Source organism: Citrus sinensis, chromosome 6 (assembly GCF_022201045.2).
Source record: "Citrus sinensis cultivar Valencia sweet orange chromosome 6, DVS_A1.0, whole genome shotgun sequence".
Taxonomy (NCBI): Eukaryota; Viridiplantae; Streptophyta; class Magnoliopsida; order Sapindales; family Rutaceae; genus Citrus; species Citrus sinensis.
Window position 1 is genome coordinate 12046508 of NC_068561.1, and position 72089 is coordinate 12118596.

The 72089-nt window shown below is 33.5% G+C and overlaps 5 protein-coding genes across 6 annotated transcripts; 1 reads left to right on the forward strand and 4 right to left on the reverse strand.

The window, feature by feature from the left end:
* Nucleotides 1–17159: 17159 nt before the first annotated feature.
* LOC102619807 (mediator of RNA polymerase II transcription subunit 4) lies at nt 17160–19107 on the reverse strand. The gene has a single exon (XM_006480514.4). The coding sequence runs from the start codon at nt 18736–18738 to the stop codon at nt 17476–17478; it is 1263 nt and encodes a 420-aa protein (XP_006480577.1). The 5' UTR covers nt 18739–19107; the 3' UTR covers nt 17160–17475.
* A 9140-nt stretch (nt 19108–28247) lies between these two features.
* Nucleotides 28248–30614, reverse strand: LOC102619515 (60S ribosomal protein L4-like). The gene is made up of 2 exons (XM_006480513.4): nt 29425–30614; nt 28248–28672 (listed from the first exon to the last, which is right to left on the reverse strand). Exons 1-2 carry the CDS (start codon nt 30526–30528, stop codon nt 28559–28561), a joined length of 1218 nt encoding a protein of 405 aa, XP_006480576.3. The 5' UTR covers nt 30529–30614; the 3' UTR covers nt 28248–28558.
* Nucleotides 30615–31522: 908 nt separating this feature from the next.
* Nucleotides 31523–35712, reverse strand: LOC102618627 (protein REVEILLE 8). 2 transcript variants are annotated; one of them, XM_015531058.3, is made up of 9 exons: nt 35339–35712; nt 35037–35094; nt 34838–34961; nt 34594–34743; nt 34355–34483; nt 34161–34270; nt 33018–33077; nt 31949–32089; nt 31523–31819 (listed from the first exon to the last, which is right to left on the reverse strand). In XM_015531058.3, the coding sequence occupies exons 1-8, from the start codon at nt 35545–35547 to the stop codon at nt 31994–31996; spliced, it is 936 nt and encodes a 311-aa protein (XP_015386544.1). In that variant the 5' UTR covers nt 35548–35712; the 3' UTR covers nt 31523–31819; nt 31949–31993. The 2 variants fall into 2 exon arrangements, with proteins under 2 accessions (XP_015386544.1, XP_006480574.1); XM_006480511.4 differs by lacking the exon at nt 31949–32089 and having other exon boundaries at nt 35339–35710.
* Nucleotides 35713–40141: 4429 nt separating this feature from the next.
* On the forward strand, nt 40142–42340 carry LOC102618342 (uncharacterized). Its single transcript, XM_006480508.4, has 2 exons — nt 40142–40436; nt 41599–42340. Exons 1-2 carry the CDS (start codon nt 40262–40264, stop codon nt 41865–41867), a joined length of 444 nt encoding a protein of 147 aa, XP_006480571.1. The 5' UTR covers nt 40142–40261; the 3' UTR covers nt 41868–42340.
* Nucleotides 42341–53312: 10972 nt separating this feature from the next.
* Nucleotides 53313–57639, reverse strand: LOC102618058 (zinc finger CCCH domain-containing protein 11). The gene is made up of 8 exons (XM_006480507.4): nt 57146–57639; nt 56954–57038; nt 56716–56856; nt 56532–56620; nt 55813–56001; nt 55544–55674; nt 55349–55451; nt 53313–53849 (listed from the first exon to the last, which is right to left on the reverse strand). Exons 1-8 carry the CDS (start codon nt 57314–57316, stop codon nt 53679–53681), a joined length of 1080 nt encoding a protein of 359 aa, XP_006480570.1. The 5' UTR covers nt 57317–57639; the 3' UTR covers nt 53313–53678.
* Between the last annotated feature and the right edge of the window lie 14450 nt (nt 57640–72089).

The window sequence follows — 72089 nt, forward strand, 5'->3', positions numbered from 1 at the left end:
TGGAATGAGAGAATTCTTCTTCATTTAGGGTGGATGGATATTGATTATGCTATTCGAAAAGACGAACCACTTATTGATGATAACAACACTGAAGTCGATATTGCTCTTTCTGACAAATGGGAGCAATCTAATCGCCTCAGTGTGATGTTTATAAAGACTAAAATCTCTGCTGCTAAGGCACTTAAAAGTATCCTAATAATGAAATTTTCATCCATGAAGGTCACCAATGTTAGAGGTGTACGTGAACACATCATGCAGATGAGGGACATTATGATTCAGTTAAAACTACTTGAGGTTGATATGTCCGAAACCTTTCTTGTGCATTACATACTGAATACACTTCCACAGCAGTATGGGCCTTTTAAAATTTTCTATAACATGCATAAGGATAAATGGTCAATTAATGAATTAATGACCATGTGTGTTCAAGAGGAAGAGAGGCTGATAATGGAAGTTGGTAAAGGAGCATGCATTGTAATACAAGGAAAGTATAAGCTTCAAGCCAAGGAGAAAGGGAAAGGTAAAATAACTCCCCAGGAAGAAATTAAAAAACAATCCAAGTGTTTTTTCTGTAAAAAGAAAGGTGAAGAATGATTGTCCCAAATTTCATAAATGACTTAAGAAGGAAGGTAAATCAATCTTTTTTGTTTGTTATGAATCTAATATGGTTGATGTTAATAATAACACATGGTGGATTGACTCTGGTTCTACAATCCATGTAACGAATACCTTGCAGGATTTGCAAAACCTAAGGAAGCTAGTGATAAGTGAACAATGCATCTTTTTTGGTAACAAGATGCGTTCACATGTTGAGGCAATCGGAACATGCAGTTTGATTTTGAGCAGTGGTTTTATTTTAATTTTGGAAAAAACATTTTATGTTCCAAGTTTTTCTAAAAACTTGGTTTCAGTTTCAAAACTTGTACCACTCGGTTTTTCCTTTAATATTACAAATAAGTTTTGTAATGTATATTATAAATCTGAACTTGTTGGGAATGGTACATTGTCTGATGGTCTTTTTCGCCTTAATTTGTAAAACAATACCTCTTATACTTCAATGCATGTCCATAATGGTATTAAATGGTGTGTTATAAATGAAAAATACTCTATTTTGTGGCATCAGAGACTCGGTCATATCTCCATAGAAAGAATCAAAAGATTAATAAATGATGGAGTACTTAATACTTTGGATTTTACTGATTTTGATACTTGTGTGAACTGCATAAAAAGAAAGCAGACCAACAAGAGAAATAAAGGTGCTCAGAGGAGTTCAAAAATATTAGAAATCATACATTTAGATATTTGTAGTCTGGACATGAACTCATATGGTCAGAAATACTTCATCTCTTTTATAGATGATTATTCACGTTATATGTATCTCTACTTACTTAACAATAAAAATGAAGCATTAGATGCTTTTAAGATATTTAAAGCAGAAGTAGAGAAACAGTGCAGAAAACAAATTAAGATCGTGAGAACAGATAGAGGTGGAGAATATTATGGTAGATACATTGAGGATGGACAAGTGCCTGGTCCATTTGCGAAGTTTCTTCAATAACATGAGATTATTGCCCAATACACTATTCCTAATTCTCCATACCTGAATGGTGTAGCAGAAAGAAGAAATCAAGCTTTTCTAGACATAGTGCACCGTATGCTTAATGGCTCTAAACTTCCTAAATCCTTATGGACTGAAGCTCTCAAAACGGCTGTGTATATATTAAATCGAGTTCCAACTAAGGAGGTTTCTAAAACGCAATTTGAGTTATGGAAAGGTTGGAAATCGAGTTTGCGACATATACGTGTTTGGGGATGCCCGTTTGAAGTGAGAATCTACAATCTTCAAGAAAAGAAGCTGGACCCAAGGACCATTAGTGAGTATTTCATTGGATATACTGAAAGGTCTAAAGGGTACATATTTTATTGTCCATCTAATAGCACTAGAATTGTGGAATCAAGAAATGAAAATTTTCTTGAAAATGACTTAATTAGTGGGAGTGATCGATCTCAGAATATTATTTCTAAAAAAGTAATTCAGATGCTCAACCTTCCACCTCAAGTGATAGATTGATTGTTATTCACAACACTCCTCAAGTTCAAACAGGTGTTGTGCAACCAATTGTTGAAGTTCTACAAGTTGCTGATAATAATCCAGTAGATCAGGCTACTTAGGAATTACTTAAAACCCTTGAGCAACTAGTTGAACAACATGCTCCTCAGGAGAATATTAGTCCAACATTAAGAATATCTACTAGAATAAAGAAACTAGTAATTTCTAGTGATTATAAAGTGTATCTGCAAGAATCTGACTATAATATTAGAGCAAAAAATGATCATGAATCTGTTTCTCAAGCCATGAATTCCAAAGAATCATATTTATAGTATGATGCTATGAAGGAAGAGATGAATTCTATGTCATCCAACGGAGTCTGAGATCTTGTTGAGTTGCCTAATGGTGTAAAAGCCATATGATGTAAATGGATCTTTAAGACAAAGAAAGACTCATTAGGCAACATTGAAATATATAAAGCAAGACTCATTGCTAAAGGATTCACTCAGATAAAAGGAATCGATTACAAGGAGACTTTTTCTCCTATATCAAAGAAAGATTCTTTTCGTATCATTATGTCATTAGTTGCTAATTTTGATTTGGAACTGCATCAAATAGATGTGAAAACAACCTTTCTTAATGGAGATCTAGAGGAAGAGGCTTATATGAAACAACCAGAATGATTCTCCTCTAGTGATGGTGAGCATTTGGTATGCAAGTTTAAGAAATCTATATATAGATTGAAACAAGCTTCCCGTCAGTGGTATTTAAAATTTCATGATGTTATCTCTTTATTAGTGGGAGTAAGATTTGTATATACCAGAAGATCAGTGGGAGTAAGATTTGTTTCCTTATTCTATATTAGATGCTATTCTGCTTGCATCCAACAATAAAGGGTTGCTTTGTGAAATAAAATAATTTCTCTATGAGAATCGACATGAAGGATATGGGTGATGCATCTTATGTCATAGGCATTAAGATCCATAGAGACAGATTTTAGGGAATTTTGAGTCTGTCTCAAGAAACTTATATCAACAAGGTCTTAGAGAGATTTCAGATGAAAAATTGTTCACCTAGTATAGCTCCCATTGTGAAGGGTGACAGGTTCAATTTGTACCAATGCCCCAAAAATGATTTTGAAAGGGAACAAATGAAAAATATTCCTTATGCATCTACTGTTGGAAGCTTGATGTATGCTCAAATTTGTACAAGACCTGACATAGCATTTGCTTTTGGAATCTTGGGAAGATATCAGAGTAATCCAGGTTTAGACCATTGGAAAGTTGCAAAGAAAGTAATGAGGCACCTTCAAGGCACCAAGGATTACATGCTTATGTATAGACGAATTGATAATTTGGAGGTAATTGGCTACTCCGATTCAGACTTTGCTGGCTGTGTTGATTCACGAAAATCAACATTTGGATATATTTTTATGCTCACCAATAGAGCTATATCTTGAAGAAATACAAAGCAAACTTTGACTGCTACTTCCACTATGGAGGCTGAGTTCGTTTCTTGTTTTGAGACTACTTTGCATGGTGTATGGTTAAAGAGTTTCATATCTGGGCTTAGAATTGTGGATTCAATCTCAATGCCGTTGAGGATATATTGTGATAATTCAGCTACAGTTTTCATGGCTAAAAATAACAAAAATGGAAATCGAAGTAAACACATCGACATTAAATATTTAGCTATAAGGGAACGTGTTAAAGAAAAGAAAGTGGTCATTGAACACGTTAACACTGAATTGATGATTACTAATCCTTTAACAAAGGGCATGCCACCACAAAAGTTTAAGGATCATATAGACCGAATGGGACTTGGTTCCATTATGTAATTTTCATTGTATATGCAATGTAATATAAATGAGACTCTTGGTTTGCGTTTATTGTGATGTTTTCTCATCTTTATCTGCACATTTATTTATATTGAGAAAATATCAATTTTATTGGATTAAGAATAAACATGGGTTTATTCATTAAGTTAAGTTATCATTGTAATACATGGAAGATAATACTCGTTCTTAGAGGACCTATCGCTATGATTCATGTATTATATTTATTAAATCTAATGAATTGATATCAAATCAAGTGAAATGTTTAGACCAAGTGGGAGAATGTTGGACACCTGGCTGTTGAGGTGTTTTTTCTAAAAGAAGTCTCTAGTATGCGGATCAATGTGGACCAACATTTCATTGACATTAATTCTGCTAGGTTTAGAGTTAGCTGTTAGATGTTATGATAGCTAATTATAACTGCCATCACTTCATCTTTGATGGAAAGATGATAATATAAAGAGACGGTGAAATGGTTTTGGTCTCTAGTAGCTTGTAATAAAAAAGAAAACAAAAACTACACCATCATTACTGATTACTGAAACTACATAAGTATCAAAATCGGAAAGTAAATAGTTGTAAAGGACACATCAATGGCAAGAGGTTAGGTTCTAAAACTTCCGCATTTAATTTTCAGAGCATGTTATATATTATTCAGACGTATGCTTACAAAGATGGCATTACTAAGAATTCATAATGGCCATCATGATTCATTAGTGCGGAAAGCTATTTTAGCAATATCAGTATCATGTGCATGAGATTGGTGATAACCTGATCGAAGATCCAATTTTATGAAAAGAGTATCACCATGCAATTCATCCGAGAGCTCATCAATAGCCAGAATTGGAAACCTATCTTTTATAGTAATTTTGTATAAGAGCACTGTAATCAAAGTACATACGCCACGAACCATCTTTTTTATTAACCAACAATGCAGGATATGAATAAAGGCTGATACTTAGCCTAATTAATCCGGCAGCTAGCATTTCTTGCACCATTTTTTTCAATCTCATTCTTTTGGAAATGTGGATATAACCTGTAAGGATGAACATTTACCGGTGAGCTGCCTGGAACTAATACATGTGGTGGTCACGAGAACGATGAGGAGAAAGACTAGGTAGTTCCTTAAATATGCTAAAGAGCCATGACCTGCTGACTAAATCTATTTTTGGTCCCAATTATATTTGCATAGTAAGTTTAGATAAATCCCATGTGATAGCACCCAAAGGTTGTGGCCAGTGATCCTCTCAACACAGTATCACATCCACGAACAGGGAGAAGAAAAAAATTTGGCTAGAAAAGAAAGCGTTGAATATCAAGTGAAACATTCAAATGTTTACCATTACCATTGAAATGCCGCCATCGGCCATGGTGACTCTGAATTGGTTGGTAGAAGCAACTTGACAACCATATTGCTTAGCCAGGGAGGGATTCAAGAAGCAGTAAGTTGACCCGGAATCCACTAAAATTAATGGATATCCAATAAGGCGTATTGTAAAACATGAAAAATATCCAGTGAGCGAATTAATGGATATTTCTACCTGTGGCGACTTCTCATTCTCAGCCTCAGCACTCTCTTCCTCGTATTCAGGTATATTAGCTTCCAAAAGCAAAAGTTGAGAATTTTTTGCAATTATGCCCACGCTTGAATTGCTCGTCAAAAAATTGACGCAATGGCCTTCAGCACACCGTTCAGCTTGTTCTTTCGTAGAAAGTCATCGAAATGATAGCAATCCTGGAGGAGCTGGTCCCAATAATGAAGGCGTGGAGCTATTAGCTTGTGATATAGAAGCTGCTTGGGCAAGGACAACTAAGTACAGGCATCGAACGATTTAAATTTGGGCGAGAAGATATTTTCTTACCCATTATTGATGCAGACTCTCCTTGAATTTGGTTCAAAGGCTTGACGAAGAATATGGTCTCAACATTTGAACTCCAACACATACTTCATCACGAAGGCTGAAGAGAAAGCAAGTAATAAGAATTATCTCTGGTAACCCCTTGGTTCGATTGGCAAGCCATTAAACTGCACCTGATAACCTCTCACTATTCGATTTCTTGAAATTTGGAAAGACCTCCCCCTGCATCAGGTTCTTCTAATTCACCAAACCAATTGTACAAGGCTCTTGTGAATTGTGCCAATGACAATTCTATTGGGGAAAAATTAGGTTTTTAAATTTTTATAAAACCTTTTGAAGATCGCTCTCATATAATATATAAGAATTTGTATTCTAGAAATCGTACCTTGAAAATCCGAGTTGGCTTTTTCTGCTGAAGTGTTTTAGGCTCCTAGATCACGATCCGCCACCACCACTCCTGTTAGATCACGATCCGTCACCACCACGCTTGTTAGATCACGAACAGTCTCCAATGATCTTCCAGGTTATGACTCAGGTTCGATCTGCACTTGACGTGTGGGCGCCTTTATCACTACCAAAGCAACTAGCACGAGAACATTTTTCTCTCAACAATAGAGAGAAAAATCTTTTTCTCTGATCTGTATAAAGTGGCTTCTCTCTTTTATCTGTTTAGAGAAAATAAGCCTTTTATATCACCCTTTAGTGAAAATCCTAGGCTCCAAATAATTCAAAAAACAAAACCCACGTTATTTGCTTTTTCAATAAGGTACCCACCTTGTAAAATAACATAAGGCCCCTTGCACAAAAGCTAATTAAATGGAGCCTCCCACTAAATGATATATTTAGGCTTTTGACCCAAATAGCTAGTTATCTTACTTATTAGTCCAGTAGTGGTGCAGTCAATTAAATGAGCTAACCCGAGGATCATTTGGGAACATACAATAGTGGCTACAATAATTAGGCCTGTAATTAAACTAGCTCAATTATTTAATTTCAAATCTACTCCACTAAAAGATTGGAACTGACTTCCATAATTGTATGCTCGAATAATAATTCGTCTCAAGCCACATTGATTTCTTTACTGCACAATCCTTTGTACCACATCGTTAATTAAATTGATATCTCAACTGTCCAATCAATTTAATAACATCTTATTCCTTGATCCTTACTGGTTTTCTCTAATGATCATTTTCAACATACTAAATATGTTGACACACTCTGGCCAGAGAATTCTATGATCAAGTACCGAAAACCTATCAAGAGATGTGTTGTACAAATTCTATATTGTTAATCCATAACTCCAATACTCATAATTGCTCCCACCAAGATACCGGGTAATCTTGACCACAAGGATGTGTCGTGCCCATTGGTAACTCAAATGAAATAACAATCACAATCATGAAATCATAATTAACTCAAGATTAAGATTACAGTAAAATCAACGCCTATGAGATTTAATAAGTCTGACAGTTATTACAAAGTTAATTAAATCTCATATGTGATCATGTTCAATGTAGTCGTACTACATCAATAAATTCATACATGATTAAGACAAATCATTCAATGAATTTATTACAGTCTATACCTATATAAAGTGCCCAACTTTATTTATCAACTGCGAACTAAATTTATTTAATCATAAGATAACTTGTATTTATGTCTTCTGTGAATCCACATGGTGATCACATAAATACATAAATATGATTAAATGGACTTTAATACAAATATTAATGCAATTAAGATATTTGAATAAAATACCTCATTTATTTTATTAATCAGAAAAATTGTTTATTACAATTAAATAAACACATATGCTTTTAAAGAGCATATTTTCCCAACAATCTCCCACTAGCTCTCAAAGCATATCTGGCTTATTGCACATGGTCTAGGGCTCTAAGTGCAGGTTATAAAGGTTTCCCACTAATGGCCATTGTAATAAGATCTGCCATTTAGCATCTAATGCCATTTGGGGTACTTTCATATAACCATTCTACACTATTCCCTTTCAATATGTTTTGTTTCTTGTGGTTCCTTGGTTCCTTAGATTGAGCTACCGCACCACCATTATCACAAAATATTTTAAGGGGTGCAGTTACAACATGTACCACCTCAAGATTTCGTAGGAACTTGCAGAACCATATAGCTTCTTTTGCAACTTCAGATGTAGCCACATATTCAGCTTTAGTTATTGAGTCTGTGATACAAGATTGTTTCACACTTATCCAACTAATAGCTCCACTTCCCAATGTAAACACATAGCCGGAAGTTGATTTTCTAAAATCCTTATCTGACAAAAAATCAGAATTAGTATAACCAACTAGAATAAGTTTATCACCAGAATACACAAGCATATAATTTTAAGTTCTTTTCAGATACTTCATTATATGCTTGACCGCAGTCCAGTGTTCAGGTCCAGGATTAGACTAACCATCCCTATCGCAAAATAGATGTCTGGCCTAGTGCAAAACATGGCATACATGAGACTTCCCACAGCTGTTGCATAGGGAACTCGTCTCATTCTCTCTATCTCTTAAGATGTTTTAGGTTATTGATCCTTAGAGAATGTAATTCCATGTCTGAATGGTAATAAACCAGTCTTGGAATTTTTCCATGCTAAATCTAGCCAATATCTTATTGATATAGACCGCTTGAGACAAGGCTAAAGTTTTATTCTTCCGGTCTCGTAGTAACTTGATACCAAGAATATAACTTGCCTCTCCCAGGTCTTTCATATCAAATTGTTTTGCTAACCAACTCTTTATTGTAGTCAACACTTCTATATCGTTTCCAATTAGAAGAATATTGTCTACACAAAGAACTAGGAAGGCTACAAATTTTTCCTGAATTTTCTTGTACACACATGGTTTATCAATGTTCTGAATGAATTCAAGCGATTTAATCGCTTGATCAAATCTGATGTTCCATGACCGGGATGCTTGCTTCAATCCATTAATAGATCTCTACAACTTACATACCATGTGTTCTTGGCCTTTTTGTATAAATCCATCTGGTTGCTGTATGTAGATGTTTTCTTCAAGATGCCCATTAAGAAAGGCAGTCTTGACATCTATTTGCCAAATTTCATAATCTAGCACTGCAGCAATGGAGAGCAGAATCCTGATGGATTTAAGCATAGCAACCGGAGAAAAGGTTTCGTTATAATTGATTCCTTCTTTCTGAGTAAACCCTTCGGCTACTAATTTTGCTTTAAATGTTTCCACCTTTCCGTCTACTCCTCTTTTTCTCTTGTAGATCCACTTGCACCCTATAGGTTTTACCCCATTTCGCGCCTCTACAAGTTCCCAGACTTTATTGGAATACATAGATTCCATTTCTTGATTCATGGCCTTTTTCAAAATTCAACATCTCTATCTATTAGAGCTTCGTTGTAACTAGTGGGATCTTGTACATGTTCATCTGAGATAGCCGTATAGGTTTCTCCCAAAAGCATGTATCTCGCAGGTAACCTAGTTACCCTCCCACTACGACGAGGTTCTAAAAGTGATGGTTGTTCACGGATAATCCTGTACTGATCAGCTGGTTGTTGCTGTTCTTCCTGTTCTATAACAAGTGTTGAAAGCTGAGCATCAATCTGATCTCTTTTATTTCTCTAGTTTTACCTTACTCTTAGGTTATAAGTCATTATATAGTCTTCCTCAAAGAAAGTAAAGAATATTTCTATAAATACATTCCTATCTTGAGGACTATAATTTAGATTTTCCCTTATTCCTTTAAGATACCTAAAACATGCAAGCTTCTGAACACGAATCCATCTTCTCTATCTCTGATTCTAGTAAACTCCAAATACGAATGTGTCTCAAACTATGTTTGTGACTTTTTCATAATATCTTGGAGTAATAGACACCGAGATAGATGAAACTAAATTCAATAAACTTTGTAGTTTCAAATACTAGTATCTGGAATCAAAAAGGTAAATGATAAACCACTTAGTATATATCTTGTCTTATCCAAAAGAATCTTGTTTCTCCATTTAATTACACTATTTGTATCATAGTGTTCATTGACAACCAAATAGTGCTTGAATTTCCATAGAGATATTCTTTGTTTCGATCATATCGAAGTTCTTTTATGTTCCTGTCTAATTGCTTCTGTCTTATCCACGTACTCTTTTGAATTTCAAAAGCAATGGAATCATGACGCACTTAGACAAACATAAATAAAATGAATATTCATCAACAAGATTGATAGAATACTCATAACCTCTTATAACATGTAAATTGATTTGTCCGTATACATTTGTATGCGCTAAATCATCAAATACAATGTTATGCTTTTAGCTCAAAAAGAGCATCCTTGTCATATTACTTTTCTAAATAAGATTTATAGAGTTACAATGATCAATCTTAATAGGCCAACAAGTCTATCATTAATCATTTTCTTAAAATCTTATTATAGTTTATATGACTTAAGCATAAATATCAGAGGTGATTTTTTGGTTAGAAGTAACATTTCTTTTCTTAGATAAATGCATATACTTTTTATCATTATATCTTACTTTGAATAGATCAATGTACTTCTATGATATAAATTGTCTTTATAAATAACAAAAATAAGTAATAAACAGAGGATCCATAAATAACAGTGTACTCCTGTTTATTAAAACAAGCCACCGAAATTAAATTCCTCTAATATTTGGAAAAATAAAGACAAATATCAAAACTAAAGTCTTGTAAAATTGATCTAGTCTTTCAATTGATATAAACTAGCACGTCCTTAACTGCTGTTTGAAGCTTTCTTCACTTAATCTCTTGGTTTCCTGAAAACCAAATAAATGAATTACAAATAAGATTAGTTATCTCAGAATTCATTATTGTATGAATCAATAGAAATCTGAACTAATTAGGAAGCTTAAAGATTTCCTATACCTGATTTTAATAATCTTAAGACAATCTTTCTTCTAGTGACCCTTCTGTCCACATTTGTAACACTTGCCTTTTGGCTTGCCACTTCTTTTAGTGGACAGTTTGCCGATCCCAACTCTTGCTTGCTCATTCTTGTCTTTCGACTTAAGCCTTGAAGATAATCCTTTTTCAGGAAGTTTTCTGCTATGATAAAATTCTTCTATAGCATGTAGTTCGTGCATTAATTCAATTAAGGTCATATCTTTATTGTTTAAGATATAACTGACCTTAAACTCTTTGAATGTATCAGGTAAAGATTCAATCACCATGTTAATCTTTGATTTATCATTGATTTGAACACCATGAATCTCTACCTCATTCAAATAGTCCATCATTTTGAGGACATGATCACGAACTTTTATGCCCTCTTCCAACTTAGTATCCGTAATACGTTTTAATGCTGCTTCTCTGGCAAAATGGGTATTTTGCCCAAACATCTGATGAAGACTAGCCATAATCTCAGTGGCTGTTTCCATGCTCCGATGTTTCTTATGCAGTTCCACAGAAATCGAAGCCAATATATAGCGCTTAGCCATTTTGTTAGCTTCGCACCATTTCTCATAAGGCTCCCTCTGATTTCTATAATCGTATAACGATGGTTCAGGAGGGCAAGGCTGGGTCAACACATATTTGCTTCCCTTAGCAGTGAGAATATTAAATAGATTGTGTTTCCAATCTAAATAATTTTCGCCAGTGAGCTCATTTTTAACAAGGATAATTAATAATGGGTTGATGGAAGACATTTTCTGAAAAAAAAATAAAATAAACATGCATAAATACTTTGAAACAATATTCACAATAAATGACAAAAATGCAAAAAACCATAAATGCATTTTAATTTATTGTAACGATAATCTAGTACCACTTTGACAAGCTATCCGTTGGGGAAGTCGTGTCTTCACTTACTAGACCCAATTATTCATTAGATTATTTACTTTCATGTAGAGACATGATAAATAATTATCGTTATCCCTTTGGGCCTAAATTTGTTAACAGAGCTTCGTTGGGAAGGTTAATAACAAACTTTAGTTGAGTGTATAACCATTGTTTCAATCTACGTATTTTTCATATCAATAGTCACCGTTGGGGTGAACAATCGATTGAAAAATATTTCAATTTTATCTTTGAAGAAGTTCATCAAATAAAATATCTAATATATATACCCTCCAAAGGGAGCATCACCGTATCATAAAGTCGAGGTATATATATAATTTTATTATTGAACTAACAATGGAGCCCGTCGGAAAATTATCTTAAATTTTTCCTCTCCCACTCAATATTTTAAAATTGGTTTTTCCTTTTTAAAACATACATATTGTTAATTGCATGCTTCCTATAATATTATCTAGATGATATCAAATATTATTAAGCATGTGCAAATTTCAAACAATATAATGAAATTCATAATTAATGAATGACATGTATCATTATGCATAGAGTGGCACTACCTATTCTATATGACATGTTATCATGGCATGTTATCATTCAAAACATAACATATAGAAAAATAATTAAATAATCTTAATTCATGGCTTTCCTAATAATGAAAAATACATTAACCCTATGCCTAATCTTCATTGGGCTTCTTGTTAATGTCCATCTTCCATAAGCTTGTTTTTGTTAATGGACTAGGGAAAATTGGGCTTTTAAATTTATAATTGGTCCAATTTTAATTTTGAAAAGAAATAAATAAATAAATAATTTTTTTTTATTAAAATAAAACTTTTGGACCAAAAATAAATTTAATGTATTTAATTTTGTCTATGCATTTTTTTAATCCATTAAGCCCAAATTACAATTGGGCCTAAAACTATGATTCTTTAAGTCCAAAAGTGTTTTTGGACTTAAATGCAAAAAATTAAAACGTATCTGCCCAAAGAAAAAATTATGAAACCATAGGACCCTCCATGATAAAAATCATGAAACCCTAAAATCATATTTTTCTTTCTTTCTTCTTCCCCAGCCGCCATCTCCAAAAACCAGTCAATAATTCATCCATGTCCGACGCCGAACCAACCGCTGCCACTTTGCCGGAAACGTACCAAAGCCGCGTGGGAAGCTAGCTGCGCGTGCAGCACGCGCTGCTGGCCATTGCTGGCAGCGTGCGCTGCTAGCCATTGCTGGCCGTGCGCGCACGCTAGCTGCTGGACTCGCACGCGCAAGCAGCTGACTTCGTGTGCGCGTTCGTTACCGGCCTCGTTGCTGTCTGCAGTGCGTTCTACTATTATGCGATTGCAGCGGGTGAAATTTCCAGCGTTTTACAAATTTCCGATGCCAATTTTTTGCTTACAAAAATTCTATAATAGTTAATTAAATCAAGAGGGAAACGTGGTGATGAAAAGCCACCCCTCTTGTTACAGATCCAAACGAAAAAAATACATCGAAAAATCTAACCATGAATCAAGACAAACCACAACATGCTTTATTCATATATTAAACAAATAATATATATCTGAATAAAATATGCCACTCTAATACATAAATTTCAAGATTAATTTCATACGAAATTCATATATATTAATATGAGATGTCTCTGATACCAATTATTGGGGAAAAATTAGGTTTTTAAATTTTTATAAAACCTTTTGAAGATCGCTCTCATATAATATATAAGAATTTGTATTCTAAAAATCGTACCTTGAAAATCCGAGTTGGCTTTTTCTGCTGAAGTGTTTTAGGCTCCTAGATCACGATCCGCCACCACCACTCCTGTTAGATCACGATCCGTCACCACCACGTTTGTTAGATCACGAACAGTCTCCAATGATCTTCCAGGTTATGACTCAGGTTCGATCTGCACTTGACGTGTGGGCACCTTTATCACTACCAAAGCAACTAGCACGAGAACATTTTTCTCTCAACAATAGAGAGAAAAATCTTTTTCTCTGATCTGTATAAAGTGGCTTCTCTCTTTTATCTCTTTAGAGAAAATAAGCCTTTTATATCACCCTTTAGTGAAAACCCTAGGCTCCAAATAATTCAAAAAACAAAACCCACGTTATTTGCTTTTTCAATAAGGGACCCACCTTGTAAAATAACATAAGGCCCCTTGCACAAAAGCTAATTAAATGGAGCCTCCCACTAAATGATATATTTAGGCTTTTGACCCAAATAGCTAGTTATCTTACTTATTAGTCCAGTAGTGGTGCAGTCAATTAAATGAGCTAACCCGGGGATCATTTGGGAACATACAATAGTGGCTACAATAATTAGGCCTGTAATTAAACTAGCCCAATTATTTAATTTCAAATCTACTCCACTAAAAGATTGGAACTGACTTCCATAATTGTATGCTCGAATAATAATTCGTCCCAAGCCACATTGATTTCTTTACTGCACAATCCTTTGTACCACATCGTTAATTAAATTGATATCTCAACTGTCCAATCAATTTAATAACATCTTATTCCTTGATCCTTATTGGTTTTCTCTAATGATCATTTTCAACATACTAAATATGTTGACACACTCTGACCAGAGAATTCTATGATCAAGTACCGAAAACCTATCAAGAGATGTGTTGTACAAATTCTATATTGTTAATCCATAACTCCAATACTCATAATTGCTCCCACCAAGATACCGGGTAATCTTGACCACAAGGATGTGTCGTGCCCATTGGTAACTCAAATGAAATAACAATCACAATCATGAAATCATAATTAACTCAAGATTAAGATTACAGTAAAATCAACGCCTATGAGATTTAATAAGTCTGACAGTTATTACAAAGTTAATTAAATCTCATATGTGATCCTGTTCAATGTAGTCGTACTACATCAATAAATTCATACATGATTAAGACAAATCATTCAATGAATTTATTACAGTCTATACCTATATAAAGTGCCCAACTTTATTTATCAACTGCGAACTAAATTTATTTAATCATAAGATAACTTGTATTTATGTCTTCTGTGAATCCACATAGTGATCACATAAATACATATAATATGATTAAATGGACTTTAATACAAATATTAATGCAATTAAGATATTTGAATAAAATACCTCATTTATTTTATTAATCAGAAAAATTATTTATTAAAATTAAATAAACACATATGCTTTTAAAGAGCATATTTTCCCAACAAATTCTCCCATTGTTCGCTCTATCCATTGGTAACATGGAATAGCATCTCCAATAAGATGGGCAGTAGCTAAAGTCATAATTTGTGCTTTTGTAATGCCCGTAACTCGTATAGTCGCAGGTACTGCTCCGCCCGAAAACCCGACCCAATTGGGTCTTCTCCAGTAAATAATGGAAAATCTATTCGTATGGTTCGACATTGCACCTGTACTCCAACAAAATCAGCCTGGCATTGAATTTGCTTGGCAGGAAGTTGATCTAATGAAGCAGGTTCTGATTGATCCAAATGTCGGCATATCCTTCAGCCAGGAACGTGTGCTCTGATACCAAATGGTAATTACCTTCTGATATTCGAATAGAAACAATTGTGACACAAAGAGTTAAAGAAAGTGCAGAACAGAGGAGAAGACAGAAGTTTTTGAGAAATTCTAAGTCGTTTATTCACGTTGCTCGTGCCCCTTTTGTTTGCCAATTACAGGATAAGTAGCCAAGTATCATCCCCTTCTCCATCTCAAGCATGTCTTAAGAAGATGTCATAACTTTTCTTGAACTTCTAAAATTTATAAATTTAAAACACACGAAGTTGTAGACATATATTGTAGCAGACTAGATTGCCTCAAATTCCTTCCAAAAACAAGAAAAAGGATTGCCATCAAATTCAGTTTCCATTATTTTATTTTAGTTCATTGATATAATGGGCGAGTGTGCACCATCACTATTTTTATTGTTATTGGCTTAGAACTGTTTCTTCTTGTCACTTTTTTTTCCTTAGGATTTATTGGGTTTCTTCATCTTCTTTTCTGCCGGTTATATCATTTCTCTGTAGCAATAGGAAGAGAAAACTACCCCTGCTTCAAAGTTAGCATTCTAAACAATAAATCCTAAACTCCCTTAGAAAGTGTCAATGCAAATAATTTTTAATTTTACCAGTTATTAATTAGTGTCCCTGAATATACATGAAACTGCGCTCTGAAAATAATTGAGATAGAAAGACGTGTCATTGTCAAGATCCTAACTTTCAAGAAAGGTAAATATCAAAACTAACAAAAGCTACGGGTTTAAGATTAAATGCAGCTGCGCATTTAAATAATGAAACATAATTAGTTTTGCTAACATTAACTAAAGCAACTTGTGCTATCAGGAACTTGTACATCAGCAACAGCAAGGGAGAAAATAAGACATCACCTCCTACAAACACCCAAATTTCTACTTCTCCAACCCACAGCAAAAAGAACGTGACAAGTCCCCATCAATATCTTTGATCTCTCAGTGCCAGTTCAAATTAGCAACAGAGAGAGACAACATGAAACTTACGTCGGTTGTTCTGCATAATGTAAGGCCCTCAGTTCCCAAGTGCTCCATGCCTGTTACTACATGATACAAATAGAGATGCGTGAGCCCTGACATGCAATAAGCAACGTATTCAAAGCTTTAGAAAGCTGCAAATGAAGCTCAAGAAAAATCTTTCATGCACCTCTCTCATTCCAGCAACTTAAGTTACAATAGTTAAACAATTTCTTATTTACATAATTCCAGTAAAAGCAGCAATTATATGATGTTTGCTTGCTGGTTTTCCGTTACAAAAGCACATGCCTATTTATAATTTCTACTACAAATCATTATGCTGCTTGCCTGCTTCTGGAGACATTACTGAAAAGCAGGTATGAAGTAAAATCTCAGTTCACCCACACTCAGTGACATTGGCATCAGAAACGGTTCAACAGTCCCTCATAAAGAAAGCATTCTCTCAACACTACTGCAGTACTTCCACTATAACTCACTTTCCATATCCTAGTAAGTTTTGATGACTGCCCAGGAGAACCACCACCAACTAATATCAAAATAATATAATTAGCGTAGTTTCACTCAAACAGGACAATGTACAAGAATTCCAAAAAATACTTGAATCAAAGTCGTAATATGTTTTTCCTTCCAAATTGCTAGCTCAAAAAATTAACAATGTGGAATCATCCTCATCGAACACAAACAAGATAATGTTCAAGAATTTCATAGACCAACCAACCCCCAAAACTACCTAAATTCTTCTTCAATTCTCATCAAATCTAAACAAGCTCATATCTGAAATAAGAGAAATTCTCAAGTTAACATTCTTCACAAATTGTAAAACAAGAAAATTTTCTGATCTATATATATATATATACACCCATCTGCATAAATCAATTGTACCAGATTCAAGCCAGCAACAAAAATCAAAGTTGCCGTTGCCAGTCTAAGTCAATCAATTTGAATTACTCAACCTATTATTCATCATTCTCTTGTCCATAAGATAAACTTGCAAGTTGCAGTTCAAGGTAATGCAATCAGGTTCAAACGAAAGGAATGCAAGTGATGGCTAAAACGAATAACTAAAATAGCAAAATCCCTCAGACATAACACATTATACTGGAACCTTCTCAACAATACCGACAGTATTGATAATAACAAATTATACTGGAAACGTGGACCGCATGCAACTCACTTTAGAGTTTTAATTTGTTCAGAAGGAAGAATAAGTTACAAATTTTCAATATACTAGACCAGAGTACTTGATCAGCAACTCACTAAAATAGCAAAATTGCTACAGATAGCACATTTTACTAGAAAAGTACATCATGTGCAAAACTTTAGTTGTTCACATTTCACAAGGCTAAATAAGCTACAATTTGCTAATATGCCACCTGAGAATTCCAATCCAAAAATAACTTTGAACCATCATCCGATCAACCATCATCTTCAGAGCTTCCCTCTTCACTGCTATAATCACTACTGTCATCATCTTGATCCAGAATATCCAACTCAACATGCCGAACTTGTATGGGCTCAGGTGGTTTATGTAATCCCTGAGGAGGCACAGGCCGCAACTGTTGTTCCTCAATTCTAGGCATAGGAAGAGCATCCAATGGGGGCAATGGTACCGCATCCCCAGGCTTCCATCCAGGTGGGGGCACAAGTGGGAAATCTTTCGGTAACTCCACAGGCATCCCTGGTTTCCAACCGGATGGAACTGTAATATTCGGAGGAAGCAAACCAGCCAAATCCTTAAGCGGATTGGCATCCACTGGCTGTAAAGGTGGTGGCTCAATGATAGCCTCAATTGTCTTCTCTTTGGTTTCAACAACTTTAGGCAAACCAACATCAAGATCAGCAAAAGTATACAACTGGGAAGCCCGCATTTGCTCTTCTTGCGGAGCAGGTGGAAGTGCCCCACGAAGAGGACCCTGCCCAGCACCAAACTCTGGTGGTGCAAAAGTCGTGTAACTAATTCTATGAGCATAGGATAAAATATCTGATAAATTCAATTGAGACTCAACTGTCGTAGAACAAGAACCACTATCATCATCATTGCCATCACCACCCTCTGATTTCACCCTTTTGGGGCGTCTGTAATCCGAATAATCATCAACAAGAATATCAAGAACCCGCTCTGCCTCCTTAATCTTATTAGCAAAAGCAAGAATGGCAGAATCCTTGGCCTTAATTTCACGTGCAATTTTCTGCTTAGCATCTTGAAGATCAAGAATTTCTTGAAGCTCAGCAACGGCTTCGAAAAGCTGCGTCTGAAGGGAAGTAAAACAAGCTATAATTTCCTTAATGGTAGACGGGGACGAGTCAATTGGAGGCGGAGGCTGTGACTGAGCCTGGGAGGAGAGAAACGTCGGGAGCGAGCCGCGGAAAGCGGAGATCCAAAGGGAACGATTTGGGGATACTTCGAAGAGTTTAGAGGCTAATGAAGCCATTTGAAGTAGAAGGGCTTGGGCTCTGGGGAGAGGTGGGAGAAGAGAGAGGAGGGTGGAGGAGGTGCAGGCGGTTGTACCTGTGGTGATCGGGGCGGTTGGCGGAGTAGCGGAGCGGAGGTGGTGGTGAGTGGCGGAAGTGGGGAATTTGGTCGGGCTAGGGTTAGGGTTAGGGTTTTGAAGAGAGGGCGAATTAGGGTTTGTTAAACCTAACCTAGCTGGTGACTGCACTATTTGGTGCTGCAGCATTTTCTTTGTTTTGATCAGAAGAAATAATGGGGATTCGCAATTGAAAATTGAAATTAAATAAACTGGTAATTTATTGAAATCTTAAGAACTAATTATGATCAAGCGTAACTGGGAATTGAAGAAAACGACGCTGAATTGAGATTGTAAGAGTTACTTACCTGAACCTCATCGATGAACCGGAACTTATAAGAACTAAGAAGGATGAAATTCTGTTCCATGGATATGGGATTTGGATAGGTTCAGTTTCTTGAAACGCCATGTCGTGTCAGGCTGTTAGTGCGTGTTATGACACACATCGTATTGTCGGTTACTTTACAAGAAATACGCCGACAGGTCGTCTTCTCATAAAGCCTAGACCACAGTCCAGAAATTTTTGTACACTGTTTTTTGGCCTCACATATAAGAAATTTACACTTGATTATTACTTTTTGGCCTCACATACGAATTCTTTTGACATTCAATCATTAGAGATCAAACAACACATCCTTTTAAAATCCATTATGTATGCTTTGTAGATTTCGTCCCATTGATTAACATCATAAACCTATATTTGTGTATGCAATCCCAAATCCCGCTCTAAAAGTTGAGTATCAATTAGATTTGTCTCAATTCTTAAAAGATTTTAAAGGTGGATTTCATGAATTTGGTAAATTGGTAAGTGAGACTAGCGAATTTTTAGAATTTGGAGAATTGGTATTGACTTCTAAATTCTCTCGTGTTTTTTTTTCTTTTGAAATACTGATTAATTTTTAATGGTTTTCTCATTTTTCATGCAATGAGATCGCTAGAAATTTTGGGGTTTCGGTTCTATCACTTGCAATTTTGGAGGATATCGTATTTGCGTCCTTCACTCAGCTGATGTTTTTAGCTTGGCTGATTTCTTTTCTTTTTTTAAAATTATTTTAATGCTATCGTTAGTGATTTAAGGTGCATTTAGGAGTGAGGCGTTGTAGCTGTTATAGAGTAAAAGATACAGTAATGGAGTATAAGTTTATGGTGTTTGGTAAAGGTGCTGTGACTTTTAAGATATATTGTGTTTGGTAAAGTTTAATAGCTAAGGAGTGGATGAATATTTGTAATAATTAATTTTAAATAACATTAATTTTAATTATTAACAAATCAAATTATTTTCATACTTCGATTTATTATATTGACATACAATTACAATTTATTTCTTTTAGAACTTAAATTAATATTTAATAAATTAAATTTATTTTTTGCACAAGTTATAATAAATAATTTTTAAAACAAATTAATTTAAAAATGAAAATAAATAAATTCTAATTTTAAATATTGATTGAAGAAATAAATTATACCAAATATGTCTAATAAACATCATACAACATAACATAATATAATTAAAATATAATTAATTACAAAATTTGTATATATAATTCTATTGTCATTCCTCCATTAAACTCGCAGCAATGCCATCTCTTAATATTATTATATCTTGAGCTGTATTATCAATTGTATCATAACGTTTTTCATGAGATGCAATATTGCTTAGAGTATTGATTGAAGAAACAAACTCTTGTACAAACTTATCTTATACAAACTGATATGACATGATAAAATTGATTGAATTAAATATCTCTTGGCAAACATGATTTAGTTTTATTATTTTGTATTTCCATTCAACCAATGAATTAATGCCACATTAGTTTGTACAAGATAAGTTTGTACAAGAGTTTGTGGCGCTATCAGCACTCTATTGCTTATATGTTCGCTAATATTATGAATTGGCTCATCCATTATTTCATCAAAATGATCATGATTTTGCGAATATCTTCTAATGCAATTATGTAAGGTCATGGTAGCAATAACTATCTTCACTTGCTTCTTGAATGGGTAGCTTGGCATATTTCGAAAAATATTCCATGTGTTCTTCCAAACCCCAAAAGTACGCTCAATAACACTTCTTAAGGAACGCTTGTAGTTGAATGATTCTTTATGACCCATTGGTTGGCTACCTCTGTGAAATTCAGGAAGATGATATCTTTCACCCTTATATGGTCCTAAGTAACCACATAACTCTAGATATCATGCATATACTAAATAATATTTTCCTTCAAAAAAAGAAAAATATAAAAATACATAACACAATCAAATTAATTGAATAAGTATAAAAAAAAACTTAGAAACATAAACCTGGAGAAGGGTTTGGAAAATTGAGTGCAGGATTTGTAATAGTTGTTTGAAATACCCTTGCATCATGGGCACTACCTTCCCAACCAAGTTCAGTGGCGAAGCTAAGAGTGGGCCAACCCGGGCTGCAGCCCGGGTTAGCTTTTTGGAAAAAAAAATTAATTAACTATAATTTATGGATTTGTCTTCATTAATACTTATAAAAAAATTTTAAAAAAATGTAATAGCCCACCCCAAAATATGGTGCTAGCTTCGCCACTGCAACCAACCACTGCAAATATGAATTGCATATCAAAGTTACATATAGCCATTACATTATGACTTGGTGTCCTTTTTCTACTAATAAATGGAATTTGATCCTCCATAGATATTGAGACAAGTATATGAACATCATTTATAGCACCAATACAATCCTGAAAGTATCACAAGCATATATATGTTAATCATTTTATGAAGTGATTAGGTTTGTAAAAGAAAATTAATAAATTAAATTAGTTTTGTCAATTACCTTAAAGTAAGGCATGTATCTTGAATATTCAGATATCTCTTTGGGAGTGGTAGAAAAAATTAAGATCCAACGATTTTATCAAATCTATAGACATATGACACACATTATCTAATATTTTGTCGAAATATCTACTCACAATCTCACCAAAATGTTGGAACCAGTCCATTGTTAACCGATTCCTTACACTTTGTCCTAGTGTATACAAAAACATTGCTAATATCTCAGCGGCACACGTCCTTCTTGAACTCTTTAAGCCATAATTATCTTCTAAGTTAGTGTATAATTTTAAAGATACATCACTATTCACTCAAAACATGTTAAAGCACCTACTAACATTTCTATCAAGTATTTCTATTAAATAAATCCCTTATCACTTTGTTCATAAACAACTGACTAGCAAATAACCATAATTTGCTCCTAGCCTGAATGTTCGGTAAAGAAACAACCACTTTCAATGCTTTATAAATTTGCTTCCCACTTGTACCATTTTAAGAGTTTGAAGTTGTTGTGTTCATTTTCTCTACCCCATTAATAAGATGATCAAGCTATTTTGACAGTTTTGCAACACCTCTTTTTTTGTTCCCTTTTACGCCACTCTTTTACCTTTGCTTCCCTTACTATCATCAGACACAATATACTCATCAGAATCAGCAGTGCTCTCAACATGAAGAGATTCAAATGCGTCATTACTCTCTAAAGGAAAACTAGATGAGGGAACCCAAACATACTCCCTTGTAGCCATTGTGTTCATGAACATTAAATTTAGTTTTTTTCTCAAACTCTGGATCAATATCATTTTTCTGAAATCTACTGAATTGTGAATTTTCCTTTATTTTCTTTTCCCACCATTCCTCACTTGCATTAACTACCCTTAACCTATGATTCCACCCTAAACCAATTTCCTTGCCAATCAAATTCTTCCATAATTTCCAATAAGTTCTAAGATAATCCCATTTGTTTTTCATTTGAGTTCTGTTGTAATATAATCCAGTTTCTTTAATGAACTCCTTAATCAAATTTTCATATCATTGGAAAGTCAAACGAGTCCCAAAACGATGTTCGGCATCCACATTTTTAATGCATAAGTCACAAAATATATCTAAAGTCTGGGGGTTCTAGGTAGCCTTACTAGTTGAACTACTAGATATAATTTCATACACTTAAACCTAAAAAAAAAAAAAATTCTTTGTCCAACAACAATACAAAAAAATAAGAATATAGAAGTTGGAAAAATTGCTACATCTTGTTATGGATGGCAGAAGGAAAACCAATTCGATATTAAAAAAAAGTAGAGAGTTAAAACTAGACTCTGATCAATGTCAACAAACTATGTACATACACTATTATTGACCCTTATTTGTGCCAAAAAATAGGTTGAGAGACCACTTATGTATTTATCTTCAGCAAAAATTTAACTATCACAAGAATAGAAAACTCCGTCCATTAGCATTACCAAGTTACTTTACATGAAATACTTTTCCAACAAACAATAACAATCATAACCCATGAATGGAAACAATTATAGGCAATTCAATAAAGCAACCAAAGACAAACCAAAACAAGGAAACAAAGAAATTAAAAAAAAAATCATCATAAACAAGAAAAATCAACTAGAAGCTTGCTATTAACGAACAATAATGGTCTAAATAAATTTTAATCAAACACTGAGTTTTGCCATGATACAAAGAATTGTAAACTCAAATCAAAGATATGGGCCGATAACAAGATCAAGATAGTAAATTTACAAAGGATCTAATCAAAATTACAAAAATAGAGGCAAATGAACACAACCCAGATAATATATATCATAAACTTAAAACTTTAAGAAAACAACCGATACTACTCATAAATGTATACTATATATCACAAATTCCACACTTAAATATAAACAAAATTGAAACTTGTTACAATATCAGGGCGTGACCTTTGTTTAAATAAGTTTGAGAATGATTTTTATTAGGAGAATTTCATCAAATAGGGGTTGTGCATGTTTACGAAAAGCAACTACAAAAATAAAAAGAGACAATAAAAACAATGATTAAAAGCAAATAAATCGCGCATGACCCAGCACCTATCAATTTATTCTAATCAAAAGCCCCATCACATTATGAACAAAAAGGAAGAAAATGAAAAATTGCATTTAATAGAGTAAAAGAGAACTAAAAAATGATCAACATGTACAATAAAATGCACCACTAACAATGGCGTATGAGAGTGGTTGCTGTCGGAATCGCGTTAATTAGAACTGCCACAGTCGGAATCGTGTTGATGAGAATGGGCATTTAGTGTTGTTTTATGAAAAAAATCGATTTGAAATTAAGTTTAAAAATGAAAATGATAAAATTGAAATTGAATAATATATAAGGCTAATTTAGTAATTTAATATACAGCTAGGAAAAGAATTCTCTTGAGCTGTCAAAGGCCAGCTACCACATCACACTCTCAAACGCACCCTTAGAGGTCTTTAGTGGGCTTCACTCATTTGTTTTTTATTATTTTGTTGCTATTATTAGTGGACTTAACAGTAAAATTTCTTTATTATCTAATATATAAACTTCATACATTAGTTGTACGGGGACCAATATAGTCCTTTTACAATAATTTTTCATATTTTATTTAGAAACCCTGAAATTTTTTAAAATTCTGTAAGGACCATGCACCCTCTTATCTTATATAGCCTCTACCCCCACTATTTTTCTCCCCATTAGTTAGTAGATGTTAGCCAATTTACTTATTTATTGTAATCGATAGAATGTATATACATTGCTACAAATAGTAGCACAACAATTTATTGTAATAGATAGAATATATATATATTGCTACATATAATAGCACAACATAGAACTAAATTACCAAACCAATCCCACATTAGCATTCAAGTCATCCAACAAGAACACAGTGATAGCAATGCAACTGTATATATTTTATGTTTCTATCGTCATTTTGTATTCTAAAGAGTGGTGTTATTGGTACCCCTAAATTAATCTTATAAAACCCCTCACCTATGCAATTACTATAAAGGATAAAATTATCTAACCAAACCCTCTTCGTTTCGTATTCCACTTCCTTTCTCTCTTTCGCTCTCTGTTACAATCTAATTTATTTCTATTTGAATTGGGGAAGAATAAGTTAGTTTATTCTATTTGAATAAGTATAAGTCAACTCAACGATGGTTAGTAAAGTAGCTACGTTTTTAGCCACTCTGTTATTTTTTCTACTTATTTATTCCTAGTTTTACTCATGGTAGTTGTAATGCACTTGTATATAAGCACCCTTTGTCATGAATAAAGATCGAACAAATTTATCCACTCAGTATTGAGTAGTGGGAGGCACTAAACCCTCGAAGAGTTAGCAAATTGTGCTTGTATCTTTAATTTTCCTTAAGCAAACAATTGTGTGTGTAACATTCAGAGCTCAAGCATGGAGCTATCAGAGAGGGTTGAGAAATTAAAAAAAAAAAAACAAAATAGAGGAGATTGTTGCTGACCACAAGCATCTTTATGCTATATCACAAAGAGACTAGAGAAGATAAGTCAACAAGTTCTGGCAAAAACACTTATCAAATGGTAGAGAATTCAGCTCAAACTCAAAGAAAGGTAGAAGGAGATCCCAATATTCATCACTAATCAAGGCCACGAGTTTATTGAGCGTTATCATTCTAAAGACTATTAAGCTTGATTTTCCTTGTTATGATGGAAAAGGTGACTCCACCACTTGGCTGTGTAGAGTTGAAAGTATTTTCCCTCCACGACATTGCAGAATCAGACAAGGTGACGCTGGCTTCATTCTATCTGGAGGGCGTAGCTCAGCTAGGATTTCAAATGCTGAAGCAAGAAATGTTTTATAACAATTGGGAGGATTTCAAGAATAAGATATTTTCTCGATTTGGCCCTAACCAATTCAAACATTTTGGTGAATTAATTAAGCTATGGAAAATCGGTACAGTGGTGGAATATCATGCCAATTTGATAAATTGTTAGCAAAAGTTGGGCATTTATCATAAAACTAGAAGGAAAGTTGTTTTTTAACTCGACTTCGAGATAGTTTTTGAATTGATGTGCAAGCTAATAGGACAACATCCTTAACCATGGCCATTGGTTTAGCTAGATTGTTTGAGGCTTGTAATTAAGATCAAAAGAAACCTACTACCCAGTTCTCACGACTAATAAATCAAGCAAAATTTCAGACTGGTGGTCAAGTGGCTTCGACAATAGTCAAAAGGATGACATCTGAGGAATTAGCTGAAAGAAGATAAAAGGGATTATGCTTTCATTATAATGAAAAATTTGGTCTAGGATATTTTTACGGAAAACTATTTATGATTGAAGTTTATTGAGAGGAATCAGATGGAGACGAGGTGATAGAAGTTAAAGAAAGAACTAACAAACCTGAAATTTCATTCCATGTCGTGGCTAGTTTTCAATCACCACAACATTGAGAGGAATCAGATGGAGACGAGGTGATGGAAGTTAAAGAAAGAACTAACGAACTTGAAATTTCATTCCATGTCATGGATGGTTTTCAATCACCACAATAATGAGGATGTGGGAGGGCTAAAAGAGCATTTTATGATAGCTATGGTTGATTGCAATAGCACACACAAATTCATCAATTCGAAAATGGCTCAACGTGCAAATCTCTAACCAACTACCTATGGCAAAATAAATATAATTGTAGCAATAAATATAATTGTAGCTTCATGTGAAAGACTGGTAAAGCCCAGGGAAGTGTTCGCAAGTGCCTTTAAAATTGCAAAAGTTAGTATTTTCTAGTGGAAGTTTTTCGTTTTGCCTTTTCAAGGATAGGACATTTAAAAATGGTAGCTGGAGGTTGAAGAATACCTCAACCCTGATGTATTTATGATAAGCATTAGAGAAGATGGGTGTGAGCGAGTATAAGAGTAATAGAACTTTTTTTTGCCTTTATTTAGTATAGCCTGGATAACTTGCCACGTGGCATATTTTTATTGGAGATTTGACTGTCCTTTCTGAAATTCTCACGTCTTTTTATCATTATTGTGGTTTTTGAACCGTTAGGAGAATGTTTGGAGGACAAAGAGGTGGTTTTTGGTGGATTTTGTTGTTTTGTGTACGTGGCGTACATTGCAGGTGGTCCAAGGTTCCTTTTGCAGAGGCTATCTGTACACCTTTGTGCATTGCTTGTGGTTTTTTGTGGATATTTCAGCGGGCTGTTTTCTCTTTTCTGACAAAATATTCTTGATTTAATTTCATCAAATCAAATATTCTATTGAGACATCACGTGTGATGGTCATTTTTGGATATTTTCTTTAATTTACTGACTATGTCATGGCATACCCCACGTATCAGTTTATCTGGAGAGTATACCCAGTACATGTTGGGTACCCTACGAGGGTTACTTTCAGTCACCAAAACCTTCTTATCGACACGTGGCACTTCATTTTCAATATTCTATTTATTCGCCACACAATAGCAATAATATATTTGTTAGTATTATGTAATTGGGTTTACTTAAAGGTGCTTTTTAAGAGGATTTTTAAAGGGTTGTCGGTAGTCCAACTCTATTTTAAAACTCGAATCATATTGTCCTAACCTATATCAACCCATAAGTAACTTATATTAACCAAATACCTAAAGGATATTGAAAAATTACTTATACATTGATGTAAGTTACATATGTTGCAATTTAGTTGTTGGCTCAACCTTTTACTCAGGTGCCAGGATTTTTCATAAACTTTTCAAACAAGTAAAAGTTTATCCAGTAAGTCCGAGGTTTATGTTTACTAATGACTCAAGCTTTCCTCGTGGTTGCATATGATTCAAGTTGCAAGGCTAAAGATAAATCAACTTATGGTGCATTTACCTTCCGGATTAAGGAATCAAAATTTGAAATCAAAATTATTGACAGTGTTTACTTCGCAAAAATAAAGTCAAGAATGAGAATCGAAATCGAAATCGTAGAGCCTACCCTAATTTGAGAATGTTTACTTCCAGAAATAGAGTCGAGAATCAAAATCGAAATCGGCATCGTGAGACTCACCCCAATTTGGGAACATAAAATAGGAGATTGATTCCCAAATGAGTGGCTGGAATGAGCGTCCCATTTCCCAAGAATGATAATTTGGCCCTCCACAAAATTAAAATACCCATTTTGTCCTTAATTATAATTAATTAATACATTATATTAAATAATTAATATATTATTATTATATTATTAAATAATTAATATATTATTATATTATTAACAATAATTAATAATAATAATAATTTTTAAATAAATAATCACAGTAATTAATGTATTATTATTATTAATTGATATATTAATCTGTTATTAGCAATTAATTAATTGAAAATTTTTACAATTAATTAATATAATAATAATAATTTCGAATAAATAGTCACACTGATTAACATATTATCATAGTTAATTAATTAATATTCTATTATAATAATTATTATATTATTAATTATAATAATCTATTAATTAATTAATATAATAATAATAATTAATTCTCATTCCTATCCATTCCGTCTGATTTCAATTTAGTAAATGCACAATTATATGATTTTATACTCTTGCTCATATAGCGCGCGTAGTCTTTCACTCAAAATAGCAAGAATATTATAACCAGAACATGGAAAACACATGTTTACTCCAGAACAATTGTTATTAGCCATAGAGCCACCAGAATGACATTCAACAAATCCATTTAACGAACATTTGTAATTCCCGAATTATTTCCAATTAAACAATGAATGAATGTTTACTAATTGCTACTGCAGAATAGAAGAATATAAGTTTAAAGCTTCTGAGATTCAGAAAAAAAGAAACATATAATAATACAGCATAAGCTAATGCATCAAACATCAAAAGATGAGAGCATCAATCCATTCAAGTATAATTGAAATTTATCCATAAGATAGTACCATTAAGACAATGAATCCGTCTCCTAAAACATATAACTCCAATTCTAACATTGAAGAAAATACTTCCACCTAGCCGATAGAGACAAAAAATGGAGGAAGGAGAAACAAAAGTCTACACATTTCCCAAATCCACTCATCTTCCTTCCACACATTCTCATCATGACTCAAAAGAGCCAAAGAGACTACAATTCAACAACAAAATCAGTAAAGATAAACAAAATATTGTCTTGAAAACAAAATTAAAAAACCAACAATCAGATTACTGTGAGACACCCAACCATTTTGAGAAGTTCTCAAACTCAGTATAATCACTGTCTGAGATCATCGTCTGGTACCATGCCTTGCCTGCAGCCTTGATCGCAGCAGCCTCCTCCTGACAGGATTGAAGATGGAAAGGTAAACATTAGATTCATTAATCAAAACAAACGAATAAATTTAACGTAGAAGTAATAAATCTGCTACTTAATGCTTTTAAGAGAGTACTACTTTCTAACATAAGCAATGTATCCAACATTGTACCCTTACAATCCATGGAAGGTACCTGATATATTAAAATAGCTTTGTGCTTAAAATACTGCTACATATTTCTAATTATTTTTTGCATCATAGAGGTATCTCAAAATCAAATTTGATACCAATACACACAAATTATGATGGACAAATTAAGTAATAAATTGGACAAATTATATTACATATTTTAAAAGATCTTAATTGTAATTGTAAATGGTTAAAGTTAAACCCTAACCCCATAACAAATATATAAAACCTAAACAAAACAACTTGATGAAGAGTTGAAGGCGGCACACAAGCAACCAGTACTCGCATATATGCGAGCAATATTAAATGGTTACAGCCCTGCTGCAGCAGTTACACCTTTTACATCAAAGAAGACGATCACTCTCTCTGAGTACAGCTTTTGCTAATCCACGGTATTCTTATATGCCATAAATCAATATTCAATCTACTTTTATCATAGAATAACTTCAAGACAAATACAACATGAAACAGATCATCTTCACAAACACAACCAAAAAAAGGAAAACAAATTACCAAAGGCAGCAACAATTAATCACATATATATTTAAATAAACAATATTAATTAGTTAAAAGAATAAGACATTGTACCTTAGTGATGGGCTTCCTTTTCTTGTCGAGCTTCTCCTTCTTAGCTTTAACCCGTTGTGCCTCAGCCAAAAGAGACATCCTCCGAGCAGTCTTAGCATATGGGTTCAACCGCAACATCGTATTCAAGTTCTTGAGAGGATTTTTCTTCATTGGAGCCCTCTTAACCTCAGTCTTAATCGGCCTTACAACAGACTGCACCTCATCCGAGTTAATAATCCTAGCCAAATCAGCGTTGACCATCTTAGCACGAGGCAGCACATAACCCTTCTTCTTCTCGGAACCCTTATCAAACTTACCATAAATTTCATCAAGCTTCTCAAAAGCCGATTTAGTCCAAACAATAAACCGCCCAAGATGGCCACCCGGCGCCAGCTTCAACAAGTTCAATCTCTCAACATTCACAACCTCAACACCGGGAATGTTCCTAAAAGCCTTGACAAGCTTAGCACCCTCGGCTGAGTACACAACAAGCGGGCCCTTGCGAGAAATGTAACGCCTATTTCTCATTTTACCCTTTCCAGGGCGAATCCCCTGGCTGTCCTTCGCCTTCTCGGCGTCAGCATATGCACCGATCTGCTTCAGAACTTTAAGGGCAGCTGATGTTTTCTCCACACTCTCGGCGGAATCACTGACGACCAGGGGCATTTCCGGAACAGTCTCGATCTTGTGACCGCGGGCCATCACAAGTGAGGGGACAGCGGAGGCGGCAATGGCGGAAACGATGGCGTATCGCTTCTGATTGACGTTGATCTTACGGTGCCATCGGCGCCAGATCTTTGTGGGAGCGAACATGCGACCACCGCGACACATGTTACCGAAGGCTCCCTGGCCGGCACGGTGGGTACCGCCTCCGGGGACACGGGGAATACGGGAGACGGCGCGACCGGTACCCCATGATTCGGCGGAGGTCTGGTGCCCTGCCTTCCTGGAAACGGCGTAAGGCTGGCGACTGTTCTTGGAGATGTTAGAGTGGACAAAGCCCACGATGTCGGGTCGGATAGAGGCCTTCATGACGTCGGGCAAAGGGACGGTGGAGCTTGCGTCGGTGGCCATGTCACCTTCCAAAGACTGGACGGTAATCAAAGGACGGGCGGCGGCGGCCATAGCTTTTTTGTTTTTTTTTGGGGGGGTATGGGGAAAGGGGGAGAGTTGAGTTGCTAGGGTTTTATTGACATTCAGAGCGTGATCACAACGAGTGTGATTTAGGTTGTTTTTTTTTCCCCTCCAAAGCCTTAGTGCTGTTTGGTTATACGATTATGATATCTGCCATTGGTGTGAGATTATTCCTATCCTCGTTTTGTCTTTCTTCTTTGGATATGATAATTTTGCCCTTTTTCCCTTAGAAACATAAATTATATATGGGAATGAGCAACTTACCCTCATTTGGAATTTGGATTGCGGTTTAAATACTAAAAACAACTTATTCATATTCTTATTAAAAAATATTTGATAATTTTTTTAAAATTTTATTATTAGTTGTTCTTCAAAAGCCACACTATTAAAATTCAAAACTTTATTATTTTAAAAAAAAGACGAAAATGCCTGCTATTTTCATAATCCTAAAATTTGTATTACCATAATTACATATTACTTTTTATTTTAGATTTATAAATTTTGCTATAAATTATATTATACTTTATATAACTTAATGTAAAGTTCATGAAATTTTAATTATTAAATTTGTTTCACTTTATGTAATTTTGTAAGTTTTAAAAAAGAAAAAAGACGTGCCTAAAAAATTTACTAAACTTTTAGTTAAAAACAGCTTAAACTAATATGTCATAACAATACTTAAATAATAATATTCATAAAACACATTTACTTCATTTTAACAACTCATAACAATCCCAATAACATAATTTATCAAACACCTAAACTATTTTTTCTATTTAATAACTTATTTGATCAACTCAACAAAAACAACTTATTTAATCCCCCATTGATAAACAATACATGCTAGAACAATTCGGTTTATGAGACTCATCAGTCGTCACTGTGCCATAATTCATTCCATTCGAAGGGTATCCTCGGCTCACAACTTTAAGCATTCCAAATCTAACTATCGACATCAAACAGTCAGAGGAGAGTGGGTGAAAAAGATTACAAATGGAGGAAATGCGATAATTGCAGCCAAGGTTGCAGTATTCAACAGCCTAACGCATACTCCTTATTACAATATATTCAAATTGCTCTGGCAACATGTATGATGTATCCCTAACATGTTAAAATAGCAGCAGCTTATAGAATAACTACCACAAAAAACGTACTGGATATACATTTGTTCACTAGAAATAAGCAGAGACTAAGAAACAAACATTGAAACCCACTATCCTGCTGAAATATCATCCAGCAATCTCTCCTTGCTACGGTGGCCATGGTATCTCCCTACAGACTCCTGAGTGAGCGGCAAAGAAATAATCCATAATCAATTGTACTAGTGTTTAAGGGGAAAAAAAAATTAAAGGAGACAAAAATTACAGGAACAGGTGGAAAATAAACAAAATTAAGATAAGAAGAGAAGTACAGATAAATAAACAAAGTCGTCAGCAAATTTTAAGTATGCAATAGTTCAACATGCTATATCATTTGTTTGATTGTTGGCAACAATCCCTGCGGCAACTCCCACTGTTTTGGATTTGGCATCATAAGATGATAGGACATTCCTCTGTACCAATGTAATCAACTGGGCGTGGTTAGAGAACAATCATTTGCAACAATAAAAATTTTTAAAAAATGGCAGATGCTATCAGAAAACACCACAGAGAACTAAGCCAATCCCCATTAGCATTCAAGTCATCCAAGAAGAACAGAATTATATCAATGCAACTGATATATTCTTCAGAACTTTTACTAAATCAGGATTTCTTACTATCCTTATGAAGAGTGATGGCACAACGTGGCCAGCTCTCATGAAGAAAGCTTTGGGTCCCACTGCACAGCTCTCTTCATGAGAGCTGGCCACATGGGCCATCGCTCATGGACAGCGAGGTTGCTCACCAGATCAAATTTCTAAAAGGCTTAACTGGTAAGAGTCTCAGGTCCAAGACGTTTATTACGGCATAATGACCCAGGTTCTTCTTCCGGTTGTTGGTGATTCAGATGGCAATGCCAATGGGAAATCAACAATCTACGTAGTTTTACTCTTTTGCTAATAAAGCATGTGTAGTCTCTCACTCAAAGTGAATGAATTTCATAATGCAACGTTTGTATACACCACAAAAATTTGTACGTATAACCTTTTAACAAGCAAAATTATCTAATAAATATGCTCATAACTAAGACAGAGTACCAGCATTACAATGATGGATCCCATCTCTCATAATTATAAATGGACTGCATTGGCTACAACCGACAAATTCCTCTTCGAAGCCAAAACTTCTAACATAAATCGGCATGAGTGAGTTGATTATGTGCATTTTCTAACAGAAGCTAAGCAAAATAAAAGCAAAACTTTCGCAGTTGATATTGGGAGGAAAATGAGGCTCAAAACTGCATTTCCAGAAGCCTTCACGTGGAATAACAGGATTCTATGCGTACAAACAAGGCATCAACCAAACAAGCAAATTAGACTAACAAATAATTTTATGACTTACAATTGGCTCAAAATCAGGACTGGACAAATTGAGGCTGAGGTTCCTCATCAATAACAATACCTGCACAAGTCACCAAGAGGAATTTTAAACAAAGTGCTTTCTGAGGATTAACTACCATTCACAGGGATATGCATGTCAAAATTTATTTTCAATTACCAAATGAAGATTTTAAGCCTGTGTAGATATTCAAAGAATAGAACCTTCAGAAAACAAACACAGACTATATTACAGCATTTGGTTTCTATATACTTATGAAATTTGGTCATGATATGAATGTTCTGAAAATAACGCCACAGCTGAAATATGCTAAATGCCAAATTTGGATAAACATTAAGCTGACAAGCGGTAGAATGCTCCGCTTATCGTAAAGCTCTAAAGAAGATTAATTCACCTACAAGTTGGACCAGAACGAATCAAACCTAAGCTAAGTTACATAGTCTTAGAAAGCTGAATACAATCATATTTAGATATTCCAAGAATGACTTTCCCACTCTAGTCCTGAAGTGGCCATCAATCCATATCATTCCACCCTAGATTTACTTTTACAACTACCAGTCCATGCTAACCTCAATGGTAATCACCAAAAGAAGATCAGGTGGTTCTAACATCCGGGAGATCTACTCAGGTGAGAGCATACCACGTGATTCTAACCCAATAAAATCCAACATCAATGCATTTAGAGCTATGTACTATTTACAACGATAAATTTGCTTGACCACGATCCTGTTATTTATATCCATATAATAAATTATTTCCGTGAGCACACAGGAAAATTAATTCAGCCAACCGTTAATCAGGAACTTGTTTTATCAACATAATCACATATCTGGAAACCTCTTTGCCACACCATATGAGGAAGTAAATGATGCTATAATCCTACCTGCCCGCAGTTTATATGTTATCAAGTATCTCAGGAAGCATACAATTCATTATTAATTGTTATTAGTTAATCTACATCAACATTTTGTTGACTTAATTCCAACTACCGGCCACTAAACTTCAATGTACTAGGTACCTTGAGCTGTCATCTGATAATAATCTAAGATATCTAGAAAACCGAATGCAAAACAAGGGCATGTTAATCCATCTACCACTAACTTACACGAACCACCGAATCTAACAACAAAGTATAATTTAACTCACTGTTTCAAAATTTATGGGATCCATTTCTTTGAGCTTTTGTACATGGCCTTTGGTGTCTGGATCAAAAACACTCCCTATGAAGCTATACACTTCAGCGAAGTCTGGAATACCTGCAAAGATCAGGGGAAAATGAAAGAGAGCCCACCTTTTTCTCATCAGACGCCAGGGAAGGGAATTGGAAAATAATCAATTACCGTGAAGAACGGGAACTTGATTCCCCTGTTTTGGCATGTCTGTACTAGGTTGTGTTCTAGTTGAGCTTCCAATGCCACCAACAGTACTATTACCTATTCCCGATATCCCCTTTGATCCAATATCATCAGCTGAATCAGTAATGTAGCATGCCATAATAAGTGCTGGAAAGTTCCCTTTACTCATGCTATCCTACTAATAATATAACTAAGAAAACAACACGGAAATGAAATAAGCCTGCCTTCGATTGCGTGAAGATTGGTATATTTATCCTGCGATGGCATCATTTTTTCAGCATTTACCAGCATGGAAGCATCATCCCAAGCAGCAAATCCATGTGCAAGGGCATTTACTGATGGATAAGCCATGGCTGCTTGAAGGGGCGGTAGAACTACCAATCACAGATGTAGCACCTCAGTATTATCAAAGAGATAGTTTTAAATGTCCGATAGAATACATCAACATAACAAATAAGACATGCAAACCATTTTTCGAGGCCTTTTGTGGGTAAGGATGAGCAGCTTTCCGCTTGGGACGAGGAGGAGGAACATGTGCAATTGTCCCATTCTTTTGAACCTTCAAAAAGTATTTCTGAGCATGACTCCGAATCTGCAATACTAACATTCAGCAAAGTAAAACTCTCTCAAATATTCAGCCACAAAACTGAATCACACTATCTTTAACCTGAATGACTGTCTTTGAACCGACAAAATCTTCAATTTTTTTCCAGTCACGGTCAAACCTAAATCAATAAGAAACAAAAGAAAGCCAACCAATTCAAAACTTTGAAGAAGCCTAAAGCCTAAAGCCTAAAGCTTCAATTTTGTTGACAGTGCAAGTAAACGCAACGTAAAAACCAACCCAAGTTACTTTAAAACAATTGAAAAAAAAAAGAAGAATTTAGCTATGAGAGAAAAAAGCTGAGACTAAACTCAAAATAACAAGAGAAGTGAAAGCTGAGACTAAGGCGAGAGAGATGATCTTACAGCTGAAGAGCTTCAAGGAACTTGTCGTGTTCTTCGTCAGTCCAGCTTTCTCTAGATTTGGTGATGGTGTAGGGTTTCCGTACCTTCTTGCTCCCAGCTGCGCCTGCTCCTCCATCAATGGCCGATGATGAAGTTGTCGCAGCTGATGAAGTGGTGGCCATCGGTTGGGGAGGCGTATGGTGCGTTGATGATGACGTGTTTGAGTTCATAATTTTTTTATTTTTTATTTTCACTTTTAATCTTCAAGCCATAGACTTGTAGAGAAAGCAAGACTACACGTTCAAGACTTGAGAGTTGTGAGAGAGGGAGAGAGGGAGAGAGAGGAGAATGATGTGTGATTTCTGAGCTATTGGTGGCGCGCTAGTCTGAGCTGGTTTTTGTGGTGAGTTAACTTGAACCTTTCAATTAATCGTCCACTTGCAAAATATACACTACGCCGATTCCGTATTGCACTGTTTACTGGAGACCGGGAGAAATACTTTTGTGCTGACCACTCTTGCTCTGCCATTGGTAGAGTGTGAGTAATCTATTTTGCAATAGAATTATAAATATTTAGAGAATTTGAATTTAGTATAGAGTTAGGGGCTGATTATTTTTTTGACTTAATAACTTAATTTTAGTGTCTGTTTGGTATGGCTTATTTAAGAGCCATAAGTGCTTATTTAATCGTATGTTTATTTTTTCATTAAGTATGTTTATTTTTTCAACTTAATGAAGATTTTCAGCAATTAAGTCATTAAGTTATTAAGCTAATTTTTTTAGTTTTCTACTTAATCTAAAAAGTTTGAATACTGTTATTAAAAGATATTTTCTAAAATATCCCTATCTAATTAATTAATTTTCATCATTAACTAAATAAAATTTAATAATTAGTATTATTACTCCTCCGTATATAACTTGTGATAATATATAGTGGTAGACTATTATTTTTAATTTTTTTATTTTGTTCAAATTAGCATTATTTATCTTCATAATTTTTTATGAATATTTTTCATATAAAAACATCACAAACTATAATAAAATTGATTAACATATATGATATCAAATATTAAAGAGTTGTACTCAATTGAATATAATTTATGTTATGATAATTTATTACCTTATTTATATTCTTTGAGATGTTTATTATTTATTTAACATTATAATTTGTAAGGGCATAAATGTAAAAATATTAGTTTTCACATTTTTTAAGTTAAAAAAGCAAACAACTTAATATTTATTTTTAACTATTTAGACAAAAAAATACATGTCATTCAGATTCAGACATTCAGCTATATTTAGATTTCAGATGAAAAAATAAAAGTCACCTTAATTTTATGTTTTTTTTTAAAATTATATGAGACTATTGTTCAAATTAATCTTATACAATACTGTCTAGATTTTATCTCTTTAATATTTGAGAGATATTTACTCCACTCACATTTCTTTCGAAATGTAAGTAATACATTTCGTAATAGAATCATTGAGAATTTGAATTTATTATAGAGTTAATTTTATTTTTTTTAATTATATGAGACTATTACTCTGATTAGTCTTATATAGCATTATTTAAATTTTATCATCTATAATATTAGAGAGATGTTTGTTTCACTCACATTTCAAAAGAAAGAAAACTGTCTTTACTCAATTATTTTTTATAGTTGAGAAAAGAAATAAGTACCCACAATAATTTATGGGTGTTCGAACTACTATCCTCACAATTATTGAGTTAATTTTATGTTTGTTAGAATTTATTTATTTTTTAATTTTTCTTTACCTAACAATGCCTGGCAAAAACGACTCAAAATCATTGTCTATTATCAAATATCAAATCTAATGCATCACAGTAAAATAATTGATGTAACAGTGATACTGTTGGTCTTATTACAGAATCATTGTTATGCCATTTGACAAATAATGAATGGCTAGGTAAATGGCCTCAGCCTATTATGTCTTATTATAGGATTCACTATTATGCTATTTAGCAAAACTGAAGTGACTAGACACCTCATATATATAGGACATATAAGTTTAAGCTAAATTTATGCATAGTTAATTGATAGGAAGGAAAATCAAGATTTTATTGTTGTACTAACTTGCAATCTAAAATTAGACAATGAAATTTAGTATGTCTATTGTAAGTTCCCAATAATGCTATATGCACTAAAAGATTCATTATATAGTAAAATCTCTATAATTAATACTTGATAAATTAATAATCTCTATTATATATTTTTAATTTCAGTGAATTATTAATTTATAATATGAGTGGGACCCAAATTGTATTAGAGTTTTTAGAAAAGTATTATCTTACTAATTTATTAACTTGATAAATTAATAACATCTGTTGTCATTTATTTTTTCCCGAAATCTAAATATATTTGGATCTCATCTCTAATTTTGTTTATTGCTTCTAGAAGTTCTAGGATTGAATTCTAAAATTGCAAAAAAAATCAAATCTTTTTGTTAATTTAATTTATATTTAATGGATTAATTCATTTTTAATTGATTAATTAGAAAAATAAAATGAATTTTTAGTTGATTAAAATGTATGCTCATTTAATATTTTAATTGTATATACGCTATGAAATAATAAATTATTAATTTATCGATTAATTAATACTTTTTGAATTAATAGATTTTATATAGTTAATTTATAGGCAAAAACTATGTTGCAACAGTGGTACTGTACCACTGTTACAACCAGCCATTGGATCTGTAGTTGTATAGTTGTATTAGCTAGATCTAATGGCTGAAAGTAACAGTGATACCGTACCACTGTTGCAACATAGCTGGACCCTAATTTATAGAGATTGTTCTATATATGATGTATGTAAACATACCTTGAGAAATAATTATATGGATTATATATAGCATGAGAAATAAGACCGCACGAATGTAACGATGAGTAATTAATGCTTCTTTTATCATTATGTTTTGTGTAATAAATAATTTGCTTCGATCAATTACTCCATTTTTTTTAATAAAAATTATGATAACATTCGATTAATTAATATAAAAATACAAGTTTTGTCCTGTGTTCTCATCCATCGAAACCTCAATTTCTCGCACCATTTTAAGTCTACCAATATAACGATTGTTTGTCTTACCAAAAAAGATGCATGTAATATTAATGCACAAGATTTTGTCTTTTCATATCAATGCTATACTGGAGTTTGATGATAGCGTAGAGCGGGCCGCAGCTGATCAGTCGTTCACTCGCAGACAGCGCCGCCGATTAATTGGAAATTTGGCAATTAATCGCTACTTCAATTAAGAGACGGTCCGTCCCTACGACTTTGAGAGATTGGTGATGGTAACGTTTAAGCGTTTCTAGTCCACTAATCTTTAAAGCCACCAATTTCGTTCTCATATGTGCCCGTTTGCCTTTTGTTTTCTAAACAAGACGTGGTCCCAATCTAATCCATGACGAGTCATTGACCACAGAATCTAACGGCTGATATCAGCTTGGGAGTGTAGTTGCTGGGGCCCACTGTCCTCTTGCTGAGAACACTTTTCAAGAAACAGGGATCGTCCGACACGTGGCGCGCGAGACTTCTTTTTGTTGAGGCTAATCTGCGGAGATGGACAAACCGACAAAGGAATGTTTGGGTGCAACAAATACGACTTATAAATACACGGTGATAAAACTATAATTGGATCGTGTTCATATTGTATTAAATCTAAATTGATTTAAATATAATTTATTTAATAATTATGTAATAAAATTAAAATTTTTTATAAAAAAATAAATACGACTTATTTAATAATTGAATTATTGTGTCATATAACATGAAAAAACTCATTATTAAAACTTTAAGTCTATATATAATTTAACAAAATAATATATTACAAAATAAAAAAAATCATGTCTTAATTTAAGTTTTAATAATAAGAAAGTGTAATTAATGGGTTGTGTTGAGGGTTAATTTCACATGATTGATCATATTGTCAATTGAGATAATGATCAGAGACTTAAATTTTAATTTGATAAAAAAAAATCAAATTGACATGAATATCATCTATTTAATAATCATATTAAATTTAATCACATACATCTATTTATTTATATTAAGTAAATGGGTGATGTCAATTGTCAAATTTTGCTACCAACTCTATTTATTCGTTATGGATGGAATAATAATAAACTCACAGGGTTGAGTTGGCTTAAGAATACACAATATTTCCCTGTCATTATCGAGACTAATTGTTTATAAATTTTCAATGCTTTGATTGATTCCAATGAATATCAGAATAGTTTTAGTCGTGTTATTTTTTATTGTAGAGTCTTGACTCATTGTTTAAAAGAGGCGACTTTCGTTTTTGTAAGGAGATCTGCGAACACCGCCGCCCATGTTATAACTAGGGTGGGGTGTTTTTTGTCAGGTCCGAGTGAATGGAGACATGTTCTACCACCTTGGTTACTTCCACATTTGTCTGTTTAATGAAATTCTTCTTTCCTTAAAATAAAAATAATAATAAACTCATGGGGTCAAGCCTTGTGAGCTCAGCGTGTTGCCAAATTTTGGTTTTGAATATCGTTTTACAAAAAATGATTTATGTTTTTTAGTGCACATTGTCGTTAAACTTTTATACTTGTCATATATTTAATATTTAACAAATGGAAGCATTGTATTAATCTTACGTTTTATAAATTTATATTTATAAACTGTAGTCTTAAAATGGTGTCACGAAACACGAGGAATGGCCCAGGACCAGGAGCACCGGATTCCAACCCCACGAGCTTGCAAACCCTAACCACGGTCCACGTGTAATGAATACTCTGAGATGACGTGGAAGAATTAGAGGCCAGCATTTTCACAAACTGATAAGAGAACACCTGATGAGAGCCGTTGGTCGTTAGGCAATGCTGATTGCTGGGATTTAAACTTAATTTTAAAACTGGAAATTTTCTTTTTTTTTTTGTTTTGTATTTTTTTTGGGATGCAAATGGAAATTCAGGGTCGAATTGTCAGCACAACATCTCACAGGTTCTGGTCTCGATCACACGGTGAATTACCTTTTTCTCTTTCTTCTTCAAATTCTTGCTCGCCGTTTCGACCCTTGTGTTCAAGAAGAGATTCCCAAGAACCCCAACGAAACGGTGACAACAACAAAGGTGCAAAGGCAACTCCTTATTCCTTAATTGCTTACTTTCAGTCATTTTGTAATCTGGGTTTTTTCCGATCTTGGTAAATACCATAAATACTTTATTTTCAGTTACTTTATTTTGATCGGATTATTACAGTGACGGTGTGTTTACATGTAAGAGTATTTAGAGGGAAACTATCTTTATGCAAAGAAAATTTAGTATTTCAGATTAGTTGGAAGTGGGCATTTTGAAATGCTATGGAGTTGGGCTGTATAGGAACTAGAATATCATTCTTGTAGTATACTTATATCAAGTGCCCAGTAATATTTGTTCTTCTGGTAGAAAAATGGCAGTCATCGTGTCCATGGAAATGTCGAATTTGGTGATTTTTTGTATATTCAAGCTCAGTATCGTAAGTGCATTATCTATCTTCTAATCTTCATAGAGTGTTTTTATTTGAAAGTCTAAGTACTCATAATAGTTGATTGTATGGCCAAACGATGATTGAAAAGACATTGTTGTTCATAGAAGAATGCCAGCTTCCCTATCTTCTGTTCTCTTTAGAGACCTGCATTTTGTTTTTCATCTTAGGCTGTCGCTTTGCCATGTATAACGCAACCTGCACATATAATGATAAACAAATACAAGCTTTCCTTTCCCAACTTGAATGGCGGGTAATATTAAGTAGTGAACTTGGGTTAAGTATATTAAACTTAGATAACCTTCAATTCTTGAGTTAGTTTTTGGGTTGAGTTTGGCCCATAAACTTTTATATGGTATCAGAGTCAAGCTCATGCATAAGGGTCCGGCACTACCTTACCACATTTTACTATTGAATAAGATACTTGGGTTAAGTATATAAGACTTTACTTGGACCGCCCTTAACTCTTATGGTAGCTTAGAAGTGAGAAATTACCAACTCTCTGTAACTCGAAGGCCCTTTTTGTACGTTTGAGACTCGTTTAATTGGGTTTGTAAGCTATTGTTCCTTATCTTGCATAAAAGACACAGGTATACTCATACACATACATTTTTCCCATGTCTTCAGATTGATTTTAACAGTCTTGATCTCACAAGTAAACTTCAAATTAACAACAATAATTCAATTACTCTGAAGTTTATAGTTTTGCTTGGACGATTAATCTCAGCCCAAAAACTCATCCCTCTAGTTTTCATGATAATGTCTCAGGTGATAAATTCTCAACAGACTGGGATAAGGCATGGTCAAACTTCAAGAAGCAAGGGAAAAAATCCTTCTTCTCACAGTTTTCTCCTAATAAGTATGTGAGCTGGAATCCTAGGCGTTCAGACTATCCACCCTCTGAGGAGGTTGATCCCATCAAGAGAACTGAAAGGTCAAACCTGATGTTATGGACTAGTCCGCAGTTTACTCTAGTAGGGGCCATAGTAATTGTCACATTTCTTTTGGTTTACACGATTCTTGCAGTTGTCAAGTGATTTAACCCAACACCAATTCAGTCAAAGAAAGCAGGTCTTGTTCTGTAAATGTATGATCATTATGAAGATTGGATATAGGAGGACTTGTTAATTGCAATTAAATGCAGCTAGGGATGTCAATTTCCGGGTCCGGGTCCGGGTTTGGCTGTTCCGGATCTGGACCCGGACACAAAATTTTCATAACCGGACCCGCATTAAACCCGTGTTTTTTAAATCCGGGTCCGGTCCGGGTTCAACCCGGAAAAATCCGGGTTTCCAGATTCCGGGTTTTGAACCCGGATTGCTTATTTTTTTTTTTTAGAGACCATATAACTTATTTTAACAAGGCACAGGGGATGGGGTTTAATGTTTTAATCTTTTCCCCAACAACACATTACACAATTCTTCCTAGAATTGGTTCAATAAAATTTGATGGATAAAAGGCAAAAAAAAAGAACATATAACACATCAGTGACATCACTAGACTACTAGAACCAAATTGTTTAACTTTGGCTCATCAAAATTTGCCGGACATAGGGCAAAAAAACAAAACATATAAACACATCCAGAACCACCAGCCCACTAGAACCAAATTGTTTAACTTTGGTTCATCAAAATTTGCTGGACACAAGGCCAAATAACAGAACATAATAACACATCCAGCTTCTAAAACAAATACAACACAAATACACAATATAAAATCTAAAATTCAAAGTTTTAAAGTAATAAACATCCACAAATACAAATTCATAACATAATTCTATAATTTAAAGCTGAAATTTCCAGCCACTGCCCACTAGTGCTCAGATTTCTAGCCACTGACCACAGCCCACCAATGCTCAAATTTCCAGCCATTGCCCACTAGTGCTCAGATTTCCAGCCACTGCCCACAGCCCACCAGTGCTCAAATTTCTAGCCACTGCCCACAGCCCACTAGTGCTCAAAAAAGTGCCTGCGACAAATTTGCAGATATCCTAAACAATTCTTACTGCATTGGCAGATTATTCTAAATTTCTAATCGAGGAAAAGGATCAGGAGTGTACAATACTAACTGAAAAGAGTCATTACTCTTCAAGCAACTCAGTATACACAAGTAGTAAAAGCACAGGACAAGGTCGAACCCAATTTCAGTGAGAGAAAGCAGAAGCAAGCCAAACATAATATTAATGCTAGTCAGGCTCAGAACTACCATTCATGCAGCTAGCCATAGGCAGCAGCCCTTTGGCTAATTATACTTCAAATTCAATTCTAAGCTTACTCACTAACCAACTCTTAATGCACAAAACCAACAATACGCGGCAGAAGAAAAATGGCAACTGTTCTGTTTTAGACAACAATTTCTCCTTGTGCCAGAAAAACAAAGAACAAAAAGAGGCAAATAATTCAGAAAAACAAAAAGCTTATAATTAGTCAAGTGCTCTCATATGTCATATACAAAGAAAACCATGTCTGAGGAAAAATCAAATTGTGCCAGCAGCAATACAAGCTCAAAGCATAACAGCACAAAAATTGCAAAGAGGGAAAATCAAAGTGTAACAGAGCATAAATTGTAAAGAGAAAAGCCAAGACTCACAAATATTCACAGCAGCAGCTGAAGTATATGCTGATGAACACAGAACACAGCAGCGAGACTGAGGTGGATTTCAACCCCTTTTGCTGGCCGCGACAGAGTGAGAGATCAGACGAGTGATGAAACGAACAAGCCTCGCCGTGAAGGTGATGACAAGCCACGACGCGAAGGATCTAATCTGATCTGAAGAAGAGATTATAGGAGAGTTGTAGAGAGAGTGAGAGAGATTAAGTGACGATGGAGGACTGAGATGAGCAATGAGTCACGGCTCACGGGTGAGAGAGATTGAGAGAGGAACGGATTACGGTTTACGGATGAGACTTGAGAGATTGAAAGGAGAAATTACAGATTTACAGTAATTTTTTTTAGGTTGAAGGAGAAATTTCGAGAGAGGATTAGAGGAACGAGACGAAAGAGATCTAGATTCTAGGGTTTCACTTTTGTTTTCGTTTTTTTTTTAATTTTTCTATTTATAATTACGAATTTACGGATCAAAATTAATATTAAAATAAATAATATCCGGGTCCAGGTTCACCTGAAATCGGATCCAGATCGGAAAAATATGGGTTGTCAAAAACTGATCCGGATTCCGGATAAAAACTCTGCCGGTGCGGGTTGAACCCGGACCAAATTTTCCGGGTTCAATCCGGGTCCGAGTTTGATTGCCACCCCTAAATGCAGCCACTTCTTGTTTTCCTCCTTTTTTATTGGGTATTATTGGTCAATCGATCTCCAACAATCTTGGCTCCCTGTTGATGCATTAATTTTAAGATATAATTACAGATGGTAATAAATGCTCGACCTGGCCCTTGGTTCGATTGACCCGGTTTTGGCTTGAATTTAAAGGGTTAAAGTTGAGTTAAGGCTTGAGGAATCAAGGTTCGATCACATTCGGATCTGATCTACGGTCTTACCAAAATTTCCAAAAAGTTCTGACTTGCTTATTAACCCCTAAATTAATTTTTAGAATAAAAAAATAACATTTACAAGTTATTAAAACACACACACCACATGTGTAGTCACAACTGCACCTTAAGTATATTTATCTCTATTTCATATTAATTTAGTTTTTTTATATTTGATTTATTTACTTCTTGTTAGTTTGGTTAATCTGTTAATTTGGTTAGCTAAAATGGAACAATAGTAATGCAATATTATCAATAAAGGATAAAAAATAGGAGTCCTATTCTAAAAAAAAAAAAAACTATGGTTGGGTTCAATTAAAACCCGAGCTTGACCTAGTATGGCCTGAGCCCAACCCAATTTATTGTCAACCCTACATACAATGATAGTTGAGCATAGCCAAAAGTAGCTGATCGTAAATTTGCTTTGCTTGGAATAATTAGTTGACCATGATCCAAGTCCTACATCGATGCCCTTCACAATATGATGTTTAGTTATATGGAATGAATAAGTTCTATGGTAAATAAATTTTAATGTACTTACAAGCAAATAAGTTTATTGTAGAATAAATTAGGAATAATAAGGTTGAACTCACAAAGAATATCAATTTCAAGAAAGTTAAGTATATTTTAAGCTAACTATAACTATATCCTACTTAAAAGTAAATATTTTGTTTGAAGAAATTTAAACTAAAGATGGAAGTAAAATAAAAAACTGAGTAAACAAACACAAAAACTCAGCAAATTGAAGTTACCAATATATCAGAATCCACTACTATTTAATTTAATGATTATCCAATTACCAAGCGATTCCCAATTTTAGAGTGGCAACTTAAAATCAATCTATATCTCTATTCATAGATATAACAATTGAGAATTAATCTTGTGAAGGTCCTTTTTCTGTTTAATAGTGTGGTATGTAAGCATCTCATATAAACAATATTGAGTAATAAAAAGTAAAGTCTTCTTAAACACTATATGTAAATAATTTAATGAAAGACAGAAAATAAAAAATGATCACAGAAACTTTATATACCCAAAATAAGTTTAATCAAATACTAATCATAACAATTAATAATATAAGACAGAATTAGTAAAAATATTTTAAATAAAAAGAAATTTATATCATTAAATAAGTATTATCTTTAACCCTAAAAAAAAAAAAAAAAAAAAAAAAAAAAAGACATTGAGAACAATAAAACCAATAGAATCCATGTAATAGCTGCCGCCTCCAAATTCCAGCGGCACTCCCCGCGTCTCCATTCATGCGTGAATAATGCCAGCAGACACTGCTCCCCTTTTGTCCACCGACTTGAAATCTTGAAATTAAACGGAATTCAATTGATTTGCTTCCATTGGCTCACGTGCTCCACACTTAAGCTTCAAATCAAGCCATTTGATTTAGCTTTTATCCCTCACTTGTTTACATGATAAATTGGACCAATAAATATAATCAGAATTTAGCTCAATATCATAGGAGTAAGTATTTTATGCAGCATACTCGTACCATGCTAAAAAGTTTTTATTCGAAAGTTGTTGAGGAAGTCTTGAAATTTTTTACTAGTTAAATTATGATACTTATGAAGGAGTTAGAGAGAAGAACGAGTAATTGCGTCAAAAAGAATGTGTGTTATTTACAAGAGTGTGTATATAAGAGTGTTTGCTTGAATGAAAGGGGCTTGCCTAACTCTCTTAAATTCTAATTTTAGAGATTTCTTATGGGGTAGAGAATTTCGATCTCTACCAAGTTTTAGTGAATTCTATGTGTAACACGCTAGAGATCTATCATTCTAGCATTTCGCTAGTGTACTCGTAAGCATTTATAAGTTTGAAAAGTGCAGTAACTCCACTTCCAAAAACTCTACCAAAAGCAGAGATGGTGCTGGCCAGGAAATTAACGCTACTGCAGAAGAGGAATCAGTTGAAGATACTAAAACTGTTGTTGATTTAGACCAGAAAGTGGAGGGTGGTCAAGATGAGCATCTTCAAGGCAAGAAGCACAAGGCCAAGAAATGAAAGCTAAAGTAGAAGAGGAATCAGTTAAAGCTATTAAAACTGTTGTGGGTTTAGACCAGAAATTGGAGGGTGAAGAAGATTCAGAGAACAAAAATGAGGAGCTGCCAAAGAAGGACTTGAATGCAAAAACACTCAGAAGACGACAAATGGAATACCCACTGGAGAGACAATGAAGAGAAAACTTCCCCTTCGAGAGAATTTCGAATTCTGGTGTTAAGTTTGTCAAGTTGGTACTCACTCTGCTGTCGCGATGGAAGGTCATAAAACGGGGAAGAAACACATGGCTCGGTCTAATGGAGCTAGGAAAAATAATGAAGCCGTCCCCCTCACGACCAGCACAACAATTGTGACACCATCAGAGCCTACTGAGGATGTTGAAGATGAAGATGTAGTGGCCAAAGAATCAAATGAAGAAACAGCAGACTGTGTTATTGAGAAGGCTGAAGATGAAGAGGTGGTGGTCTCCGGAGGCAGATAAAGTGAGCCTGATGCAGCAGACTCCTTGTTAAGCTGAAGGTAAAGCTCTTTAACTTTTATTTTGCTCTTGCACTTCATTTTGAAAGTCTTAAATTTTAATGAACCAACTGCGTGTTACTTTATCATTTTAAAACTCGGAAATTACAATAATAAATTTAAGTTAATTCTTCCATCTCGTCATGTATGGATTTGAAGGTACTGATTGATGAAGCCACAACAATACTGTGATGGGTCTCATGTGTTGTTCGCTACTCTCCAGTCATTGGTAAAAAGCTCAAAAAATGAAAAGCAGCACTGTTCGATATACTCTGTTTGAAAGTGCTTCATATATGCATGGTTATGACATTGTACTCTTCGGCTCAATGCAAAATTTTCTCGATCATGACCTAACGTTAGTTTATCTTGTGCTGGCAGGTGGGTAGGATATCACTAACCCTAACTTGTGCAGAAGCTTCCTAACCGTCGGATGACATCAGCGGTGGGTCCAGGATGTTTGATCAGATCGACCAAATTAAAAATTCATTGTATATGTTTGTGTGAATATTTACAAAGGAGTGAAAAAACTAATGTATTAAAAAACGAACTTTCTAAAATTAAGTCGAGGCAGCACAACTTTGGCTTATTTAGTTAGTCTATTTGACTTAAAATTTGGGTAGCCCGTGATATTAAGTCCACTAATGACAAATTTAATAATCTTAGTTCACTTTAAGTTTGGTCCCTTTATATACCTTGCAATAGAGTGCATGAATAGTGACCAGAACATTTGGATTCCCAATTATTCGATGCTCTTGTTCATTGCGAGCAGAAATTCTAGAGTACATATGTTCTACTATGTCACCCATACAACAAGTAAATAATATCATGAAATGTATGCATTTATTTTGTAAACTATCATGTAAGTGGTGGTTGTATTAAACTCAATTACACATGTCATGCATGCTTGGAACAATTTAATGGAATAGAATAGGCTCTATCTAGATTCAATACTGACCATACTCTTTCATTAACTTTTAAAAAAGAAGCAATTGGTAGTTTATAGAAAAGAATGTAAAACTAATTAAATCTTAACATACACGATAGATGAGCACCTCAGCCTCGTAATCATATATACAAGTGGCTGACTCCGGGTGGCAATTGATATTATAGAGGATTTCATTCAAGAAAACCCTGACAAGGCCGACTTTACAATTTCTGGGGCCTTAGGCAATTTTTTTTTATTTTTATGAGGCCTCTTTTTATTATGTAACTTCAATACTCTAAGAAAAATAAAATATCTCAAAGTTCGTTCTATATTTAGTTCTTGAATTTCAACAATAATTAAGAAGATCTTAAATTTTTTTAAAAAATAGAACTTAAAAAATAGTGAAGAAGATATCTTTTTACTTCCATTACAACCATTACAAAAATAAACAAACGAATAAATATGAAAAATACTATTTTAAAATAGAATATCTAGAATTGTAGCACATAAAAAGTTGAGAAAATGAATTGATAATCAGATAATGCATATGGACTTTATATTTTAAGAAATTAACTTTTTCTTTTTTAAATGAACTAATGAATGTAATAATTTTCTTTGTAGATAAGATATCAAGAAATTGTTTCATCTATTGATTTTTGAGATTATAAGATTTTTAATAAAAATTAAAAGGAATACAAAAAGTCAAAGATTTTAATGTTGAATAACTAAGTTTTCTTAGAAAACTGAAAACGTAAAGAATTTAATTTTTTTTCTTGAAAAGATTAATAGTGAATGAATTAATGGTTAGATAATATTATTAATTTTATCTCTTTAACACCAAGATTAACAAATATAGATAACCTTTCTTACAATACATAATTAAAAAAAATTTATTAATTAAAAAATTATTAAGGACATACTCAAAAGATGAGGTCTTCCCAAAATATGAGACATTTGAGCAGTGCCTTGTTTGCCAATAGTTAAAGCCACCACTGCCCTGTGAAAGATTTATATTCAAAGAGTTGATTTCTAGCCCGTGCCGTACTTGACTTTGCGTTTATCCTGTTTCCTCTGTATTGCATGGAAAATTTATATTCCCCGGCAGATTTCCAATCCTTGGCTTATGTTATTGTCTGGTGATTCACACAACACAATCTACACGTGCGCAAGTGCAAATAACCCAACCTGATTCCTAGACTAGCAGTGGCTGACAAGCAACAGCCACTGGTGATGAGAGAGTTGGCCTGTGTCGCCAGAGGTACACACGTTAGCCAATTTGTTGGCACAAGATTTGTTTCTCATGATAACTGTGTCTAAGAATAGACTTAAATGGGATGCTAATTGAAGGGACACTGCTGCCATCGGCAAGTTTTGAAACTTTTGTATTTCCCCGTGTTTTCCATGCTCTGGCATGGATTATAGAGTCTTGGACCCAAAAATGGTTTGATCCCATGTTCCCATTATGCTTCCACTATTTTGTTTCTCTTTACCTAATAATGTAGACGTCCATTTCACTTGTCTACTATCTTCGCTACACAAGTTCTTCTAGTCATTTTCACTGGGGGACAATAAAAATGAGTCTAAAGCATAATGAATGTCATTACTCATTAGAGTGTTTAAACTTGACGCTGTAAAAAGAAATTCTGAGCTTGTATCTGATCATGTTAAGCATGGACTTGAAAACTTATTGCTTGACTTTGAATCTCCCTTTTTAGTCATAAAAAGAGAAAAAAAAAAAATTCCCTTTTTTCGCCTGTTCATTTTGCTTATCTTGTTGTGGTCCATCTCTCCGCTGGAAGAAATGAACGTGTAAAACTCTGCATGATGATGTACATGATTGGAAAGAAATGAATGCTGCTTGTAGAACTCAGATTCTGAAAGGGTAAAATTTTGAGCTCTTATGGTATGATGGTTGCCAAGAGAAGTTAGCACATTAGTTTTCTGCCAAATTAAGCTTATGTTGTAGAAAATCATTGCCTTGGTCGACCCAATCTGCTCTTGCACGACATGCGTGTAACAAGGTTACGGCAGTGAGTCAACTAGCTGCTACAACTTCCAATTTTGAAAATTTCAAATTAAGAAAAATAAATTCTTTTAGTCCATACCACTAGCAAACAAACAGTTGCAAGATATAATTCAACGCAAAGCCACAACCATATATATAAATGTTGCTCATCTGTCTGTGGTTCACCCAATATCGTACCCTCTATTGCCTCTTTAATTTAACTTTCTTGTTCTTTTTTTCCAAGTGCTTGCATTTTTCTTCCTCAAAACCTTTCTGAGTTAGTAGTATCAATGGCTATAACTAAAGAGAAGGCAAGGTTTCCGCCGCGTAGAGGGCAGATCAAAGTTAGAATAATATCCAGCATCATCAAGTTTGTAGTCGAATTAGTTTCAAAACCAGTAGCAGGAAGGAGAATGGAGAAAAAGAAACAGAAGGTGATATTAGAGGAGGCAGTTTTTCCCCTACCGTACGGCTTATAAAGCTCTTATATACAATTAATTCACAAGATACGTAAAGGCCGGCTTTGTGCTAAAAATATTTCCCATGTTATTAAGTATTGTAGTTTTTATATTACGGATTATTTATAGACTCTCTCTCTAATTCTCTTTCTTTCTTTCTGCTACTGATACTTGAGCAAGATTTTGCTTGTGAGTTGTGTACTCTTAAAGCTATTTAATTATCATCTCTGATAAATTTAGAAGGGTAAGCATTTGAATTAAAGTTGTGGTCGTGGGTTCCTTGTTTTCTTGTTTTCATTAGAGTCTGCATGGTTCAGTAATCAGTAGCCATTGAAGAGCAGCTACCGGAGGTGGCAAAGCCAAGCACTAAGAATGGATGAGCATAAGATTTGTACGGACATAGTACATGCCAATGGAAGCTGAGCTGGAAGAAGTACACATAGCTTTCCAAAATTAATGAATTATGTAATTTTTCTGTTTCTTTTTGGAGTAATGGGCAAGTAATTGATGTGTTCAATCAATTCTCTCATTTTTCTTTTTTCTTTTTTTTTTTAGTGTGGATAATATAATTATTAACTAAGGGACAGGAAATTAGAGTCATTCTTATTCAAAGAGAGGGCAAAAGATCCATGCAGACACGTGGGGTCAGAGCTTTTGAATGTTGTCTGTAATTTGGTATTTTACCAAACTTTTGTGGACTTTGCTTCGTGAGCAAAACAGCTTTAGATGATTAGATAACACCAATTTGGGTAATCATATTCATACACCAAGTTCTTATCACTTGCATAAATGATAAAACTCTCAAGCAGTCAATCAGTAAGTTTCACAGAAATTAGAAAAAGAGGAGTTGATAGATGATCTAGCTTTTGTTTTTCAAAACAACTTTGGATTCTATTTTTATTTGAAAAAACAAAATTTAATTTTCGAACTTTATAAAATGTGAATATAAGTAATACACTATTACTTCTTTATTTCTATGTTTGAAAGGACACATTATTGAGAATAGTAGTGTATCCAAAATGGAAATTCTAAAGTGCAAAATTTTAAACTTTAAAAAATAAAAATTGGGATGTTTAACGTTATTCTTCTGTAACGATAGTTTACTCTTAAATGTATAATTTCATTGTGACATAACAAGCTTTAGTGTTGTTCGTTTTATTTAGAGGAATTCTCAAATTAATGTTATAATAAATGGCTTATATGATGATTTTTGAGGTTTGACAAAGTACCGATGACTTGGAATTTTAAGCAATATTACAGAAATAGCAGGAAAAAAAAAATACGATTTAAATATATTTTTAATTTGTGTAATTTTTTTTTAAAAAGTAAGGGGGTGGGCAAAGCGCAAATACAGTTTTTACCTCCTTTATCACCCCCAAGAATCAAACTCGAATTTTGGTAGAGGATACAGCTGCACTGCAACTAACCCGACCACGCCGTTGGAGGCGCTTGTGTAATTTATTTCAAATTAATTTCATAAATCAAATATAGATTATAAAGCACGAGCAAGTAATATTAGTCTGTTTCGAATTTACTCTTTGTAGTTACATATCAAGTTATACAATAATACTTTATCCCAAACTAATTAACTCTTTCTAGTTCTTTTTTCTTTTATAATAATTTACTGTTTATAGTTAGATTACATAATCTAGTAATCTTGACACATGCGTAACATGTCTGGTTAATTTTTCTTTTTATTATCTTAACTCTTAACTTTCTATTTCTTCTATGAAGAAAGTGCTAGAAATGAAGCACTTTCTTACTTAAACCACATTTGCCCATAAAGGAAGACAACTTTTTGTGTTTGTATTGTCGGGGGCACGCATGATACTTCCCACACTTAACACCTAGATGATTGGTTCGCCTTCATTATCTCTTAAATTTATTGTCACAGTTCTATAAAATTATAGTTCATAAATATGATGTACAAGAATAAATTATACTTGATTATTGTATTAGCAATTACATTTACTTTGCTTAGGGTCGTACTAAAGTAATTCAGGGTTAGGATACTAATAATTAATAGGGATATAAAGAATAATTCTCATGTGGAAATATCTTTATTTTTTAAAAATAAAGATATCGTTGAAAGATAAAATTACAAATTATGATCAAAAGCCTATTAAATAAACTGAAAAAAAATGATTCTGAAACATCAATACTTTGTTAATCCCAAAAAACGTCATGTACGCTGTTTATTATAACATTAAGTTGAGAATTCCACAAAATAAGATTAACATAGGTATAACCAAGATTTGTTAGGTCAAATACAACTGTATACATAGGAATCAACTATTAATAACAAAAAGAATAATATTAAATATCCCGATTGTTATTTTCTAAAGCATTTCTTTAACCAATTGACGTGATCTTTATAAAAACATATGAAAAAAAAATTGATGTAATTAATTAACTTATAATTTGAGAGAATTTATCATTTACTTAATAATAATTGACATGTCCAGATGGAACTTTAATTGGGATAAAATTTCAGAGCAAAACCTAAGCGGTCTTGCATTACTTATGGGACTTTCAAATTATATGCCACATAACTTCCATCAGAGCCTACTTAATTATCATTATTGTTTTTTTTTCAACATGTAATGTTAAAAGCACGACGTGTTGTGTGCTCATAGGAGATTGTTAGACTAATAGTAACGGTGACGTTTTGACGCAAACGAGTACGGCATCGCTAATATAAAAAAGGCACAAGCATTATCACAGCAAATTAATGGGACTGCACAGGACACACTGTCAATTGTCGACCCTTGATGGGAAATGTTTGGAGCCGACAAAAGACAACTTAAAGAGCATATCATTTTTTTGTTCTGATGGAACACGTCTTAGTGTTTGGTTCACTACCGTCCATTCAATCCCCACGCTCGTTTACAATTCTTCTAGCTTTATTGCTTGTCTCATCAATTGACTCCGAACTTAAATTTCACATGGCACTTGGTTCAAGTTTTGCTTTAGAAGGGAAACAATGAATCAAATTGCAACCGACAAATGATTTGTAAGCACTCACAAATGAAAATGTGCAGCTAGGAAAGCCCTATTTCTCTAATTAAAATGACATATTAAGCAAAAGAAATGCTTATTTATTTCGCAGCTAAATAAAACTATTGTAGCTACAATCGATATTTATGAGTATCTAATGTGGACTAGGATACTACTTGCATAAGCAGAATTTTCTCAGATGGAACATAATTTCCAGGAATCAGGAATGCTACAACAGAAATAGTGATATATTATAAACATAGATGATAACAACAGAATTTTGACAACAATACCGTGATAGCATGGCAGCTGATAACTTCTTGACTAATCTATGCAGCTGGCATCACTGATAGCTCAACTTCACAATCATCCCTGGGGAAACATACAGGGGCATCTAGTTGACATTTTAAAATGCATGTAGACTGAACAATCTGTGCGTTCCAAACTTAGGAGCCATTGCTTGGGTCTTGAATTTGGATTGATGTCTTTGCTAGGCTTGCTTCCAGTTCATTTAGCTCGTCCATGTCTAGTTCATCGTCATCATCAGGAACAACTTCATCTTCCTGACCAGCTTTTGCTGAGTTACTTGGTCCATCTCTGGCAGAATTGCCATTGGCCTGAAGTGAGATCAGCAGAACAAACAACGATCAGTATAAAGCCACTTTATTAAGTTATCAACTTGTGTCTATATTGTCGTCATACAGAATCTGAGAACCTGGTTCACTTACAAGGTTATGCCATGGTAGTATTTTTACAGCAAAAACTTGATCCTTCCTCAAAATTTTAGTTCAACACACTTTCACCAACATTGTCTTTACCACTTCAAACATTCTTTAACAGTGAAAATAAAACAAGAGACAGCAATACCCCAACAACCTAGCAGGTCCATTAGAGTCAAAAGTCATGCAACTTCCTTATAATTGGCCCCGGGTTCAGGCCACAAACGCAAGAGTTAGTCACAGATCAGCCTTTAAGGATTGTATGAAAACAGATTATTCAGTTGTTATGCAGGCTGTATTCTAATTGAATAAAACTGAAGGAAATTACAAATATGAGATTCAAAGTTGACAACAAAATCAGTAAAGAGGAACGGGTAGTGAAAGTTAAAAGCATCGATGTGGAATTTAGCTTTTATTTTGTGCCCATTTTAGTATTGCATGTACTGTTCAAGGAGTAAGACATATTGGAACTTTAAAACAATGATGAAAGCTTTTAGGGTGTGTTTGGCACCCCACGTAACATGAGACTGCATTGCATTATGCAGTATGGTCTCATGTTTTGGCTCCAGCAGCTGCCCCATGCACCATAATGTGGCAGTTTGCCTCATTATTTTTTTTAATAATATAACAAATAAAGTAAATTTGATAATTTAATATTATATTATCTGATAATATTATACAATATTAATTTTTATTTTCTTTTAATTTTACATTATAATAATTAATATAAATTTATTATTTCTTATTCAATAATATTATATTATTATTTTTATTTATATTAATTGTTATAATATAAATTGATTATTATTTAATAATTTAATTAAACTAATAATAAATCTTACATAATATATAAAAATATAACACAATACTACGTTATTTGATTATAGTACAAAAGTTAATTATTTCTAAATAATTTTAATATAACTAATAGTAAATAATTAAATATTAAAATTTAAATAATATTAGTTTAAAATTAATAGTAAATTAAATAATGATATAAAATAATATTACATAGTCCATATTGCACCAAACATGCTAATGCCTTATATCTTAATACACCCTAATGCAATACATCATAATACAATACAACTGATCCAATACAATGATGTATTGCAATACAGCTAATGCAACATACAATATAGTATGTCAAACGCACCCTTAAGTGATTAAAAGGTATTGTCAGGCAACATCACCGTATAAATGATCTCCAGCAGGAGAAAGAGATGGCAAGATCTCATTTTCTTACTTTTCTCAGCCACCACTCACTGAGCGATGTTATCTTGGTCAGCATATTGAAGGTGTATGAAGAAATAATTCATATTTGCACAAATTATCTAGAGTTTGTGAAGTTTTACAAATCTTATGGAAATAAGCAAAGGTAATGGGTGAAGATTTACCTTCTGTTCAGTGACATGAGATTCTTCCTCTCTTTGGTATTTATCATATGCCTCAGCATCATCCACAAACCAACTAGAATCTGACAAGAACAGTTCACGCCCACTGGAAGGGAATGAAAACCAGAATGTTAAGAACTAAGATCCAAAAAATTAGAAAAGAAATGTGCACAACGCAAAACACACAGGACGATATACCTCATACGGTCATTCTTAGCTCTCTCTGCCCTCTCTGCAGCCAAGCCAGCATCTCTCTCAGCTATCTTCTTCTTCTTCCATTCCGTGAACAATTCAGGAGTCATAGGGGTCGTAGTTGTTATTTTAGCACGCTAAAATCAGAAAAGTTTTAATGAGTAATAAATAATAACAATAATAATGCTGAAATATTAGATTACCTATAATGTATTCAGAATAAACATACTGCCACTCTAAAAGGAAGGCAGCTTAGTTTCAGAAAATTTCATCACCTGATTCTCAATCTCCTCCTCAATGGTTATTTTCTCTGCTTCTTCCTCCAACAGAGCCTTCATCTGAGATTTTAAAACATATCCAGGAGGAAGAGCATGCCTGTAATGGCAATCTTTACCACCATTTGGGCAGACCCAAAACCAGCCATACTGTTTCTTCTCCACAGCTTCTAAAAAGTATTTACAAACCTGCAAATACATGTAGATCGGTAAAACAACAGTCATCTTCAATCAGAACCCATGAACATTGCTGAAGTGTTTTAAATTACTTACAGCTGTAATCCTTAATCAACAAAAACAATGATACCCTTCATTTCCAGAACAAAAACAAGAGAAAAGTGATTCAAAAAATTTGAGTACCACAGCTAAGACTGTAATTAGATGCAGCACCCAACAATAATAAAATTAGAATGGTAGCTACCGGAACAAATGAAATTGGTTACAAGTATCCTCTATGGTTGTACAAACTAGTGAATATGTAATAATTGTTTTGGATCAGTAAGACAAATCAAACCTCATCACCTCCAACCAGAATATAACAATAGAATAAGTTAAAATAGAGTCAATAAGGTCATTTCCAAATGCTAAACTCGCAGTCTCTTCCCTGAGCTACAATCCTATTCTTCACATATACATACATGCATTGTGAAATTGGAATTGATTAGGTATGAATAAACTGATGCATTGCACAAAAGCAATATTAAAGAGTGAACACTTACAATATCTGTAGGTTTGTTCTGCTGGTATTCCTTATTCTTTGATTCCACAACCTTCTCCAAAGTTTCCTGATCCCAATCCTCCATTGTTTCTAAAAGAAACAAGCACCAGAACAACATGAGTGCATGCATTACAAACAAATAATTACAAACAAAACCAACAAGTTACAAGTATTTAAGCAATAACCTTTGTCGCGCTTGTCACTGTAAATGTCAATCTTTTCCCCTTTCCTCTGAACATTCAAATCATGTGAGAACTTGCATTTAAAACCTTTCTGACACTGTCCCGCTTTATAAAACTCGCACAATATAGACTTAGGATCAACACCTGAACACAAAGGCCAAATTTCAATAAAATCACCAATAAAGCTTCAAATTTCAACAATCCAATTTTTTTTTAAAAATATAGAAATATAAATACCTACCAACTGGAACTTTAGGCTGACTAACAGCAATCTTGAACAGATCATTCAGCTCTTTCTCTTTAGCCTTCTCTTCCTCCTTCTTTTTCTGTAATTAAAAAAAAAATATTAATTAAATATTCAATTTTTGTGATTTAACGATTAATTTTATAATTTAAAAAAATTGAATTTTGTAATAACGATTAAAAATCGGACCTTGGCGGCGACCTTAGACTGGTCGGGTTTTGGCTGAACGTTCTGTTTGAGATTCTGAACATATTTCTGAACGTTTTTGCTTTTGTTTTTGTTCTTAAGACCGAAGGTCTTGTCTTCGACGATCTTCTGCTTCTTCGCTAATTCTGCTTTCGATTGCTGCTTCGGCGGCATCTTTTATGATCATCAAATTCAATAACAAGACAAAATAAAATATCCTTGATTTAATTGATTATTATTGAGATGATTGTAGTTTTTTTCTCCTTTTTTTTGGGATTTTGTGAAGAAATTGATCCCGCTTGGGGTTTGATTACTGGGATTGATTTTGGCCGGTCGGGCTTTTTGATTTAGGACCGGACGGTACCGTATCGAGAAGCTGTGTTTGGTTTTTTGTGAATTGACCGATGTGTCCCTTGGGCTCTTTCTACGTGGCACGTGTTGGTGGTAGCTTTCTTGCGTCTGCTGCTTTTGTTGTCCCCTGTTTCTTGGGTTCTCTCATTAGCGGGTGCATAGCATGGCTTATTTCAGGAATAGCAATGGGGGTGGGGTGAAGTAGGGGTGGGGAGACCTATCTTATTTTCAATTTCATTAAAAAATTTTATTTTTTATCATATTTTTTAATAAATTTAGTAGAGGTGAGGATGAGAGAATTATCATGTGGTGAATGATTTTTTCATCTCTATTTTATTTTTCATTTGCCTATTTTATAGTAGTATACATATATAATTTCAGTAAATTAAAAATTTGAGACTTAAAATAAAATCATCACCATATTATGAAGTATTTAAATTATTTTAAAAAAATCTCTAAAAGTTTGAAATAATATCTTAAAATAATATTAAAAGTAAAAAATATTTAAAGAGAGCAGCACCTTAAAAGAGAAAAGAAAACATAATAATGTTTTAGAGTTAAAAAATATTATAGGGTTTTCTTTTATTCATATCCTGTTTATATTACATAAAAGTTAAAAAAAATTATTAATTGACATTATAGTTGATAAAATAAAAATTATTAAATAAGAATTAAAAACATATTTATCTATAATGGGGATCGGGTTGGGGGTGGGGTAAGGAGTGCAAAACCAAACTCCACCCCGTTAAGAATTTGAGAATTATTTTTTCTATTTCCTAAAAATTATCCAAATTTTTTTCCATTTAGAGTGGGGCTCCATGGGACCCCAAACATGTGGAGGATTTTGTCATTTCTATCCTATTTAATGATTATAAATATGTATTTATTTAATTTTATAATTTTTTAAAAATATTTTATTGTTGTTTTTTATTTTTTAGTATAATTTGTTAAAGATTAAATAAATTATTTCTTATTAAAAAATTTAAAAATTAAATAAATTATTTTTATAATAATTCTACTAATAAAATCTCTACTTAAATAAATTTTATTTCAAAAGTTATGTCACCGACCCTTAATTAGTGTTATTCTAACTTTGTTGTACGAACAAAGTAAGTTTTGTTGACTAATTGAGTTATGGATCTAAACGGCAGCATCCAAGTTATTCAAGCAAGTAATGTAAATAATAAAGTTAAATAATACCTAAAATTCAAACCTTAGTTGCTACAAAGTCCCACACAACTTTTAATAAATCTAGAAAAAAAATACTTTATTATTATTATTTTTATTTTGCATGAAGAAATAAAATTATGGAATATGTTTTATTCTTTTTTATGTTGGTAGTAGGAGTAAATTTGAGATATGTTGTTAGTAGTCAATTATAACTAACATTGATAGTGGAAATAAATTACTAAACTAGTCTAGCAATATTTCCAGATTGTACCATAAATATTTCAGTATCTAAATAGTAAGACATGTTCATATGCGTGGTCCCATACTAAGATTCTAGCCAAATAACATAAGAGGGGAATGAATTGAGTTTTAAAAATTTCTCCAACAACAACATCACAATCCAACATCAACAACTACCAATATATTACAATAAAAATAACCACAATCAACAAGTAAAATTAAAAAAAGAAAGGTAAAAAGAAAATAAACAGACCAAATTTTTATGTGAATTGTCAACTGGCCTATGTCCATGCCTCAAAACCATCCGAAACTTGAGGATTCTACTAAAACAAGACTTATATCTCAAGGCTCCGAAAATTATAATCGACTTCAAAGTGTCAATATATAGTTTTATATATTATCCAAGGTGTATATCGCATACCATCTTCACCCACGTGTTTCCCAACACTCAATTTGAAAGAAATGAGTTTTGTGAACAATAAACTCCTCCCAAAAAATAGATGTGCAAATCTAAGCCCAAGTTTGTAAATAGTTACGAATAAAAGCAAGTGAGAGATCAAGAGTTTTTTCAAAGTTAAGAGAATAGACAAATTTTCAATATCAATAACCACTCTAACGGATATAAAATGGGTTTTTATAGATTTAAGTAAAAACTAGCTATTAGGAACACAAAATTCAAAATCAGCGTGAAATCGACTTGCCGCTTTACCAGACTGGCTTCACTTTAAGTAAACCGATTAGCCACTTTCTCCAAATCGGCTCGTCGGTTGTCTCTGGAAAACAAGCTGATTAGCCACTTTCTCCGGCTAGCAGCTTTGGACTTCTCTCAATATTTATAATTTTAACCTAAACTTTTTTTATAATTACAAAAGTGTCCAAAAAATTTTAAAACAATATAAAATGTCCTTTTTTAGATTTTCAAAAATAACATTAAGAGCACATAAGTTCTTCATATTTTTCAATAGATTAAAACTTTTTAAAACTTTTTCAAATCAATCCACATACCTAAAAAAAATTCATTCTGATAAAATATTTGGCTTTCGTTTTTCTTCTAGTATTTTGAAAGCACATTCATCACCAAACCAGAATGTAATAAAAGATTCAAGAATTTTGGTAATAAAAAATGATTCAAGAATTTTAGTGAATATTGATATCGGAAAACGTAAGCATGCAAATCCATACACGAGAGTGAAGCATGCAAATCTATGCACAAGAGTGAAACATGCACAAAAGTAGAGTATGACGCATGGAGCAAGAAGCATGAAAAGGAAACGTGAAGCATGCAAAGCCATGCACAAAAGTGAAGCATACAAATTCGTAGTGAAGCATGCATAAAAGTAGAGCATGGAGTGTGGAGCATGAAAAATAAAATAATTAATTAAAGTAGAAGCATAAGATATGGAGCATGAAAAGTAAAATAATGAATTAAAGTGGAAGCATGGAGAATGAAGCATAAAACTTGAAAAATAAAATAATTAATTAAAATAGAAGCATGGAGCATGGAGTATAAAAATCATATTTTACCCTCAATGAATTATATAGTAATAACAATAAATTAATGAAAGGGTGTTTTGAGCTATTGCTTAAAAAATAAGGATGAAATGTGCTATTATTTAAATACTAAGGATGGAATGAGTTATTACATCAAACCTTAGGGGTGAAAAGGACATATTCCCAAAGTAAAATTATTAATTAAAGTGGAAGCATGGAGTATGGAGTATGAGACATGAAAAACAAAATAATTAATTAAAGAGCATGGAGCATTGTGCATTAAAAGTCAAATAATTAATTAAAATAGAGTATGCTTGTACAAGATAAAATGGCGGTAATTAAAAAAAAAGAGAGAAAAAAAGAAAAAAATCTAGAAGCTTCAGAGACCAACTTTGAGATGGAGATAAATGTAGACTCCAAATCAAACTCTAATTAAGTGGTGGAAGCAGATCAGAATAAGGAAATATCAACAACTTAGAATACTGAAAAATTATTTTATAAATAGAAATCTTTTAATGCATGATGGGCAAGTAAAATTCAGAAAAAACTTCATTGTAATTATTATTGAATAGTGAAGTTTGCTCTTTTGAATCCTGTGGACGTAGGCTAATCCTTGAACCACGTAAATTCTCTGTATTTTGCTCTTTATATCATCTCGTTTATTCAATTTTCTAGTTGACTGAAAATAAGTATCAACAGATTGGCGCCGTCTGTAGGGAAGATATAATTAGTTGTAATTAAATTCAATCAACATAAAATCATGAGTCAGCGAAGCCAACGCACTCATTGCGGCCATGAGTTACTGTGGGTCCCAAGCCCCCAAGAAGGCAGCACAACAACATGGGCCCGCAGTCGCCGCTTATGCAATAAGTGGCTGACCTGACACAAAACATGAGTTTGGTGCTCCAGTATAAAGAGAGCCAAAGGAACCATGGGTCTATCCCACCAGTTGAGGAGCAACAACAACATCACTAGTATCATGATCAATAGCATGGTCATGAAAGAGAAAGATCTCAAGATGACTTACGAGTTAGGAGCCATGCAAGCCACGCCAATTATGAAAAAAAGATCTTCGACAAGCATTGAACTCTAACTCAGCGAGCTTGGAGGCATAGTTAGAAAAACTCAAGAAAATGATATATGACATTGGGAAAACTCCAATTGGACCATACATGGAGGAAATAAAACCTTCATTCACCAAAGATGACACTCTACATTGAGTGTCTTGTTATATTATAGCTCGATAAGTCCGAGGTCGATTCACAGAGAAAAGATTTAATTTGTTTATTTTATTTTATCTAAAAATAAAAATAAAACTTGAATATAAATAACTTAATTAAAATGAAACTATGGAATTAATTAGTTAGGGTTATGGATCCACTTTTAGTAGTAAATAAAATTTAATAAATTCTTTTTTCCATTTTTTAGATTTAATGCCAAAAAGATTAATTATATAAATTATTATTATTTTCCCACTAATTTTATTATGGATTAAGTATTTATTGTGCCAAAATTTAATTTGTCTACAATAAGTTAAAATACCATTTTACCATACCTTATATTAAGATATTAAGAATTTATTATGCCAAACTTCCTTATTTGTCTACAATAAATCAAAATTTCAAAATAAAAAATATGTATAAAATTAAATAGAAAATAATTTAATTTATATAATTAAAAATAGAATTTGATTAAATCATATTTATTTCCTAAGAGTTACACCTTACCCTAACTATTATTATTTAGCTAAGCATAATTGAAATAAAAATAATTATTAAAATTAAATTACTCATAATTAAAAGTAATAAAACAACTAAAATTGAAAATAAAACTAAATTTATTTATAAAAATAATTATACAAAATATTAAAAACATACCTGAAAAACAAGATTACGGGGAAATTGAGAGAAATTGAGAAGAAGAGAGATAATCAAAACATAAAAATGAGACTCTACCTATAGAAAAATAAATTCATAATCCAGTGTATTGCGATCCATCATAAGTTTTGTGCATGCACTCTACACAACCATTAGATCAAGATCCAACGGTTGGTCAAACTTCAAAAGTCAACATTACATGTGGCATCTTGTGAAGCGTCCGATTTGGTCAAAGAACGGTTGAGATTTGACAGGTTAATGGGTGAATTGGGTCTACCCGAATACAAAGGTTCGGATTCTACAACTTACTTCACCAACCATTGCAACGTGGCACGATCGTGGCATTGAATCATGAATGGTTGAGATTTAGCAAGCTCATTTTATCATGAATCTATTGTAAGCTCATTTTATCATCCAATCAGTATTTAGTCAATAGAAAAAGTCAACTTTGTACACAAACTCAATTTTAAACCGGTCTTGACTCATTTTAAGGTTTTCGGACCTTTGGAATCTAAATTTGATATCCGTTTATCTGTTTGGAACCTTGAATTACATGAAATTAATATTTTACCTAATAAACACACAAAAATACACAAAATTAGATGTAGTTAAAACATAATTAATAATTCTTAATATATTGCATAAATACAAATATATATTATAATATAAGCACAAAATAATATTTTTATCACTTGATAATCAAACAGTTTTTAATACTAATCAAAAGACATATTGGATGCATCACTTCCTCCAAAATTTAAAATGCCCCAGATAAAGTTATACAAAGGAGAAAGAGATCCAACAGCACATCCTGAGACCTACAGGTCTTGGATGGAGCTACAAGGAGCATCAAAAGTAGCCATGTGGGGCATTCTCGCTGACACTCATTAAAGCAGCACATAGGTGGTTCAAAAAGCTAAAACCAAGATCAATTTCTTCATTTGCCTAGCTAAGTCAAATATTTATTACCCAATTTATTAGAGCTAGAGACCATCAACTTCCTTCAACTCATCTTTTGTCGGTCAAGTAAGGGAAGGATGAGTAGTTAAAAGATTACATTACCTACCTCAACAAAGAAGCTATAAGGGTGGAAAACTATAGTGATTTAGTGGCCTTGACAGTCATTATGGCCGTGTTACAACTAGCAAGGTTTTATTATTCACTCATAAAAAATGCACCAAGAACTTGCATGGAGTTGCTGTCGAGAGCACAAAAATACTCTAAGGTAGATGAATTAACTAATGCAAAAAGGAAGGTTGACCTGGATTCACAAAGAGTAAGAGGAAGAAGAATGAAGAACTAGTTGAAAACAAAGAAATAATAAGTAGACCATAAAACAAAGGTCCAAGGATTCCGTACACTAGGTTCCCTTGCTATACACCACTTAATGTGGCCAGAAAGCAGTTGTCGATACAAATAAGGAACTCATATTTGCTGCAGAAATTCAAGGATATCAAGACAACACTTAATCGAAGGGACAAAAAAAAATAAATACTATAGGTACCATTGAGATCATGGTCACAACACTAAAGATTGTTTCGATTCCAAAGAAAAAATAGAATCCCTTATCCATAGAGGATATCTTAAAGAATTTGTAAGAAAATGTGCTAAATGGATGCCTAATGAGGTCCCATCCAATGCTCCACAAAAAAACAACAACATCTGGAATTGTGCGAATAAAAGACCAAGACATCGTAGGTGGCATACCCATAAGAACTATATTAAGTAGACCCACAGGTAGAAGAGATTCTAATAGGACTCAAAAAGCTCATGTTAAAGAGACTAGAAGTACACCGAGGGTTTTCCTTGTAGATTTAATGAGTAGACCTAAAAAAAAGCCAAGCGGAAAGAGGAATACATCAGCCCCAGAATGATGCCCTAGTCATCTCTATAATCTTGGCGAATAAGAAGGTCTATAGAGTTCTAATAGACAATGGAAGTTCAACAAATATTCTGTATGTAGTAGCATTTGATAAAATAGAGATTGGAAGAGAAAAATTAAAGCCAATATGCACACCTTTGATTGGTTTTGGAGGAGAATGTTTGATCCCTTTGGGTAGTATAAGTTGCCAATGACTATTTGGGAAACTACCCCACCAAGTTACTAAGATAGTGAATTTCTTAGTAGTGGAGCATTTGTCAATTTACAATGTCATCTTAGGAGGACCGGCTTTAAACATGTTTCGAACAATAACTTTAACCTATCATTTAATGATAGAGTTTCCTATAGTAGGAGCATTTGATAAAAATAGAGATTGGAAGAGAAAAAATAAAGCCAATATGCACACCTTTGATTGGTTTTGGAGGAGAATGTTTGATCCCTTTGGGTAGTATAAGTTGCCAATGACTATTTGGGAAACTACCCCACCAAGTTACTAAGATAATGAATTTCTTGGTAGTGGAGCATTTGTCAATTTACAATGTCATCTTAGGAGGACCGGCTTTAAACATGTTTCGAACAATAACTTTAACCTATCATTTAATGATAGAGTTTCCTATAGTAGGAGGATTTGTAGTTTTAAGAGCTAATCAAGAAGAATCCAAAAGATGCTACACTACAACTTTAAAAGGCAAGATGGACAAACATGAAAACCTACAGATTATGCTTGACCTAAGGAAAGAAAAAAGTGAGTAAAGAGGCTCACCGATAGAAGAATTAGACTTTGTCCATTGTAGTAAGGAGATTAAAGTAAGTCTACTCGAGTTGGCCAATCGCTAACTTCAGAATTACATGCACAAATAAAAAATTTTCTCAGAGTCAACTCTGACATGTTCTTATAGTCCCATGAAGACATCGTGGTATAGATCTTGAAGTAATAGCCCATCAACTAAATGTTAATCCTGGTTACAAACTAGTGGGACAAAAAATGAGGTCCTTTAATAAAGAAATATATGAAGCAATTGCAGAGGAAGTTGATAAACTGCTAAAAGTATGATTTATTAGAGAAGTGCATTACCTTAACTGGTTAGCCAACATAGTGATGGTAAAAAAACCAAATGGAAAATGAAGGATTTGCATAGATTTTACTGACTTGAACAAAGCGTGCCCCAAAGACAGTTTTTCTCTACCCAGGATCGATTAGTTAGTTGATGCAACCGGAAGACATGAATTACTCACATTTGTGTATGCATACTTAGGTTATAACCATATTCAGATGCACCCTCCAAAGAGGAGGAAAACAACATTCATTACAAATAAAAGGCTTGTATTATTATAATGTAATGCCTTTTGGGTTAAAAAAATACTAGAGCAACCTATCAAAGACTAGTCAACAAATATTTACTAGATAAATTGGAAGAAATATTGAAGTTTATGTAGATGACATGCTTGTTAACAGCAAGAAAATGGAAGATCACGTCACGGACTTGGAAGAAGCCTTCAAAATCCTGAAACATTTTAATATAAAATTAAATCCAAGTAAATGTACTTTTGGAGTATCCTCGGGAAAGTTCTTGGGATTCATGGTTAGTCAACGAGAAATAGAAGCTAATTTAGAGAATATTCAAGCTTTGTTGGATTTGGAATCACCAAAGACAATAAATGAGGTTCAAAGACTGACAATGAGAGTTGTTGTCTTGAGTCGCTTCATTTCATGAGCAATAGATAAATGCTTGCCATTCTTTAAAACTCTCTAAGGGGGAAAAATCTAGTGTGGACAGATGAATGTAAGAAAAAGTTTCATGAATTGAAAAAGTTTCATGAATTGAAAAAGTACAAGGGCAGTCCTCCAATTCTTTCTAAACCAGTGTCAGGGGAGAATCTTTATATCTATCTTGCTGTGTCAGACTCAATAGTGAGCTCATTATTAATAAGAGAGGAGAATATGTGCAAAAACCCATTTGCTACGTGAGCCATGCACTGCTAGATGCTAAAATGAAATATTCGATGATAGAAAAGATGGCCTTAGTATTGGTAATCTCTACTAGGAAATTAAGGCCTTACTTTCAAGCCCACGTCATAGTTAACTATGGCCAATAGGTCGTGCCGGCAACTGCCGTCCCACAAGGGCTCGTGGGCCGGTACGACACGGCCCACCAACCCACTTGTGCCGTGGGCCGTGCCCAAAAAAAGTCCACCAACTTTTGTTTTAGCATGCCTAAAAAAGCCTACGTGCCTGGCGTGCTTTTTTAAGCCCACCAATAATAATAATAATAATAATAATAATAAATTCATAATCATAATCATATTAATTTTTATTAAGAGAGCAATTAACATTTTATTATTAGTTTATCACAATTTCACAATTATATATTATATTTCACAATAACCAATCATAACACAATAATACATAAATTTAATTCCATAGATCATAATAATAATTAATTAAAATTAAAAATACAATCCTCGAATAATAGTTACAATAAGTCATAACTACGAAATATCAATATAACAAATCATAGGTCACAACTTACAAGTTACAACTACGAAACACGAACTACGACAAATTGACAAATAACAAGCACGAAAAAACATTTATTAATCACAACTATGGATATGGGAAACGAGCAAGGTTAATTCTATCTAGGCTAAGGTGGCGAGCTAAACAATTTGACACGTGCCGACGTAAACCCAAGGTGCCATGGCTGTCTGAATAAATAACTTCTTGATGACAATAGTTGCACCTCAAGATCATCTGTTTGTAAGGACGATGCAAACTATTATCTATTATTTCCTCCTTTATTGTAGTAAATTTTTGAAAAAGCTCATTTAAAGAATGACTTCTGGACTGATTTAGCCTAGCGTTTTGTTGAGGTCCAACTACATCAACACCGTATTCTTGAGGGTGTTGAGGTTCTTCTGCATTCATATTATGTTGCTGCGGATTCATAATGATTTTGGCTTTTAGAATATTGGAAAGTTTGAGAGGAACAAGAAGAAGAATAAGAATTGTGAAGCATCATAACATAATGGCGTGTATATATAATATTAGATAGTAATAAAAAGAGAAAAATTAATTTTATTTACTTTGTCGATGGGAGTAAGAAAAGTAAAAAAATATTTAGTGAAATATAAATATTTGTGAATGAATGAATCTTGAGATCTTAATTTTTGTGGAGCTGTGAGGCAAGTGCTTGGTTGGCATGTAGGAAAAAGATATTAAATTATTTAAAAAATAAATGAAAATATTAAAACAAATGAAATTTATTTCCAAAAGGACCAAAACCAAAAAAAAAAAAAAAATCGCATTGTTGTCTTGTTGAGTTGTTGGCACTTGGCACAAACCCAAAATGAAAAAGTATCAAACAACTATACAAGCTAATAAAAAGTGTTGAACTACAGTTGGACATGTCACATTACTCTCATACTCACATGTTGAATGTTGACTTTAAGTGTTTGTAGATTGTAATCTATAGACTACACACAAACTCATGAGTCATGAGCACAAATGCATAATGATCCCAATTTTTTATTATTTAAACATCATTGTCGGTTAACTTTCACAATTTTTCAAATTTTTAATTGATTGCACTACACATAATTTTAAAATTTTACAGTCACAAGACTCATAACAATAAAATTGACATGACTACTCAATTTTACAACATGCTTGCAACTTTCACAATTTTCAAATTCTGAAACTTGAATTGACTACACTGCAATCTGCACGTCTCCATGTTTGCATATAATGACAAAATTTTCAAATTTCACAAGTGTGACAGTAAGTCAGTAAAATTGATATGAGTATAGTAGTGTACTATATGACTACTCAATTCAGCATGTGCACGGTGCACGTAGAAATTAATTTTTTCTAATTATTAAATAACCAAAAAAATTCTAAATTAATTTTATTACTCACCCAACGGACAAAATTTTTTTGAATTAACAGTAGAATTGATATGACTACTCAATTTTACAGCATGGGCAGTTGGGCACCGATTAGCAATTAATGTTTTCTGATTTTTAATGACAAAAAAATTCTAAATTAATTTTATTACTCACCCAACGGACAAAAAAATTATGAATTCAATTGAATTAACAGTAAAATTGATACGACTAGTTGACTAGTCAATTTTATAGCATGGGCACTAGGCAATTAACTATTTCTGATTTTTAATAACAAAAAAAATTCTAAATTAATTTTTTTACTCATCGAACGCCCAACGGACAAATGAGTGATTAAATGCAACAATTTAATTTATTGCAGCCTTGTAGGAAGCTTTGCAGGTGCAGCCTTGCAGGAAGATTTGCGTGTTTGCCCCGTTTTGACCGTTAATATTTTTACTTTTTTATTCTATTTAAACGATTAAATTATTTTCGAACTTATCTCACTTCTCAATCTCTATCTTCTCGTTATCTCTCTTGTCTCATCTAGTCATCTCTACTCTCTGCTCTGCCCAATCTTCTCAAAACTTTGCTACAATTCAAGCAACAATTACAACAACTTCCCTTTGTTACTGAAATCTCAAACAAAAGCAAAACATCATTCAACACCATTTAACACATGAATCTCCATTCTCTTGCTCAATAATTTTTTTCTTTTTTTCACCCGCACAAATACATTCCAGCCGCCTTTATTTACCAAAACGCTAATTATATAAAATGTCTCACTCTCATTTCGAGTTAGATGAGAATTTTAATTTTGAAGAGGGTGAGGAAGTTGCAAATGAAGAAATTGTTGCACCAGAATTTGATCCAAGTAATATATTTATTGTCCTACCTGAACGATCGCCTTCTACTTCTCAAGCAAGTCAAAGTGGTTTTACTTCTTCGACTGCTGATCCTACTACTACCTCCAAACAATAAAAAACATTGATTGTTTGGTCATGTTTTACTTTGGAAAAATGTCAAAACAAAAAAGGTGAAATGATGGATCAAGCAGTGTGCAAATATTGTCAATCTGCTTTAAGTGCCAAAAGCAATGGTGGAAATGGACATCTTAGACGACATATGGAAACTTGTCAGACAAAACACGCGCCACAAGACCCAACACAAACCCAACTCTCACGATATGGTTCTGGACCTTCTGGTATGACATCATGTAGATATTCACAACAGAACATGCGAGAAGGATTGGCTCGGTATATTGCTGCAGCAGAACAACCTTTAACATTTTCAGAAGATGAACGTCTAATAAATTTTCTGCAAAGGTATGTTCAGCCTCAACTTAAGAAAGTGCCTAGAAATACATTAAAATGTGATTTAACTAAAAATTTTCATGACATGAAAAAACTTTTAATTTATACTTTTATCAATTTTAATGGTGTTATTTCAATTTCTTCTGATTGTTGGATTGGTATTAATATGGTTGGTTATTTTTTTGTGACTTCGCACTCTATACATGAGATTAATGGTAAATGGAGGTTGGAAAAAAAAATTGCTTGCATTTCGTGAATTAGAATATCCTCACATTGGTTCAGTAATTTATGCAGCTATAATGTCTGTTTTAAGAGAATATGAAATTACTGATAAATTGTTTAGTATATCATTTGATAATGCACTTGCCAATACAACTGCAATTGATATGTTTTTGCGGAATATTTCTACTCTCACGCCTGCATGTGGTTCAAAATTTTTTCATGTGAGATGTGTGTGTCATATTATTAATTTAATTGTTCAAGCTGGTATGACTCATAGAAATCATTACTTAGAAAAAGTTAGAGCAGCCATTTTATATATTAGAGCATCTTCAAGACGTCAACAAGTTTTGTGGGAGTTTTTTCTTCAGCCAAACTCTCTTCTAGTTCAACAATCTTCCTTTCAAAGGCTCGTCTAAACTCAATTAGAGTATTCTTTTGCAGCTTTAAACTTTTGATTTTCCTTCTGAATACTTAGATGGCAAGCTACATTGTAGTGGAATAAACGATAATTTGAATAAAGAGACACTAAGAGCCAATCGTATTGAAACACCAAGAATAAGGGAGCTGAATATACTTGACAAATGTTATTTAACTTGATGTCCATTGGGTCACAACTTTCAATATGCCTCACATTGTTGGAAGAAATGTACTGAGGCAAAAGTTGGTTGAAGAAATTAAGATATATCTGAGAAGGGTCCTTCCAAACAAAGCTTGGTAAGTTCTCTAACAAAGGCAAGGTCCTTTGGCTAGAATCTAATGGAAAATTAGCAAAAGCCAGAATGTTAGTAGCGGCAGAAGAGCTAACAAATGGCAAATAAGCAGTCATATTAACAATAGGTAGAGGCAAGGTTTCTTGCTGATGATAACTGGAAATGATAACTTGAGAAGATGACCCTCTGACATGGAAAGTAGACTTATCCATCAGCTTTCTACTGATCTTAGCAAGAAGAAACTTTTCAATCTTCTTCTTTTTACGAGCATTGTCATTCCCGAAAAAATAAATACGTGTTATTACGTGACAAAGCTATTTTATAGAAAATATTAGAAAAAGAGCAAAAACTCATCTCTATGAGGGTCTAAAATATGTATGGAGGAGATAAAACTGAATATTGATAAGAAACCAAACTAAGAGAGAAATGCCTAAGATCTATATTCTGATGGAATATTGAAGATACTCAGTAAAAATCCTCTTTCACTCTTAGAAACAATGGTAGAATGGGGAAGTGTGTTCCACGTTGCTGCAAAAAAAAAAAGAGAAATAAAGTTATTGAAATTGCCGAATGATATATTAAAATGGTACCCAAACAATTACTTGGGGTAAAAAAATGAGTTTGGACCCGGTATTCAAAGTTTCTGTCACTAGATTCCCCAAATTCCCAATCTCCATCAGTAAAAAACCACAAGTCTTTCCACGACCCACAAAAGATTTCTTTTGAACAATCAGAGGAGAAAATTTAGGCCAAGTGCGCATGTAATACCAACCTTTAATAGGAGGGCCTCTATTGGGATTAGGAATAGCCATCAGTTGGTAACACAATTGAAATTGTTGGAATGTGGGGCAATGAAGGTATCTCTATTTCTAAAGAATGTACATGCCTATCATGGCATGCCAGACACTCGAACTCAATTAAGAAATAGCACACTTAAAATTGCTAAGCATAAACCTAAGAAAGGAAAGGAAGTGTAACACCAAGCGTGAAAAAGTCAAGATGCATGGTGATAACTCATAGCCGAGGTTGACTAGGTTTGTTGCTTTCTCTAGGCCTTCATAGAGAAATGGAACAAGATTGTACCATAAGAGATACAAAGGAATTCAATTGACATTTCATCCATATAATTAACCTCTTTATCTACGCTCCACCCAATAAAAATGGAAGGATGAAAAAAAAAAGCAAGAGCAAAATTTACAACGAGTGGTTGACTAGCTACAAGCCAATAATTATCCTTTGCTAAAGGATATTCATAAAGCTCAGAGTCAGAGAAACCCTGAGAATTCGAAGACATTACTGACTAAGCATTAAAAAAAAACCACATCAAATACTCACCAAAAATTTAGGTAACCTAAACTTGAGAAGAGATGGAAAGAAAATTGATTGTTGAACGAGAGAGAAGAATACCAGTTTATATAAGTGAGAAAATGCTTAGTTGGTGGGTAGAAGAGACAACAAGCCAACAACCAATGTATATATAAGTGAGAAAATAGCTCTTTTAAGCTTTTAAAATCAAGCTCCAAAGAGTTGAGTGCAATTGATATAGGGAAAAACAAAGCATTACAATCCACACACAAGAGTGTAGCATGCACAAAAGTAAAGCATGGAGCATGAAAAATAAAATAATTAATTAAAGTAGAAATATGGAGCATTGATAACTCTATGAAATGAGAGTTACCATGACATTTTTAGACTCAAACCAATATTACTTAGAGAGTAAATGATGTGTTTTTATTGTATTTTTAGTTACATTTTGCATGAGCATCTATTTAAGTTTAATCTTTATAAATTGATTGTGTTTTAAATTAC

Excerpts from the sequence above, each read along its gene's own strand:
- LOC102619807 (XM_006480514.4), bottom strand. The coding sequence starts at position 18,738 with ATGCTGCAGCACCAAATAGTGCAGTCACCAGCTAGGTTAGGTTTAACA.
- LOC102619515 (XM_006480513.4), bottom strand. The coding sequence starts at position 30,528 with ATGGCCGCCGCCGCCCGTCCTTTGATTACCGTCCAGTCTTTGGAAGGT. Across the intron at positions 28,673-29,424 it reads AAAGGAAGCCCATCACTAAG|GAGGAGGCTGCTGCGATCAA; the intron begins GTACAATGTCTT and ends CAATCCTGTCAG.
- LOC102618627 (XM_015531058.3), bottom strand. The coding sequence starts at position 35,547 with ATGAACTCAAACACGTCATCATCAACGCACCATACGCCTCCCCAACCG. Across the intron at positions 34,744-34,837 it reads ACAAAAGGCCTCGAAAAATG|TTCTACCGCCCCTTCAAGCA; the intron begins GTTTGCATGTCT and ends TGTGATTGGTAG. Across the intron at positions 34,484-34,593 it reads CAATCTTCACGCAATCGAAG|CTGATGATATTGGATCAAAG; the intron begins GCAGGCTTATTT and ends TTACTGATTCAG.
- LOC102618342 (XM_006480508.4), top strand. The coding sequence starts at position 40,262 with ATGCAAATGGAAATTCAGGGTCGAATTGTCAGCACAACATCTCACAGG. Across the intron at positions 40,437-41,598 it reads AAACGGTGACAACAACAAAG|GTGATAAATTCTCAACAGAC; the intron begins GTGCAAAGGCAA and ends ATAATGTCTCAG.
- LOC102618058 (XM_006480507.4), bottom strand. The coding sequence starts at position 57,316 with ATGCCGCCGAAGCAGCAATCGAAAGCAGAATTAGCGAAGAAGCAGAAG. Across the intron at positions 55,675-55,812 it reads AGGAGGAGATTGAGAATCAG|CGTGCTAAAATAACAACTAC; the intron begins GTGATGAAATTT and ends TTCTGATTTTAG. Across the intron at positions 53,850-55,348 it reads CTCATGTCACTGAACAGAAG|GCCAATGGCAATTCTGCCAG; the intron begins GTAAATCTTCAC and ends ATCTCACTTCAG.